General features: G+C 44.9%; 1 protein-coding gene across 1 annotated transcript; it reads right to left on the bottom strand.

The window, feature by feature from the left end:
- Positions 1-24,208: 24,208 nt before the first annotated feature.
- LOC142582904 (beta-mannosidase-like) lies at positions 24,209-68,382 on the bottom strand. Its single transcript, XM_075693020.1, has 17 exons — positions 68,077-68,382; positions 66,425-66,571; positions 65,779-65,927; positions 61,494-61,699; positions 56,864-56,934; positions 55,876-56,066; positions 53,492-53,645; positions 52,693-52,829; positions 50,979-51,155; positions 49,090-49,172; positions 46,760-46,950; positions 42,002-42,184; positions 40,744-40,838; positions 37,775-37,919; positions 33,815-34,038; positions 29,845-30,033; positions 24,209-24,977 (listed from the first exon to the last, which is right to left on the bottom strand). Exons 1-17 carry the CDS (start codon positions 68,237-68,239, stop codon positions 24,717-24,719), a joined length of 2,766 nt encoding a protein of 921 aa, XP_075549135.1. The 5' UTR covers positions 68,240-68,382; the 3' UTR covers positions 24,209-24,716.
- Positions 68,383-72,089: the final 3,707 nt, after the last annotated feature.

The following is a 72,089-nucleotide window of genomic DNA, read 5'->3' as shown; positions in this document are numbered from 1 at the left end:
GCTCGTGTCGCAGAAAAGCCGGTGTCGTCGGCGTCGGTGTCGGCAGCGTTGGCCGTGAGCGATAAATGCCGGCAGGCGCTTCATGAATAAAAAACAACTTGCAAGATGGGCTGGGTGGGAATCGAACCAGGATCTCCAGAGTGTGAGACGGAGACGCTACCACTCAACCACGATTTTTTTTCCTTTTAGTTCCTTTTATTTCCTTTTTTAACATAGCAGGTACCATGCACGGAAGCGTTCTTTCTTCACAGCTTTTCTAACACACACACACACATACACAGAGAATTGCACATCTATATAAGTATTCATCTTTGCTGCAGGCGCTTCTGCCACACCTGCCATCGCTTGCTAAACTCATCTTCGCCGCCCAGCAGCGAACTTGTATACGCAAAAGCATCACAAAAGTGCGTCCACGTAGGTTTTGCGTTTTCTAGTGCTAGGACGTAATCAGTTCGGGATATCCAAATTGCATACAAACCTAGCAATAACAGGGTTTCAACACTGTTGTTATTTTTGTCATCTTCCAGTGTCAGATATTTTACGTTATCCGAATTTGGGTATATCTGCACGTCAAACACAATTCGTATGTTGTGCCAAAATAGTACTGCATTTGTACAAAACAAAAATACGTGCTGCAACGATTATGGATAGGGACAGAGCGGGCAGTCCGTTGACCACGGCACGAAGAAACCCTTGTTACGTAGCCATGTTTTTACAGGTAGAATTTCGACATGTAACCTAACAAAGAAATCCTTAATCGCTGTTTTTACAGGATATTTTGGTAGACGCTTGAAAACGTCAGACTCCAGCTGGCTTCCAACTCGAGACCGATATAGGGGTGGTGGGAATAGCATATCTATAGTGTTCCAGTACAGTCTCTTCCGTTTTACATTTTTTAGGTACTCTTGAGAAAAACGCTGCTCGAAGAAGCGAGCTGCCTGCTCCACCTCCCTGTAGAATTTTAGGGTGCGGGCTCGTGGGACTCCTTGGGCACTTTCGATCCACTCGCTTAAGTACCCCCCTCCTAATTGTTTGAAAGAATGACGTATAATATGCTGGGTTTGGTTTTTGAAAAAAAGGTGCCTGTGAACTTTGAGTTTTACCTCTACGTTTACCAGCCCTAGGCCTCCTTTTGCCTTACTTAAGAATAAATTACTGCGCCTCATGCGCTCAAACCGTGACTCCCAAATATATGTTGCGCAAAAACTATGCACTCGATTCACCTGAGCCGGCAAACAGGGCATCACCTGCGCTGAGTACCATATAGCTGGAAAGAACACAGTGTTACTCACAAAGGCTCTGTTCATAAGCGGTACCGTTCTCCCATGCCACTGTTGCACTTTTGCCGCGAGAGTACCACTTCGAATTGTATTTTGTCCATTCTGTTGGTTGGCAGTATTAAAACACACACTGAGGTAGCTGATGATTTCAGACGTCCATTTCACCTCTAGGAAGGTGGTTGGTTTTAAGTCCCAGGCGCCTAGCCATGCACCCGCGCACTTTTCTCGATTCACTGTAGCACCAGAAACTTTACAAAAGTCCATGACATGCTGCACTCCTTGGCGGATTTCCTCTCTGGAGGCACCCCACAAGCGTAAGGTCGTCGGCGTAGGCGAGGACTTTCAGAGAAGTATCTGCGAAACTGAAGCGTGTTATGTTGCTGTCGTTCAGAATTGTTCGGCACAAGGGTTCTAAGTACAGAGCAAAAAGAACTGGTGACATGGGGCATCCTTGCCTAACGGATCTGTTGAGCTGTATGGTGGGAGTTGTATGGTGGGGTCGCAGTTACACGAGTAGCGAAGTACGTTTCTGCTACATTTCTTCTGCGCTTTTTTCTCTTACATTCTTTACAAAGTTATTCCTCGGAATTTTAAGGATGACAGCCCACAAAACAAATGTCATGAAACAAAGCACTGACAGCGCATACCTTTTATGTTAAATTTTCTCAGAAAGAAATATTAAAAATGCGAAACAATAACAAAAGATCGGCCTACGCAAGGGGCCGCGTTTTTACCAGAAAGCCCGCCTTCGTTTATAGTGTTTTGCTTAGACGCTGCGTAATCGCAGCGCCCCTTCTGTGCATGCGTAGCAGGCGTGCGTTCCTGTGGCACACCCGGCGTCGCACCGTCGAGATCAATGCAGCGTCCGCGACCTAGTTCGCGCCCTTTGAGTTCGTGCTTCGACGCCGTTGTTCTCGCTGTTCATGTTCGTGGCGTCCATACGCTTGCGCGTAACCCGCGTTCATGAAGTGAAACGACACTGACATTTTTTTTTGTTCGAGTCTAACAGGTTTGATGAGTCAGCAAGTTTGTCTCCTGTGCTTATAGCACGACCTGCCTTGACACCCGCGCATACGAAACGCTTAACTAGTCGCGTGATAGTTGAGAGAAAAGAAAACGCCCACTTTAGAAATACACCGTGCGAGTGGGTTTGTAGCATAGCTTCGGTCATCGCCGATAGGACGCTCAGATGAAGTATGAGTATGCTGACTTGAAAGACGAACTTGTCCATGCGGTTTTTTCTTACTTTCAGTGCACTTTTACAGTGACAGCAGCGAACTCTGGAAACCGTCGAGCTTCCCTGTGCCACGGTTTGTGACCGAGATCGGCATACAATCCTATCCACCCAGAGACTCGATGGAACGTGTTATGCCCGCATCGATGGTCACTTACCCTTTCTCTCGTTTCCTGGTTCACAGGCAACACTACGCCCTCGGTACGGCTGCATCTGTCAGAGCTACAATGACATTAGCAAAATGTCACCTGTGGCATATATTCTTCTAGAAACCATCTTACACGAATAAATAACTCCCGAATGCACACTAAGGAAAAAGAAATTGTGTTGCACTAGTAGATTACCCTACTAAATTACCAAAAAAGTATCTGTTATCGTCAGAAAATCGCTGAGAATTGAGGGAAAACGCAAAAGCTAAATGGGTGGCGACGCTGCCTCGAAATTTCCGCGCCAATTTCCCATGACGTCATGAATTTTAACGGCACCTGCTCGGGCCTAGTTATAACTTTACGTTTTTAAAAAGACTACATTCAATTATAATATCCAAAGACTGAACCCAGCAAGTTCCAATAAAATTTACGTACTGAGTCACAGTGCCCCATATAGGAAAAAAATACCTTAGTGAAATTTCGGTGGAAAATTCACGAAACGGAACGGTGACTATAATTTTCTCTTCTAATAGTCAGCTTACTATTGCGAAATTAATGCTAATAGTCGGAAACAGTCTAATCTGATTTACCATTTCTGTAGAGAACCTATGGTTGAATAAATGGGAAAGCCAGAGCCTGCAAACAAATTTATTAGCATACCTAGAGCACTCATGCAATTAATTCTTGGCACTGCGTAGCGTGCAGATTGTCGCAGTTGCCACTTAACAGGATTTTAGTAATGCAGGACTCTTGGCCAGTAGAAACCGCGTTTCGTTACAAGCTGTCTCCTATACGACAATGTTTCTTTTTGTACGCTAGCTTTGTATTGAAGTCCTTAATACCATTACTACGGTCTACTGCTTCTACTACTACTTCTTCTACTTCTACTACTACTGTCTACTACTACTACTACTGCTACTGGTGCTGCTCCTGCTGCTACTATTGTTACTACTACTACTCGATCGCTGCTACTATCTATATATCTACTGCTGCTACTACTATTACACTGCTGCTGCTGCTACTACAGTTACTGCTACTCCAACTACTGCTACTGTTGCTGCTGCTTCTGCAGCCTCTGCTGCTACTGCTACTTCTGCTGTGGCTGCTGCTGTAAAATGCTGTAAACGATGCTGCTGCTCCACTGAAATAAAATACTACTGCTTCGACTACAACTACATTACTACTACTATTACTACTGCTACTACTGTTTCTGCTGCTACTACTCCTGCTGCTACTTCTGCTTTACAGCTGCTATTACTACTAGTACTACTACTGCTGCTGTATACTATTGCTACTATTGCTAACTGTTGCTGCTATTACTAGTGCTGCTGCTGCAACTACTGCTGCTGTATACTATTGCTACTATTGCTAACTGTTGCTGCTACTACTAGTGCTGCTGCTGCAACTACTGCTGCTGCTGCTACTGATGCTGCTATTGCTACTACTACTACTACTACTACTGCTCTTGCTACTACTACTAACTTCTACTACTACTACTACTACTACTACTACTACTACTACTACTACTACTGCTACTACTGCTGCTACTACTACTACTACTACTACTACTACTACTACTACTACTACTACTACTACTACTACTGCTACTACTGCTGCTGCTGCTGCTGCTGCTCTTGCTACTGACGACGACGATGCCATCACCGCCGCCGCCGGTGAAGCGCCGCAAGCTGCTGTTCCGGCGTTTGTCGCCGGCAATCGCTGCGTGAGCAGCAGAAAACTTAGACAAAAGGTTAAGAAGATACGTAAACAATGCACACACATTATTCCGGCTCATTTCGCCTTGTCCGAATGCTAGAATCAGTGCTGTACAGTAGAAGGCAGAGCTAGAAGTTGTTTACTAAGGCATAGTGGTAGGTATAAGTTTAGCCACTGCATTAAATCGAGATTACAGTCATTCGCTTAGGTTCCTTTTCTTTAGTTATCGTCAATGCCTTGGAAGCCACAGGTTGTACGCAATGTAATTTACATTACGTTACATTTTAATAGCCTACAGAGAAGACGTGATATCGTTCGACCCTCGTTTATGTTGTGGCTCGTCACGAAACATTCAGCTTTGAGCATTATTACGTGACATATGTAAACCATTCATTCCTCAGCATGCACTCAAATATACATGCCTTTGAGTCTCAGTGAGTTTCAGTGCATGAGGCTCGATGTTAGTCCCAGAAAAAGCGCGAGTGAGTGTCTAGAAAATTCGCATTACTGTGTGGCCACCATGTTTTTTCAGGGAACCTTGCTTTTGATCAAAAATAATCGCAAGATTGGTTCACTTGAGCAAAACCTTGATTTAAATTAAATAAAGGTTCGGTATTTCATTCCGAGCTTGTGGCGCAAAAAAAATATACAAGGACGAAGAACTACTTGGATGACAGTAGCTACAGTAAAGCGCGCAGGGCTAACAGAACGCCATTAACGAGAAGCATATTTTTTTATCGCCAATTATCCATTCTGAACACAATAACACTGCAAGCTGATCAGCTTTTCATGCAAACATCTGCGTGAGAATGCTGTAGTGTGAATGCTGAACGGACGCATTTCATATGCGCTCCGTGTTTTCCGGGCAATTTCTCTTTTTACCGGCCACTTACTTCTACTTTTTTGGAGTGGACTTGCTAGCACCGCTTCGAACCCGGTGTTGTGCTTTCCGTAGCAAGGCAAGCAAGTTTTCATATTTTTTCGACCTTTTTCTTTTGGCCAAACCTGCTGCGGCTGCTAAGCCTAAGAGCTGCCACGACCTCGACGCGTTCGCGCGCAGCTGCGGTGGCGACGCCGCACCCTGCCGTGCCCAACGCCGCATCAAAGATGTCTTACACCGTGGAAGGCTCCGATATCACCACCGAGGAGTTATCCGACGGCACATAGACGGCGTTCAAGATGCAACGCCGCTACCGACGCCCATCTCTGCCTGAACAACAACCTGCCGGAGCCCAGACGCCGGCCACGACGCTGTCTGCCCCAAATGCATGGCAACGCGGCCGCCCTCCACCGCCGACCAGAAAGCGCCCGCTTCTCTGCCTGCCGTCGGACGACCTCAAGATAGTCCTTCGCCCGCACGGCACACTCAACCTCCACACCGTTGGCCCCACCTGATTGGCGTTTACGCAGCCGCTAACGTCGACCAACGCCTGGCAGTTACTGCCGACCAGGTTAAAATTCACCTTGATAACAACACAGTGACAGTGAGCACGCCTGACAGTGCTCGTGCAGTGTCTTGCGCCAACTTCTGCGCCATCACCATCGACACCACAGAAGTCCCGGTCGCCGCCTACGCCCCAGCCCCGGAGAACTCCGTGCGGGGGATTCTGTACCGGGCTTACAGCTATGAAAGCGACGCCGAAATCTTCGCCGAGCTTCGGGCTCGCAATCCCGACATCCCTATTGTTGCTGCGCGGCGTATGGGCCAGACACGACACTTTGTCGTCACGTTTGCCGACACCAAGCTGTCCCGATACATGCAGTATTTGGGCTTCACTTTCGAGGTCTTCCCTTACAAGGGGCACCCGGAGGCTTGTTTCAGCTGTCGCAAACTAGGTCACAGCACCGATGTGTGCCCACAACCGCGCCAACCCACTTGCCGCCGCTGCGGCGTGGCCCACGAACCTCAACCAGTCGGCCAACCGCACACTTGTCAAGCCACGTGCATCGTATGCAAAGGCCCACATCCCACTGGCAGTAGAAGCTGTAAATACCGTTTCGTGCCTACCAACTGACCTAAATCTTCCAAATTCTCCACGGACACTGAAACTGACCCCGGCACCTTGTCACGGGGCCATCAGTCTCGCTCTCTGAGCCGCGGCCGCCAACAACGACCCCCAGGCGATGACCCTTTCCCACCACTGCGAAGCAGCAGCTCCAGCCACGACAGCTTAGTCGCTCCCCATTGCGCTCTCGGGACTCCCGGGCAAACTTCCAGGACGGGCCGGATACAAAGTCCACCAAACAGGTCGCGTGGAAGACCCCTCTACCAGCTACAAGCAAGCTGCCCAACCGCCAGGTAAGGGAATTGGCAGACATGGTTAAACTACAGCTACAGTTAGCAGAGGTAATGCTAAATATCATAGCCTTGATTCTACACAGGCGCACCCACAACCGCGGCCGCAGCAGGTGGCTCGCGCTCCCACCTCCGACCCCACCAATGAACCCCACATGGGCACCGACCAGCCCAAGTGCAATAAGCGCAAGGCACCTCCCCCCTCCTCTACCTCTGACCTTGATGCAAAATTAGAATGCTTTGACGCCCGCTTATCTAAAATAGAGGACGTCCTGAAACGGCTGACCCCCACTATCGACCAGCTCGTTGAAGGCTGTACCAAAATAGCTGCCAATATTCACACCCTAACCACACGCATCGACCACCTCACGGGCCCTCCGCAAACTGACGCCCTCACTACACCAAAGCCCCACTCAGTCGCCTGGTGCGCCTCCCTCTATACCGAGAGTGCAGCCGTGCGCGCGTCTGCTGGCGGTATTATCAAAACCGACGTAGCGTTTCCGCAGGGTCCCGAACCCTACAGGAAGCGCGATGGCTAGCGCGCCCATCACAGTATGGCAGTGGAATTGCAGGGGCTTCAAGGCAAAGCGGAGAGCCTTGGAGTATACGCTGCAGGGCCAGCGCATCTACACCCCACATTATAGCGCTCCAGGAAACATACACCAACACCAAACTCGCCAGCTATACCGCTTACAACCAACCGGTGGCGCCGGATCTCCGCCAGAGATCCGCCATCCTTGTACACCGCAACCTCACCGCCAATCAACTCGATCTTGACTACTCCGAAGTCCAGCGCACTTTCGTACAGGTCGTTCCAAACAGCCGAACCGAATCCCCACTCAACGTCCTAAACGTGTACAGCCCCCCAAGTGACAATAGTGCTAATGTACCCACTCTCCTCCGCAAGGCGTGTGCGACCGCGCGGAACGAGATGCTACTTATAGTGGGTGACTTTAACGCGCAACACGCCGAGTGGGGCTGCCCCAGCAAAGCCTGCGGTCGCAAAGGAGCCAAGGTTTGGATCACTGCCAAGACATTGGCTCTGACGCTCCTCCTCGACCCCGAACGGCCCACCCGTTTCGGTAACAGCATCACGAAGGACAGCTGCCCCGACCTCACTACGAGCTCAGCGTCCGCAAAGCCCCATAGACGACCTCGACACATGGACAGCTACTCTGCTCCGCGTCGCAGCCAACGCCACCTCCACGGTCACCCAGGAGGAGGGTGGCCCCACCCAGATGCTAAACTCATGCATATGTGGCAGGCAAAGCGCAGCCTCCACGCTCGCTGGCTACGACGCAAACACAACTGCAGCTCTCAAGCTGCGGTTGAGAGATCGAAGCCTACTCCACCAAACTTAGTCAGGAACAACGGAATTAGACTTGCGACCGACTCGACGGGCAGTTGGGATGCAAGAACACATGGCTTCTGCTCAAGCACTTACTTGACCCGACCCACACCAAGTCTGCATCACACAAGAATCTCAACCGCGTCATACACGCGTTTGCAGGCACGAACCAGGAACTCTTCGTTACTTTGAAAGACAAATACATCAACACCTCCACCGACATTCCCACCCCCTTAAATTACAAAGGTTCCCAGAACCCAGACATTGACAGAGACATCACGGCGTCGGAAGTCCGCGCCGCTCTCAACCGCATCAAGACTACCGCGGCCGCTGGCGATGACCGTATCACCAACAAAATGCTCCGCAACCTCGACGACCAGTCCGTCGCAGCACTTGCGGACCTTTTCAACCACCACTGGCATGAAGGTCACATTCCAAATTCCTGGAAGCATGCCAAGGTAATCTTCATACCCAAACCAGGCAAACGACTCTATCTGGGCAACCTTCCGCCCAACTCGCTCACGTATAGCCTGGGAAAGGTTAGGTTCTAAACAGACTCCAGGTAGTTCTAAACAGACTCCACACTCACGCAGACAAGGAGGATCTCCTCCCCCCACCATGTTTGGGTTCCGGGCTGGACTCTCTACCCAGGACATCATGTGGCAGATGCAACAAGACATACTCGACCTGGGTCCCATCCGGGTGACACGCACCATTCTCGGCCTCAACGTCAGTAAAGCGTTCGACAACGCGTCGCACGCTTCTACACTGACCATCCTCTCGCAGATGAATGTAGGCACTCGTACCTACAACTATATTGCCAACTTTCTCCGCAATTGCACTGCTGAACTCTACAGTGGAGACCTCTGCAGTGACAAAGTCACCATGGGCCCCCGGGGAACACCACAGGGAGCTGTTTTGTCCCCGTTCCTATTCAACAATACTATGCGAGGCCTTCCCACACTCCTCGACACCATACCGCACATTAAGCACTCAATACACGCTGACGATATCACCCTCTGGGAGTGTGCGTGTCTACGTGTCTACCCGCCTCTCCACCCTGACCTCGACCGAACGCAAGCCAGACTGCAGACAGATTCCATTCTCAGTCATTCTAGGCTTTATTTAATCACTGGCGGGGACTACGATCCCGTCTGTACTAAGTGCGACCATGGGGTGTTCGCCACTCGGGCACACATTCTCTGGGGATGCGAGAGTAACCCTCCCCCACAATCATTACTGCCAGCTCCCTCCGAAGAGGGTTGGAACCAGCTGCTGACAAGAGCAGTCAAGAAAACGCAACTCGCACTCGTCTCGTCGGGCCAAGACGTCGCCCCCACCTGGGAGCCACACTAGGCCCACCTGCCCTAACTTCCTACCCTACAGTGGCAAATAAAGTTGTTTCTCTCTCTCTCTCGAACAGAACGCCGTTAACGAGGAGCGTATATTTTTTCGATCGCTAATTCTCCATTGTGAACATAATTACACTGCGGCCTGATCAGCTTTTAATGCAAACATCTGCGTGAGAATGCTGTAGTTGTCAATACACCAAATAAGAAGCAGCCTTACACAAGTATGTGCGCGTACAGCATATTTAGCATATTTTCATTTATTTTTGTATTTAATGTGGAGTTTAGCATGCTCAAATTCCAGAGTGGGTTATGAGAGCCACAGTAGTGCTGAGGCTTCGGTGTCAGTCCGACCGTCTGATGCACTTTATGGTGAACCTGAATCCAAGTACAGGAGCATTTTGGCAACCGATCCCTACAGACCTTTTCAACGAAAGTACCCTAAGCGTAGCCATAACGTCCTCTGGGCTGTAGTAATAGCACGTGAACACCTACGCAAAAGGTTGCACACGATGCCGCGCGGGTTTTTGCTATCCTGCGAAATAGTCTAGAGAGAGGGTTCGCACTCTCCCAGGTGAATCAAACAAATCTTCGAAGCGACGTCGTGTGGCGAGCCATAAATAGGCGCCTAAACTGATATACGGGCCGAAATGTGCAACTAGAATTAAATGATGATGGACGGCACTTAAAAGGCACAGATTTAGCAAACCGCTTTATCGGGTAGTTTACGAACCTCATGGACGACATTGAGGCTGCGAATTTTCTAGGTGTACCAAACTCGGAAAGTGCATTCTTTCGACCTACAACTCCGGAAGAAGTGTACGCTATGTTTATGTCTTTAAAAAACACCGAAGCACGCGATATTTATGGACTTCAGATAAAGCCGACTAAATTTGTTATCGACGCCATCCTCCCAGCGCTCACCCACATATACAATGTTTGTCTGTCTACTGGAGTATTTTCGTCTGGCATGCAGTGTGCAAAAGTTACTGTGTTGTTTAAGTCCGGTGACAGAAACAGCCTTTCCAATTATCGACCTGTGTCAGTACTTCCAATAATTTATAAATGTCTTGAGAAAATCACCTGTAAGAGGGTGGTGTCATTTTGCGAGAAACATTCTCTGTTAACTCAGCGTCAATTCGGTTTTCGTCGAGGCATGTCAACAGAAATGGCTCTGCTAATGCAAAAAGATCTCATATTGAGAGGGTTTGAGGAAAATAAAATAACACTCGGTGTTTTTGTGGATTTTTCCAAAGCATTCGATGGAATTAATCATATCGCGTCGTTCATGAAATTTGAGCATTACGGTTTTCTCGGTTTGCTTCTTGAGCTTCTTAAGTCCTACTTTCGCACTTAAACAAACGAAAACAATGTGTTAGTATTGGAAATGATCGCTCAGGTTTATTAAACATACACGCTGGGCTCCCTCATGGGAGCATACTAGGGCCTGCACTTTTTTATTATATCCATTAATGACTTAATAAATATTACCGACAAAGCCCAATTTATACTTTATGCTGATGATAAAGCCCTTTTCTTCCAGTCATATTACATAGAAAAGCTGACACAATTAGCAAACACCGTGTTGTGTAATCTGTTCTTGTGGTCAAAAGCAAATTCGTTAGATATAAACACAAAAAAAAAACAATGGCAATACTGTTTACACCTGAAAAACGGGTAAATGGTGATGTGGAAATCTTTCTTGGAAATCAAAAAATTGATATTGCAGCTAGTGTGAAAACATTGGGGCTAACCTTCAATCAACATTTAAGTTGGGATGAACATGTTGAGCGCGTAACGGCAAATATGGCCAGAGCGTGTGGTATAATTTGTAAATTGCGAGACACTCTTCCCAAAATAAAGCTACTGCTTTAGAATTCTATATTCACTTCTCAGGCAAACTACTGCTGCTTTGCGTGGGGGACGACGTCCAAAAAAATTTATGTAGGCAATCTGTCTTACAAAAAAAAAAAAAGCTTTGCGCCACGTTGCTTAGGTTGCGCATGACGCTCACACGGGACATCTATTTTCTTCACTTAACGTTCCTCCCTTTTATCAGCTGTAGGAATTTAATCTTGCAATAAAATACGTGACTGGCGGGAAATGCAACGATACTAAGTTTCTTAGTCTTTGCAAGTTAGAAAAACCTGGTGAAGTTCAATACGTCATTGGAAATTATGAAATATGGGAGGTTCCTCTTTCACGGACCAAACGAGGCCGTGGCAGATTATAATGCAGAATGCCAATGCTACTGAACAACTTTTCAGAAAAAAAAATATCGACATAAGCACAATTACCCGGCAAAAATTGAAAAGGCATTATACTAACTATTAATAAACATGTGCATATGACATAAACGCAAGTTCTCTGCAGAACGTTGTATTATTCTCTGCGAAATTACCAAAATAACATCTCTAAAGGCTGTGTTAAAACTGCGTCGCTGATTACAATGCATTTAAATGTGTACCAGTAAAGTGTTCGTACAGCTACATATATGTATGCCCCTTGATACGTCTTTTTATTATTGTTATTGTCGTTCGACACACGTTAAAGACGTTTATATGCGATTGTGATGTGTGCATTGTATCTAAAGTAACATTGTTGATATCAATGTATTTTGCTAGGTAATGATCACCAGTAGAAATTATGATTACTATGTAAATCTATGTTCATATGTTATTTTATGCTTATTTATTGAAATGTCATATATCACGTATGTGTTTCATTTATATCATGTATGTTTTTCACTGCCAAATACAATCGGGGCCGGAGCCTCTGTCAAGCTACTGGAAAGCGGCTTTTTGCTCCAGTCCTGGCATTTTTTCTTCTTTGTAAAAACTGAATACGAAATAAACTGTCTCTCTGTCTTTCTCTCTGAAGACGTTTATTGTAACGGGCCCGCCGCAGCCGGGGATCGAACCGTCGCGGAGGCGACGCGGGAGGTCTTGAGGCAACAAATGGCTAGGCGCGGTGCAAGCGCCATCTGTTTATAATGAGCCAACTAGCCCGCGAAGATGGCACCTAGTAATATTGCCTATTGACGCAGTGTGCTTAGAGTGCTATAATGCGGTTCAACTGCAATAACATTATGCGCTTCTTGTCGTAGGTGCCCACTTTGCTGCTCGGATTATCCGAGCTTACTTCCGCATTAACAATGCGTCCGAGAACGGCAGATCAGCAGGTTACGACATGGTCTCTTACCTCACGCAGGTCAGTTTTTTTTTTCTCTCAGAAAAATGACGTTCCTGGAGTGTTTTTCGACTTGTGTGCTCCGAACACTCTATCGCAGACAGTAACCTGACAAGCCGAAGTGGCTTAATGACTATGACGTTGAGCTGCAAAGCTCAAAGTCACGGGTTCGAATCCCAGCCGCGGAGGCCACATTTCGATGGGGAGTGAATGCGAAAACGCTCGTGTATCCTGCATTTGGTGCGTGTTAAAAGAACCTCAGGGGGTTGAAATTATTAATTTGCCTCACAATCCTTGTGCCTCACAACGAGACCGTTAATTCTTGCACGTAAGATCTCGGAATTTAACAAATAATTAACAATAACGTGTATGGAAAGCAGATCTTCTGGACAAAGTGCCCACTCAGAATAAATGCGCGAGCACTACTCACGGGTGCTCGTTCCGTGCCGAGCCTCGCTCACAGACAGTATTCGCTTCTGTCGCCCGCCAGGTCATCCAAGCTGAAGCCGTACGCACGGGCTGCGAAAGGTTCAGACGCCTGCGCGGTCACCTCTACGATGGCCTCGGCCACAACATGGGCGTTCTCTTCTGGCAGCTCAACGACATTTGGCCTGCGCCGTCGTGGGCGTCTATCGGTCAGTGAAGGGCGTCTGTCTGTCTGTATGTCTGTCTGCCTGGGCGCGAGCACGCGCGCGTGTGTGCGTGTGTGTGCGCGTTACTGTGCGTTACTGTGCACACGCGGATGTGTACGTGCGTCCCGTACGATGTGCGCGTGTCATATACACTCAGGGAAATGCTACACGTATGAAAACATCACTTCGCGTTCCCGAAAACACGAAATCCCCTGTTTTGTTTCTGTGTTTACAACGCGTGTAAGAATTTTATCTCCCTCTAAATTAAAAAAGAAATATCGACCCCTTTGAAGCATCGTGCAGAATATGACAGGCAGTAACCAACAGAGTATACCCGTTTCTTTCCAAAGAAACAGGTAACCTGCATTAACCGAATGGCCAATCTGTCGCAAACCACCAAGGTGCTGTTGACGTGCTTCCAACGTGGATGCCGGAAGTGTTTCCCCTGATACTTCCGGCGTCCCGCCAGACTCGCGGAAGGACTCACTGCACGCTTTCTTCGCCGCGCTCCAGTCCTCGCACTCATGCGTCACCGACACCAACGCAAGTACAGACATCACAAGCACTCGACATGCGTCGCGCGAACCCTACAGTGCGCTTATCCGTTTGGCATTCATAACGTACAAGAAGAGCCCGTAGATGCTTTCGTTCCACAGACTATCTCCAGTAAAACGTACAGATATGAAGCAAACTTCTCCGCATGAAAGACTCATCTTCGAGAGGCCAGCTTTCACAACATTTTTAACGAGCTGTGTAGTCTGCATACATCGCCCAAGAGGCACGTCTTAACTACCATATAGAGGAAGCTGCCTGAAAACCTAATAGAATGTTTGAGAGTCGGACCCGTAATTAGGCAAGTTCTAGGATATTTCTCAAAAAGTTTCGATTCTACGTTGTTTAAAGAAAGCTACCAGTGTTACAAGGAAGCTGTGGCTTGGATTCTCCGTGCTCAAGCAAATGTGAAATATAAATTGCCCCATTAGGTGAGTGCTTTACGTCTTTAATCCAACTTGTCACATATAGGAGACATATTAGGGTTACAGTGGAGGATCACTGCAGTTTTTTTTTTCATTCCATTCATTGCAAACTTAACTAAATTTATGTAGTAGCATTATGTAAAAAAATTGCAACCGCAAGTTTACAGCTCGGTAATTACACTACTGAACCCCGTGTGAACATTACATAAGCTTTAATAATAGAGAGTTTAAGTAATTGTCCTGAAAGCCTTACATTATAGTTTAAATGCAGCATTTATATCAGTAACGGGAATTTCAAGTTTGTAAGTTAACAGCGAGCCTCCATATAGTTGAAGACTTCCTGTTTAATAAAAATTGTTTGCTTTATATAACACCTATTATAAACCTTACAGTGCTTCCAATATCTGAGATAACTTGGCTCTTTTAAAATCTTGCAATTTCTTTCAACTTTTCTAAACTTATTGATGTCTAAATCCTGATATCAGTACTTCTAGACAATATAATTTAGTTTCTTGTTTCATATATATATATATATATATATATATATATATATATATATATATATATATATATATATATATATATATATATATATATATATATATATATATATATATATATATATATATATATATATATATATATATAATTGCAAGTTTGTTTGACGATCGCCAAAGTAAAACTTTTTTAGGGGCTTTTCGTCAAACTACCTGGTGCTGGAATCGATGTAAAGCCTGGTCCTGAATACGTCAGCGTCACCAAAAACCTATACGAGGTCATCCTGTTCGGTCGCTGGGCATAGCGTTCCTAACTGACATATTCACTGTCGCTACCACCTACATATTGCTAAGAATAGTGTGCGCAACGTTTTTCGTACTTGGTGGGTGAACACTGCGAAGATAAATGAGTAAAATTTTGAACAATTGAGTACAATGAATAATTTAACTCGGCACATAGACAACCGAAAAGTAATCAGCATGCGCCCACACTTTTTTGGAAGGACGGGGAGTGCCAGCTACACAAGCCTAGAGATGGCAATTAACCGCGAATGCCTAAATGTCTTTTATTACCTTGGCTTGTTAATATCGCGAATAACTTAAAGTAATTCCACAAAAATTTATAAATTGCGGGTGCCTTCTTTCCAAGCGAGTAACTATTGGTTATCAGCGAATTCCTTAGCAGTAATTGCGGTCTATATTATTGTTAGCGAGCTCAATGTATTCTGTCAGTGTTTCAATCCAATCGGGCAAGGGTGTCGCGCCACCGTACGTTCGGGGATGTAAATCTTATTAGCGAAAACTTAAATTCTACTTAATCGATTGACCGTAATCGGCGCGGTTACCTTATTGGTGAGTTATCCACTATGATCCATATCAGACCTCAATATACTTGCCATAGACTCGCCTCTAGGTGTTCTCAAGAAAAACATTACTCGAAGCTATTTTAGAGACGTTCATCGGTCCTCTCAATATACTTCAAATTGTTATTAATGCTATATTTTCGCCCAACTGCCATGTGGCAACTCTATAAAGCTGCTGTGAAGGAAAAAGAAAAGCAAAAGAGAATCAGTCAGCTTAACGAGAGAAGGCTACCATTGGCTTATCGGCTGCGGCATACCCGCAGTAGCTATGACGTTGCGCTACTGAGCGCGAGGTCGCGGGTTCGATTCCGGCCACGGCGGCCACCTTTTGATGTGGCGACGAAATGTAGCAATGCCCACGTGCTTATATTTAGGTGCGCCTTAAAAATCCCATGGGGGTCAGCGTTATTTTGGAGGCCCCTACTACGGTATGCTTCATATTAGCAGCTATCTATCCGTAGTTTTTTCCACGCAAAAGTCCGGAATTTATTTTCGCGTTAGGCAAGCCCGTAATGGCGGGAAAGAGTGATTGGGATAGAAGCGCGCAGCAAGAAAGAAAGAAAGAAAGGAAGAGGAATTATGCAGCTACAACGCACATCTCTGAATTTATGTGAAGCGACGCTTTCACGAGTGCTACGAGCTTGCCCATTTCATTCCTGCGTCTGTGGCGTAAAAGAAACTGGCGCTCACGCATGCGCTCTCGCGCACCCATGCTACGCAACATGGCAACACGCGACGACCATTTTAGAGAGCTAGTTTGGCGTTGGCACGGTATAGAAGTATATCTGCGAGTGTTACATCAGGGTCAGAGAATCGGGACGCTGTGCTGGGAGACAAGACGTTCAATCTCCCTTTCGAGCACGCAAGTATTTTTTTTTTTGCGCGCGTGAGCTATCTGGCGAGATTGCAGCAGCACCCAGCAGTACCCAGCAGCCAGGGTCAGAAAATTCCGGGAAGGTCCGCAAACGAAGAGCTTCGCTTTAAACGAACGAAAGAAAGAAATGAGTTGGGCGGATGCATACGATGCAGCACACGTCGTCGATCTTCCTAGTCTCTCACGCAATCCTGGCGCTATCAAAAAGGGTGGTAGCGTCGTCGAAAGCCGACGTAAGACATTGGTTGAAACCCTCCTTATATTACACGAAATCTTGTAACGCGCAACACATCGGCATACACAGCAGGCATACATGGACCGTCCAGTAGAAAAACACATCCCGAAAACAGGTTCAAAATGGGGCATGCCCACCGCCTGTGCTTTACAAAGATGACCCTGCATGTTTGCTTATCTGCGTAGGAAAAAGAAACTACTGCTGGTCAAAAGAAATCGAGTGTCTTCCAGTGCGATTTACCTAAATGAGTAGCCTTGATTTATATAGATACATTTGCTTTAACTTCGCGACGTATGGCGGACAAGTCACTTTCGGCGCGGGATTTAACGTTAGTGCAACTCAGTATTAAGAAATCACTGTACTTTATGCTGACTTGGATGACCGTAATTTTCCCACGCATAACGGTCGTTGCTAACTTTATTGCAGCTGTTAGAGCAATGCAAGTGGAAAAGCGGGCCGAGCAATTCTGGCTGACGGTTTTGCGCAGACTTAGTGGTCATAAAGAAATGTTTTCCGAGCAGCGAGAACAGCGAACTTTTTTTTTTTTTCATGCCCGACTGCTACGGGAGATACGTATAGTGTACTCACGCGGATGCAATCACCTAGCCTCTCAGTTCATTTTCAGTGCACTCGTTTTATAGCCGCATTCCGTCAACCTTGCACCGCACCTCTTGTGTCTTTCACCAGAATACGGTGGCCGCTGGAAGATGCTTCACTATTTCTCTAAAAAGTTCTTCAGTCCCATTATCGTATCACCGTACCTGGAACGGGCGGAGGAATTCAGGGTGTTCATCGTCAATGACTTGCGCACACCTGTAGAAGGCGCAGTGCTGGAGGTCACACTACGCTCATCAGCGTCGTTCACACCTCTCTGGGGATTTCAGCTGCAACCCAAGGTGGTGAGTCATCAGCGATTTCGCCAATGGCGTTCGCCAGACGTCAACGCATTTTGTGACTCGTGTCACTCGGGCTCCGCGAACTGCACTTAGCAGGCACACAGGTGCACACACCCGCGTTTATAACCGGACACAGAAAGCAATTCTGTCAGCGATGGTCTTCTGGCACGGTGGTTTGTCACTTACAGGCAAGTGCCCTTTCTGTCGACCTTGGGAGCTACCCTGTAAGCGACCCGCTACGACGTCACAGCTGCTCGAGATTCCGGCTCTGTTTCTTCTGGTTCGAACTACGCGACCAGACAACGGGGAGGCTGTTGGCTCCAGAGGCGTACTTACTTCCGGGCGACTTTAAAGAGACCCATCTTCACTCTACAACAATAAAGGTAACTTCAACTGCTTGCCATTCAACAACTTCGTGCTCCATTAATAACTTCATTCTAAATTTTCGATAACGACAACCTCGGAACAGTTTGTGCCAGAATGCTTAGCTTTGTAACAGTAACAAGCACAAACAAGATGAACCAACGATACGTTAGCGTTTTGCAGATGAAGCCTTGGCCTGTGCAGTCCATTTAACGTTCTTTTTTAACGTTTACACGAACAGTACGTGGGCACTTCATCGCTATCTTCACGCCCGTTTACCGTGCATTGGGCGCACGTTAAAAAAACCCGGTAGTCAAAACCAACCCATAGTCCCACACTACGGCATGCCTCTTAATATTATCATGGTTTTGGCCTGTGAAATTCCCGAATTCGATTAATTAACTTGATCGGGAACTTCAGCGAAATTTTTGCTTTCGGGCCCATGACGTGAACACTCTTAGGCATCAACTCAGGCATGGACTAGGTTAAAGTGTGCGGACGCCCACCAGAAACATTGTAAATTCACTACCACGCAATACATGTACAAAATGGAATACTGCAAATGTATAAACTTGAGAGGCAAAATGCGCGTCAAGTCTGCTTCTGTGCTGCCAGAACGTCACTGGAATAGCTGAGATGATGTGACGTAGTTGTGATGAAAAAATAAAATAAAAACTGTACTATTAGGCGAGAATGCGTCAAAGTTTTGCCAGGGTCTTTTCGCACTAGTGCCTGCTGTAGCTGTGCTGTAGCATAAAAGTAAACACTGGACTATTAGGCGAGGATATGTCAAAATTGTGCCGAGCTATTTTCGCACTAGTGCGTGTTATCATTGGCGTCGATGTCCAAATATATCAGCGCCAGCATATCGTTCCAGCACCCAGACATTCACCACATGAGTGTGTTGTAGAACTGGCTTTTTGGGGGAGCGAGCTTGTGAGTGACGAAAGTCATTAAAAAAAAATCCGAACACGTGTTACTTTTCTTGCGGCTCTTAAATATCTCATTTTCCATGTTCCTGCAACGCTAGACACAAAAGCAAGAACATTTCCTAATACGACAAAATCATGTTTATTCACTATAAAAGCCGGATTTTTCTTGGCCTACTTCTTTTTTTCGTCCGCGAAGCAATTGAGAGCTGTTGCATTTTTCAGCGCATGCTTCACCATGACAGTCACATATATGCAAATTGTTGCTGCGATACGTTTTTGACGGTTTCGATAATCACGCACCATTACGGAAAACATTGCAAGATGGCGTGCCCTTCACGGAATTGTCGCTTTAATGCTTACTCTCTTTAAAACCGGATGTGATGCATAAAAATCAGTTTGTACATTGTACATTTGTAATTGTACATTGCCGCTTGCTCCTAAGACTTCTTCCGTCCTTCTCCTGAATTCATCAAATGTGTTTTCTTATTTACAAAAGTGCAGACGCGTTCGTTTAACCGTATTAACGATCGCGTTAAACCTAACATTCTTTGGAATCCAGTAACACCTTGTCACATCATTCTACTAGTACAAGCTTATGGGACGGAAAGTTCGGGGGCAACGAAAAACCTTCAGGAGAAGCTAAGGTCGGCTTAAGGAGCTATGAAACGAGATATGACAGGCATCATGCCAAGAAACGAGAAAGCGGCGTATGGACTACAGAGCACACAGGTGCACATGATTGTCTGGTTGAGATTGACAGAAAGCAGTAGGGTTTGGCAGGTAATGTAGAGCTAAGAGCCGATAACCAGCGAGCTATTTATGTACCAGAATGGGTAAAAGGAAGGGAAATGCACTCCGCTACAGCAGAGGATTAATTAGGTTGTGCGATGTGGCTAGGAAGTTTGCAGGCATAAGATGGAATCAGCCGACGCGTGACAGGTGTAATGGATGATCGCGGGGCAAGGCCTTTGTCCTGCAAGCGGACGTAAAACGGGACCATGGTGGTTAAGAGTATTATTAACATTGCACGAATAATGAAATTAAAGTGAAACTGTAGTTGCTTAGTGCCCTCGTGGGAATTATCCGGATCGTGTAATACACGGTATTTCGCTGCTAGAGCCTGAGTGATAAATTGTTCCAGCTAACCACGTGCCGATAACACGTTACTGAAGATGCATTCTTTACCGCTTTGCTTTCACACGCGTGTGTCCCACATGCATGTGCTTCTTTATTATGGCAGCCTAGAATGCTGCTACCGCTGCCACCGTGCTTCTCGTAAGCGTAATAAGTACAATCTCGGTAAACAAAAATCGCTAAAGCGGCATTGCCACTTGAAGGGAACTACATTTTGTAAGTTGGTTGCTTCTTTATTTTTGTAAAACAAAAGAAAACTTTAGTTAATCAAACCAAAATATTCGCAACGTTATGTAATTAGAACCGCAGAAACAAGCTCTAAAGAAATTTTTTTTTCAGAAAGAGGCAGGATCAGAAATATATATATATATATATATATATATATATATATATATATATATATATATATATATAACAGCTGTCCTCTATTCGAAAACCCTTAAAAGCGATGGCGAAGGCTGAAGCAGACAAAATAATTTATACATATTTAATGCGTATCATGCATCTCCGCGGCACCGCCACTCGCCCATTGAACGACCAAGAATAAGCACAACCGAAGTTTCGGGCGCATTACAGCATTCTATTCGATAATGTTCATTCCCTACGCTCGGCCGTGCGCTATTCGGCAACCGACTGGAGCAGTACGAGCTAAGTAGTTTGTTTCGATAAATTGACGGGGTCTCCTCCTAAATGCAACTAGCAAACTCTAGTCCATCCAGTAGCCGTCGACGGCGCCCAAACCACGAGACAAACTAGCTGCTACGTTTACTCATTTATGCCTAAAATGTCTAACAGTAACACGCTGGGGTAGCGCAGTGGCGATGGGTTGTGCTGCTGAGGTCGAGGTCGCTGGTTTGATCCCGGCCGCGGCGACTGTATAACGATGAGTGCGAAATTAAAAAAAGAAACGCTCGTGTACCATGCATTGTGTGCTCCTTAAAAAAAAGAAAGAAAGAAAACTCCAGGTGGGTTAAAGTTAGTCCGAAGCCACCCACTGCCGTGTGCCTCGTAATCGGATTGCGATTTTGGCATGTAAAATCCTCAAATTCATTTAATTTACTATTACAACAGTGTTAAGAAGATGTATCACAAACAATGATCCACGTCGGAGAAACGTTCGGGTAAACGAAACTCCTATTAATCGGAGCACACTTCTGCGCTCTCGTGGGGTTCCGTTTAACGAGACTCTACTGCAGCGCTGCGGTAGAAGTGCGAGTGTGGAGACCGCTGAAGTTATGTGAAGAGCGCACCTAGGTTGCATTCGTGTTTTGCACGAGATCTTTAATGGCACTTTCTGACAGCGCATGCAACGGTAACCGTACAATATGGAATAAAGCCATAATTGGTTCTGTTCTTTTCTTCTCAAAGGTCTGCAACAAAACTGTCATCGCCAGGATTTTTTTTATTCTCCATGTCATCTTGGTGTCAGGGCTCCGCTTGAGTAAATTTTCGCTTCACATGGATTTCAACGTGCGCGTTAGATCGGCACAATTTTCTTTATTCGTCGTCTTCCTCGGCATCGTAGATATAGCGAAAGGCAACGCCAGATCTTTCAATAACGGACACTTTTACTCATCAATTTGATAGTCTTACCCCCGTATTCAGAAATGCAACTTAAGTTGAAGCCCATGCTTGACTTGATCTAAGTGACGCCTATCGTGAACGCGTCGAAATAAACGCAGTGATCGTCTTTGGGCAATTTAACGCCATGCGTCATCTAAATCAAGTCAAGCACGGTCTTTGACTTAAGTTGCATTTCTCTATACGGGGGTTACTCATACATATTGCGGTGAGACCGTGCTGCCAACAGCATAACTGCGTTGCAGGTAACCTCAGTCGTAGGACCCACAGCGGTTTCCCGGGAACCTGGCTTCTGCACTTTCGACGTCACTCTACGCGCAAGCAGCGTCGCGCTCTTCGTTTGGCTAACGGCTCGCCACCTGAGTGGACGCTTTTCCGACAACGGATTTCTGCTGAAGAATCCAATCATGGTTGTTCAGTACATCACACGAGAAAATGTCACTGCCGAAGCACTTGAGAAAGCTATAATGATCGAAACGCTCTCGAATTACGTAAGGACAAGCGATTAGCTCCAGAACAAAATGAATTACAGGCAGCGCTTCTGGTATGCTGCAATTCTTCGTGCCTTAGCCAAAATGTTGCTTTTCCATCTTGCCGTCAGTTCAGTATTCTCAGCCTACAACACTATTACGTGGCGAGTTGTACCGACTCCCAATTTCGTAATATTTCCCTTGGCACTGTTCTAGTGTTAGCGAAGATATCGAGAGTTGTTTCCGACTACTTTTTTGTCGACAACTTAGTGTAGTTAGAACTTTACAACTAATCTTTCCTGCGGGAAATAACGCAAACTGCCTCATTCTCTGCGTGAACATTAAATGACGTGGATTAATTTAAGCGACAATTAATTTTCTAGTCCCTTAGTAGGATTCCTGATTTATATGGCGCAATAGTTTGCCTCAGTTGTCTGTTTTTCGTGTTGTAGGTCTAGTTTTCAAAGTATGTGAGCCCAAATAAAATAGCCACTTAGTGCGTTCTTACTAGAATACGTCGTGGTCCACTACTGCAGTGCTACCGATACGTCACAGCGTACGCATGATTGTGACTCCCTCACAGGAAGACACGCGTCTGAAGCCTACGTACAGGTAAGAATACCCGCGTGTACTTGCCCGCAATGCCAGTTGCCGTATCATAAACCGGGGTTATGCCCCATAGCTAACATATGGGGCAGAAACATAGAGGTTTCTCTAACAAGGGAGCTCGAGAACGAGTTAACGACCACACAAAGAGCGATGGAATAGAAAATGTTAGGCGTAACGTTAAGAGACAGGAAGAGAGTGGTGTGGATCACTGAGCAAACGCGGATAGCCCATATTCTAGTTGACATTAAGGAGAAAAAATGGGGCTGGGCAGGCCATGTAATGCGTAGGGTAAATGACCACTGAGCCATTAGAGTTACAGAATGGGCGTCAAGGGAAGGGAAGCGTCGATGGCCGACAACTAGGTGGAGTCATGACATTGGGAAATTTGCAGGCGCAAATTGGAATCAGCTAGCGCAAGACAGGGGTGATTGTAAATAACTGGGAGATGCCTTCATCCTGCAGTGGATATAAAGATAGGCTGATGATGATGGTGATGAAGCCAAGACTGCGTAGGACCACGGAAGATTGACGGCTTCTCTAATGTCGTGGTAGTATGGACTTGCCCAGACTTCCAAGTGGAACGCTCCAGTCTCCTACTGCAAGCTGGCCACTCCAACAGTGCACAGTCAGCTATGATGGCTAGATGCGTGACAACAGATACCACAAAACACTGCTTGAATTCATAAACAACTCATGTATTATATGTTTTGTTTAAGCATAGATGTAACACATGCCGAATTGTGCAGATATCGGCATTGAGCGAGGCATACGATATGGTTCACTTCCTACGGCTGGATGAGGAATATTTCGGCTACGTTTCCACGATAACGAAAAAGTTTTTTGCCGCTAGAATCACACGCACTAAAAGGAAGAAACTTTGACAAAATCATGGGCAGCAAATACGTCCTTCAGCAAATTCCAGCTAAGCCTTAAACCACTTATGAAACCTCGTTAATCCTCTCCACTAGCTTCTGTCTTACCGGGTGCTTCATGAACCAGAGCGGAAATATTTTAACTGGCTCTTGGAAAGCTGGATAGACGGAAATTTTTGCCAAAGAAAGTTCAATTGAACCTTACACTTATGTCGTTTGACGTCCGGAAAGTGCACGGCGTTTTATGAGGGACGTCGTAGTGGAGGGCGCTGGCATGATTTTGACCACCTGGGCTTCCTTAGCGCGCTCTTATATCCAAGGACACGAGCATTATTGCATTTCACCCTCGTCGAAATGTGGCCACCGCAGCCACGAAACCACTCTACGGCCTAGTGCTCCACAGCCATATAACCTAATCTAAACTAACCTACAAACGCCATCACCACTGAGTCACGCGATGGTGACTTGCATAGGGCAGTTAATGAAGATTAATATTATGCTTGACTACACTCGACGCTAGTTGCCTATAGAGCAGCCGCTTTGTTTGAACAGATATACTTATATTGAAGTATTGTATGTACTCGCATGTACCCCACGAATGTTTCGAAAGTATGAAAATAAAAAAAAATGTCTTCACTCCTTCACAGTCAGGCAAGCGGAAAGAAAGAAAGAAAAGATGTACCCGCATTAATAACTTAATACTATGCGTGCGAGCTGGAAAATGCAAACGTTTTGTGTGCACAAGCAAGAAGGAGTTTAATGCAAACGAAAAACACAGCAGCACGATAAACGACGAACAAAACGTGCACGAACAGCAGCATGTAGCAAGAAAAAAAAGCGTTTCACTCCTACACAATGAGGCAAGCAGAAAAAAAATAAACAAACAAGCTTCCCAATGTTCTTTTCCCTAAAAAAAAATCCATCCACTCACATTGTCAAAACTCAGTCAAACGGCTAAAAATGAGAAACTAGAAATGTAAAACTAACAACAAAAGTAACAATAAACAACAAAGGCAAACTCTCTTCATCAAGCAGTCTTGAAGCGTGTAGTCCACACTGTTAGGTTAGTGCAGTTTGCTACAGTGTGTTCACAAAATGTCGCGCTGAGCTTTTCCCTGGCTGCTTGGAACGCAGTGGTGTCCGAGAGTCCTCGACGCGCACGAAACACACACACAGCGTAGCAACCTCCCTCATTCCGTGGTAATTTGCAGAGCCTCCGTTCAGCGGGACAGTCTTGTATAGTCCGTGAGGGAGGTTACGTTCATGATCTCCTGAAGTCTTCCGGCGCTCACGTTATCGGTTGTTCTGAAATCTACAACCATGTTGCGGTCCTTCATGATGAAGCCGTTCTTCATGAAGTGACCCTGAACGCCGGGCACTTCCAGCCAAACGTACAAGGCAATCCTCTTCGCTCTCAGGTGCACCTTGAACACCTTCTGAGTACGCATAATGCCCAGTCTGGGAGGCGAGATGGATACGATCTGCGCAAATCGGGAAAAATATTTACTTACGCGAAGGTGGCCTATATTCCAACTAGCTACGACCGCAAGATCAAGCTATGCCATACATGTACATGTATATATATATATATATATATATATATATATATATATATATATATATATATATATATATATGTGTGTGTGTGTGTGTGTGTGTATGTGTGTGTGTGTGTGTGTGTGTGTGTGTGTGTGTGTGTGTGTGTGCGTGTGCGTGTGCGTGTGTGTGTGTGTGTGTGTGTGTGTGTGTGTGTGTGTGTGTGTGTGTGTGTGTGTGTGTGTGTTTGGATGCGACAGAAATAGCAAGATTAACACATGTAGGGCTACTGATATTAACGGTTGAGGGTCGGAACGGGTCATTGTACAGCGGGTACAGTCAAGACGAGCAGACTCGTCGCAAAATAAAAACATGCTCCCTATGCGACAAAACATCCTCTTCCATCGGTGTGAGTGGCACAGACTAACGTTCCCAGGACTACTCTTGTGTACGTATACACAAATTCCCGAGATATTGGAAGGGAGAATGACCGCCACGTTAACTAATTCGGTAGAGACCGGCTAGTGTAAATGCGTTCGGAAAAGTATGTGAGTTCAGCTCCAACATGCGGTAAATTAACTTGTCCTGCACTTTCATTCAACTTTCCCGTGTTATTTCTATATATCAATCGAAGTCCCCCCATGCACTTTCTGGCTTCATTTTTTTTTTGCCTATTTTTGTAACTAACGAAAACTCGATCCGCTCGGATCCCCTCACTTTTCTTCTAATCACGGAATCGGTGATGACGGTTACTCCGGGGCACGCAGCATAGACAGGCTTGCGAAATCGTGCACTTTGCTTGCACCCACAACTGAAAAAAAAAAAATGCCACGTGCTGCCCACTGCTGATGGAATAAACGCGTGTAATCTCGCTCTTGAATTCCCAAAGGGACGCCTTTTTAAAGAAAAACACAAAAAAAAACAAATTATAATGACTCTTCACTTCGTCAACGCGGGCTACGCGCAAGCGTGTGGGTGCTGTTCCGGAATTTTCTAAGCTATGCCGTCTTGCCTGACGCACTCGCATTTGTCGCAAGCCTCCTGGCACGCTATTCGGGAGTCTCCTAGGTATGCCCAGCCCGCGCCTTTTGCGGGTCTTGTTCAGCTCACGTCCGGCGCTTGCCGACAACTACGGTGTCGACCGACTCGCACTCGGTCTGCCGCCGCTTGCGTTGCTACTCCGACGTGCTTCTCGCTCGGTGCTTGGCCTCTCGATCGCCAGACGAACCCGGTACGTCTTCGACCATAGTGTCCCACTTAATCTCGCCGATTTCGCAGGCGGGGCATGTACGCTTGCGCGTAAAAAAACAAAGCAATAGATGCGCGGAAGTTCTCGTCGTTGAAGAAACGCGCAGTCATTGAGACTGAAAGAGGAAGTTTACTCACTTAACCTCTTCGTTTCAAGGCTTTCCCTCCAAGCTGGCAATGGATTTCGTTCTCTCGCGACAGTGTTAAGAAAACATATTGTGGCCCCAGAGTGAGCACATTCCTCCTAACAAAAGGAGATTTCGGGAAGCAGATTCCCGATGATCGCGGCTCCATTCTTTTTGAAGATTGCCTAGAGGGCTAGACTTACAAAGCGAGAGTGATGGTGACTTGAGCGGGTGGTTGCGAATGCAAAATATTGCGCCGCTTGTTAACTGGTTATTTCTGTACATAACTATTTTGGACTTTATGGTGGTGCGTCGTTTGTTTATGGCTGATAATCAATAGATAAACAAGGAGTCACGTGCGCCAGAGCACGAATGGGTAACAGAGAGACTTCGTCGAGTGATTTCTTTTTCTCCGTCGTACAATGGCGAAAATACTAGAGTACTTTTGTCGATGTTTAATCTCTTGCCTATCTGTACTATTGGATTTCTCGCTGATGTACTGTGCTGACTTCCTTATTGGTTAACGAAGAAAATAGCAACAAAAAAGTAGAATGTTATTGGTACTGCTAATTGTTCATCAAAGGGATCATGTTCGCCGCTCATGCACAGTCCGCTGATTAACCGTTGAGAACGCAGCTAGTGTTTATTTTTTTTTATTTTGTACTTTTTCTATTCCTACTTTTCTTATCTTCATTGTCTGCGTCAATATGTAGTTCTCATTTCCTTTATTACTTATACAAGACTATCCAGTGAAACCGTGAGTGATCCAATTTCGTCGGGTTTATTTTTAATGAAGATTCTGTAGGAGTGTCGCCAGAACCTTCAATTTGTTTGTTTGATAACAACTTTGTTTTGCTCTTTCAGTGATCGACCATCGCAAAGCTCCTTCACTATTACAGCCCATTTCCTTGTTTACAAACACAGTCTCCTAGGAGACCTTTGCCTGAAATAACCCGTCTGATTTGATAGCAGAAAAAAGAAAGAAGAAAATATAGAGCCGTAGTGATCCGCCGATAGAAGCCTCCGAACTCTCCTCACATATTCCCCTAATCTGCGAACTGGTCATAGCTTTATAGATACATTCCCCTCCACATCCCTCCAGAAGATTTTAAGAAAACATGTAACGTGGTACATATGGATAGCCTATATACCGGCTGATTTCTTTAAGTGAAAATAGGCTTATTGACAAACCCCTGCAGCAGGTACCGGAATTTTGTCACACCAGCTGTATTACTTGCAGTTGTGGAAATGCAGGAAAAATCTTGGCTTAATATTAGCTAATTAGCAAAGTTTCCCTATATCTTTAACTACTCGACTTAGGTCGAGCAGTAACGAATTCTTATCTATTTCGCAAAAATTGTCTCACTCTTTCTATTAAGTCGCTTCGTTCCGATGTGGTACTTACATTGCGTTCCTGTCATGTTCGACACATTAGTGGGCCATTTATTGACAGGTAAAACTGCGTAAAAATTTCCCAGTCCTTTTTCTTTCTGTGGGGCCCCCCAGGTGGTTCCTGTTCAAACAGGGCATTCTACCCAGAGCCAACGTGTAGCGTAATCTTTTCTTCGTTTCAAAGTTTGCGAAAAACGGCATGTACGCGAAGGGCATTCTTTACAACTAAGCGCAGCAAGAAAGACATTCAGCTATATATACCGAATGAATGTGCAAGAATGTTTTCCCCAACCGTCCAGTATAGGGAGGCTGAATAAATTCTAGAATGTTACTTATTACTTAACTCGGATCGTCTACCGCACGGGACAGCTAACTGCACAGTTAAAAATACAGCGCTGTCCAAGCCAGAGAATAGATGAGCCGGCCAATTGCGATTGATCGTTTGTTGATTAATCGGTAACAGTTCTGCAACGTGGAGGCTCAGAGGGCGGGTTCCGTGAGGCTTTGTGGAGGCCGGTTTTATGCTGAATGCCTAAGTTATCAAAAAGTCTAGCGTGGGAAGTGGACAGCCACAAGAAACATCGTCAGAAGTCGCCTGCAGTTACGCACACAAACCTCCCGCGGCTATGAAGAAGCTGACTACGCTATGCAGTGTCGGTAGAGTTTCTATCACCGCTGCAGTCGATCGCGTGAAGTGGCATAACATGCCTATCTCGTTAAGTATTGGTTATTTGGTCTAATAAAGTCACTTTCAATCAACCAACCAAGCCAGCCTATCGATAAGGCGCTGATATTTAGTGGCCTGAGGCGTAAGGGAGCGAAACACTGCCTCTTAAGATTGACAAGCATGGCTGCGGCACAATGGGTACACAGCTTTAGGCAGAGAAGCAGACAAATCCGAACTCGCCTGTCGAATGGATCCGTCCTATATAATATATCGTCCGCACGCATGCACGCTCGTCAGTAGTGCGCAGTTGTTGACCTAGCGCCATGTGAATCAATGTTTGAAAGAAACAATTCAAAACGGCTGCCATCTCGATGTATCTGGGAGGGCTGGCGATGCTATATCAGGCAACGTCTGCTAGCTTAACGTTTCTGTTTAACAGCAATACCATTCTTATATGGCGGCCTCACGTTGAAAGCTAAAAACACATGCATAAAGTGTTAATAAATGCTGTTACTTGTGCTTAGTTCTTGTGAAGGAACATTAGTAAATGAAATACGTTCACTGAATGTTGCAGGGATTGCACTGAGGTTGGCCCTTCGCTCACAATTAGGCGATGGTTTCGCGCCTACTGTTGTGCTTGGTGTTCTTCCATAGTTTAGCTCTGTCTAGTTCCTTTACAACACACGTCTCTTTGGTTGCACTTTGTAGAAACAAGCCAGTCGAGCCAATATTCAATACAAATAGTGAAAGGGTAGGGTGGACTAAAGGTGGAAGTAGCACTGGAAAGGCACGCCGATAATAGCGCCGTTCGACAACCGTCTCATATTGTTTCTAGAGCTGACAGTTGTGCAGTGTTAAAACTGACACCGTGAAAGAAAGCATTATTACATCCGCTACGAGTTTCCTGGTGTCTTATGCTAAAGCGAGGACTGAGTGACGCCTCTTATTTACGTTACTTATTTAAACCTTATTTAAACTCTTTATTTGCACTTTTTTGCAGTTATTTGCACGTTTGAATAGGACCTGTGTGATCCGTGCGCATTCGCAAGAATAGCCCACAACTGACTTCCCGCGCTGGTGTACACCTTTTGATCGAGGCCACTGCTCGAAGGTCGTGGGCGGCATGTTCTCTGGCAAGGCCACCTACCCGAGGATCTTTTGCCATTGGGTTCATACTGTCATACAATCTCAGATAAGTTACGATATGTTGGCGGACATCAAAGTCCGCCGCTATAGAAGAGATGACGAGCAAGCCAACTGGAGCCAGAAAGCCTATACGTATCAGCGGTCGACCACGTATATACCTTTAATTAACTTCGTTAATGCCAACACACTCCGCCAAGCTGTGCAGTTTTTCCTGTGCGAAAAAAGAAACCTCACCGAGACCGCCGGTTTCCGGTGCTTGGACAGGTAAGGCGTGGAGGGCCAGACGAACGACTCGGGAGCCAGCAGGCCACCTTTGCTGTCCCGAAGCGTGCACCACAGGAAGCAGCGCTCGTCGTCGCATACGCTCTCGTTGATCATCGGCTTGAGCTTGCTCTCGAACACTTGCGTCGCCGACCCGCTCGCCTGCGAATAAACCCCGCCATTACTGCACGGTCCGCGGTACACTCGCAGTGACACAGCGACATTAAGTGAGCCTAATATTTAGAAATAATAATAATAATAATAATAATAATAATAATAATAATAATAATAATAATAATAATAATAATAATAATAATAATAATAATAATAATAATAATAATAATAATAATATTATTATTATTATTATTATTATTATTATTATTATTATTATTATTATTATTATTATTATTATTATTATTATTATTATTATTATTATTATTATTATTATTATTATTATTATATTCGAACTGAATATTTATCTGTTTCATTTATCACATACTATTAAATTTTTCTCTCCATACGTTGGAAATTTTATAACGCATACAGCCGCTCTATAACGGCGCCACCTATATGCAATTACGATAATCTCTTTGAGACATGGATAAATCCAGACATTCGAACATGTTACAACTACCAGCCGCTGAGACACGGCCTCCCCCTTTGCTCTCAGTAAACGCAGAGAGGTCGACCAGTGCACTATAAAGCAGTTAGTGTCATATTTTGTTGATATCTGATGCGTTCCGCTCTTCTTGTTGTACGTTCATTGTAAAACACGCTTAATTTTTTTAAGCAGCCAATTTCAATTTAATTATGGTTTATTCTTCTTTCCTGCTTTTGTCACACTGTATATAATATTGAACCTAATTCTATTATTCTGTGTTTTCACCGGTGTTACAACTATTTGCAACTTCTTTTTGCGTTGTCACGCTCTCTCTGAAGGACAACTATGCTAAAATGTCTTATTCGTTCTTCACGTTTTCATGTATTCCACCATTAACTTGGTTTTAGTTATTGCTATATTATACTGTCGTGAATTGTACGCGCACTGGTTGCTTTTGTCTTGTAAGGGTCTTTTGGTACACGTCAAGCTAGTTATGAAGCTTTTAGGCCAAAATGACCATCCAGCCTCCAGGAAAATAAAATGGATTTCATTGATTGATTTATTAGGATCAACGTAGACAGGGAATTGCTATGAGATATTCTCAAGCACTAGGGCACAGAGGATGATTTCGTGGAGCTGTTGAGGGAAATATATAGAAACGAAACAATGGTATTGTGTTGATAAAATATTTAAAATAATGAGATGTCCTACCTGCACCAATATATAGAGACAACCGAAGGCAAATTTTGTGGGAATGCGGGAAATGCAATGAAATTGTGGAAATTCGACGATTGCCTAAATTATTCACATTATTTTTCACGCTTTATTTTAAGGGCATAGAAAGACGACGAGAAAACAGTAAATTAGGTTTTGGCTTATCTTACTTTCGTAATAGGCAAAGGGTGCAACAGAAGGTTCCTGGCTGCTGTATGCGGAGGACATAGTACTACTAGCGGGCAATGCAAATAGTTTACAGAAACCTTCAAATATGTGTCGCAATGCAGCCATAAATCCAGGCCTTAAGTTTAGCACGGAGAGATACGAACTTAATATCTTTAACGAAGAAACGAGCAACGGCATGGTCTCAACTCAAAAGCTAGTAATAATAGGAATACCAGGGTGAATACATAAATGTAGGAAAGGCACGACTCAATATCCTTCAAGATAACCTAAACATGAAAGGGAAGTGGAATGCAGCATGAATGGAAGATAGGGCACACTGGGGCTACAATGTGGTGCGAGCCACCTCGAAAGGGATACTGATGCCGGCACTAACGTTCCCAAATGTCATTCTGTGCATGAAATCAGGCATCGTGCCAGGTTTGGAAGTTAACCAAAGGTCAGTAGGCCGGTTTGCTTTGGAGGGCCACGATAATATTACCAATGAGGCAGAACAGGGAGAAAGGTGTTGGGCTCCTTTTGAAGTCAGAGAAGCTCATAACAAAATTAGTTTTGAAGACTCAGGAAGATGGAATAAAATAAATGGGCAGCAATGTGCACAAATATCTGTACCTCAAGCGTGGACGAGAATGGAGGAAGAGGTACAGAAAGTTGGCATTAAGGTACAGGTTAATTGAAAGCGTAAATATGCAACCAGTTGTCATCAAAAAGAAAGTGGGAGAGACAATAGATTGGATGCAAAGTACGGAAACCAAGAACACCATAGAGATTTACAAGAATTGGCAGAAAGAAATTACAAGGGAAAATCTGTACGATAACACAAAGGGCAGTGCCTTGCTATTTGAGACCCGAGCTGATTGCCTCAGGACCAAAATATACCGGAGCAAATATTCGCGACAAACTGAGGCATGCGTAGGCAGCAGTAGAATCCGGAGACAACTCAGCACGTCCAAAGGAAATGCGAAGTTATTCACCTTACGAGACCCATAGGAAACGTCCACCTTCCAGAAGCGATGGGATTTAAAGCGACTGGAAGTATTAAGCAGTAAGCCATCGAGATAAGCAAGAGACTGTTAGACTGTTGGTGGAAAAAAAAGTAACGAAATTAATTTAGATATGGAGATTTAAAGGAAAAGATAAAAAAAGAACGAGGCAGACAAATGCTAGACTGATAAATACCTGTAGATTACTCGATTAGCTCCAGCAGGCTAGGTGACTATTTGTCGCCGCCCCATTTCGAATGAGTGGCCAATAAATTATCATAATCATCATCATGGAGTGGAGGAAGAGCGTCCGAGTCGAGTGTCCTTTGAGAATACAGCGGGTAGTCCTCCATGCAGTGCAACTATAAGACGCAGCTTTATCTCGTGGCTATCTAAATATTCAAATACTCCGTTTAGATACGGTGTCTCCCAATAAGTAGACGCAACTTTTTGAATGTTCCGACTAGTGGCGTCAAGAAAAAAATCCTAAACATACAGTGCTGTTACCTTAGTAGGGAGAGTAATACAAAACGCTGGTATTTGAAGAGGTGCACTACCAAGATTGCCGAAGTTTGACCTGCTCTGTATCACTGCTGTTGATCAGTTTTGTTGCATCATAAGGACCCGTACTGAATTTAACAAGGCATTCACTTATAACAAAATTTTCCATTCTCTTCGTAATTGGATCATATATAAGAGAGTCCAATACCCCTAAACATCTTTTTTTCCTGACGACTATCTTGAAGTGATTTGAACATTCATGCTACTGGTAGTCTGTTTTTTCTACAAAGTTTGTGCCATATCACCAGAAGAATATAATTTGGAAGTATAAATATAAATATAAATTAGAAGGCGTTGAAGTCACTCAGTCATAATTCCTGACTGAAGTGCATACACGCAAGACACAGAACCAACTTCACTCGCGAGACGCTGATCTGGGCTCGTATTCACAACGTTATTCGTTCGTAAGTGCTTTTGACGACTGGCCGGCCGCCTCCGTTAATTTCACATCATCAGCATTGACTGGCATTTGCTCTTACGAACAATTCTAGCGTAAAAGCTTTTTGTGAAGACAAGCCCTGGTTTGGTATAATCCGCTCATTTCCGCAGCTACATTCTATTCCTTTCTTATCAGCCGCCGTTCACGACCAGCTGGTCGCGCTGATAATGTGGGTGAGGCGCTGCTCGGGACCCTGACAAAGCGTAATAAGGAGAAGCATTGAAATACAATTGGTACAGTATCTCATCCCTGATTTCGATTATACTGTCTCTGTCACATTCAACAGAAAACTTTCGATGCTAATGAAGTGTATGGTCTGTCATGCCTCCCCATTCTATTCTAGTTAGATAATTTTGCCAGTGCGCGCAGTGTCCACTGTTTGGCGCGCCGAAGACCGCATTTCTCCGGTCTCACAATCGTAGCTTTGTTTCATTTTTTTTTCTGGTCACGCGTACTTACCACGTCCTCGATTTCGACAATGTCCTCCTTGACAGGTTCGAACTGCGTCCAAGCGTACTGCTTGATGGAGAGCGTTACCGGTCCGAGATTGCGGCGCAGGTCGTTGACGATCCAGACTTTAAGCGTGGCCGTCAGGTACTTCCACTCGAGGAAACCCGACACTAGCACGGGACTGAAAAACTTTCGCGCGAAGTAGTGCAGCATCTTCCAACGGCCACCGTATTCTGAAAAAAAGAATTTCAATACTTTAAAAGTATGAAATTAGAAACGCCTCTGACTAAGTTCCTTTACAGGGGTAGTGCAGCCAATGTCGTGATTCCCTTTCCGTTATCTCGTTTCTCTCAGTTTAAACACTTCTCAATCACTGTAAACCTAGCTTTCCTGCGAGGAAATTTGCTTATCCTATAGCGGCTCAATCATTTGTGCAAACAGCGTGTACAAGCGTGCGCAAAGGACGAACCCCAGCATGTGAAGTCAGCACTTAGTCTTCACTTGAACGATGACCGGGGCCGTATTGGTTGGTCATGCGAGTAGCGCAGAAAAACGCACTTGCGAAATGGAAAAATCGACTAATGCGTGTTAATTAACAATGACATAACGCAGAAAAAAACAAAACAAAGAGTAATACACTCACCATAAACTGCTTGCAATCTTTACGGCCAAACCATGTTTAGTTTACCTAGTAGTCTTGATTAAGAAAGAAAATACCTCATAAAAACGGCATACGGATTAGGAGCCTGACTTCTGACGCCCACTGTGCTTTCTTCGTTTATATTTTGCAAGTGCGCCCTGAAGGATAATTTAAATGCTCCATTAAGAGGTTTTAGCTTGTCAGTGCGCAACGCACGTCCCCGAGATGTCACGCTGAAGCGACGGTGAAAATCGAGAGCAGCACAACGACGAGTTACAATGTTAACTCTTTATTGGCGAACTTGTTGAGCGAAACTTTACTGGGCCAAATCTGATCCACGGGTTCAACGGGTCGGCTATTTGTACGTGACTAATCGTGCGTTTGCGCGTGTAACTGGTCGTGCTCGCATAAGTTCCAGAATTCAGAGTGCTATTCGCGTCATGCATGCAATCTGATTAGAGACAAGATTTTTTTTTTCGCTAGAGAATGCGCGACATTGGAGAAAGTTTCGATACATGTAGGCGAGTCTTGCGCCAAGCGCTAACATTGTAACAGCGCCAGCCGGTGAAAAGCGGTCACCGGAAAAAAGAAAAACAATCTGCACGTGTCAACATTGCCAGGTACATTCAACGAGGATTGGCGCGGCTTGACGTGAGTCAGTGTCTGTAGCATATGTAGCACGATGGGTTTGAAGGGCTACGTGCTACGCACACCACGGCCGTGCTTACAGCGTCCCGATTGGTGATAAAGACTCGCCCACTGTTTCTTTACCTCTCGAATTATTTTCGAAAAAGAAAACATTACCAAAGTACCAATTTCTTTTAATGCTTGGTAGTATCGGCGCATTAAATAAATGCCAAAGATATATTCCGAACAATGCGTTCATTTAACACACATTAAATAAAAAATATTATGCCGAAGAAAGTTGGCTTGTCTGCACTGCTTGAAATTGGCTTCTTCAGCGCCAACAAAGCTTTAAAAAAACATTTTTTTGTCATTTAGTAACTGCGTAGAACTCATTTGAGCCGTAATTGCACCACAGTAATGGCGCATAGTAAAATAGACGAGCTGTCGACTTGCGACGCGATGCCGAAAAAACATCGGCTATGCTTTCTACGAGTAGATTTACAGCCCTTCATTGTATACTAAGACAGATAGGGAAAAAGAAAAGAAGAACAGAGTGCGCTATACACTAGGCATTCTATACACTAGACACTAGAGTGCGCTGTACACTACAGACATACCCTAGGCCATGATACCATACAGAAAGCTGCCTGCCACTGCCTACAGTGACGTTTGCTGATTCTGGCAGACACATGCAATTCTATTGATCCCGAGCCTTCTCACCCCTTTTCATTACAGCACAGAAAAAAACGAAAAAAAAATAGAAGAAAAGTAGAGCTAAGCCACAGATTACTGCGGCCACGAATCGAAGTGGATTGACGTGAAAGTGTCTATATTTTATTCGGTCCATGTACCTTGCGTGCTAGTTAGGTCATAAGCTTTTCTTATTATTTTTTTACAAACATGATGCTTGTCAGTGCAAACACAATTTGGTCACTCGTGCTATGTTTTATTCTTTTGCCGATGGTTATTTTTCACCTTATTTCCCTGTTGCCTAGTTATCGTTCGACGCAAACGCGCCTACTGTAACCAAAATTTCTTTAATTGGTCGCCTAAAGTATAGTTTATTAGACTGGTCTAATCAGAATGCACGCGTGACACGAATAGTGTTGCATACATTATTGAATAGGTACTGCATTTCTCGAATGAACGATTGCTGTGGAATGTACACTGATACCAGACCAAACCGACTTGCTCCGAGTCCAAAATCCACGACCGACTGTGCTCGCGATTGGTGTAATTGGTTGCAGTTCTGGGCACAAGCCCGTGCAATAAAGAGTTAAATTCTTAACTTACACGTCTAGGAGCGTTTCGTCCTTCACCGTCACTAGAACCTGGCAGTATTAAACCGGATACACCTTCAGCACATAGATATTGTGACGCCTTAGACACAGACGATCCCCTAATGAAGAAATAATCCGCAGGTTCGATGATCAGTGTGAGTACTTGAATAATAAAGTGTTAGCATAAAATCCGACGACTCTTTCATTAGCGCCAGCTTCCTGTATGCATTTGATATGAATTGGTATTACGCCGCGCTCCGTAATTTTTATGGCGCCTCCCCCTTCAACCCGTATTTCTGTTCAGTCATATCTTTCCAAAGCGCAGCTCTCGGGCACCCGCTCCTGGGTTGGGCGTCGCTGTCCCTCGACGTAGCCGCGCGAACGCGCTCGTCCCACTGCTCGCGCGTTTGTCGTCCGTCTTCCACAGCTGGCTCCCACGCTACTCATCGTGCCGGCGTTCCCAAACTGCCCCTCCCTCTGCGAAGGCGCTGAGGGCACTGGCCCACTGCCAGTCGGTGCTCTGATTTCGGTCTCAAGTTCTTTGTCTCAGTATATCGCGAATTGAAAACATGTTTACAGCTGCGCTCGAATTTCACATTAGGGAGTATCGTAATCGGCAGACATCTTATAGCGAAAGCTGTATATGACTAAACTTCCTTATGTTTTTGGCGTCCAGCAACAGAAATGGACTTAGCAATTTCTAACAAACCCATATTGGTTCAGTGTGGCGGAGCAGATGTCAAAATGCGGAACAGGTTTGAACTCTCGCCGGGAACAATAGCGTGACGTCAAGGTTATCACAGTATATAGACAGGAGAGGTATCGGCGCTAAAGACAGCTGCGTTATCAAAGGGGCGGACACTTATAGTTCGTACACCCGAAGAACAACATGCGCACGAGGAGCGAAGGAGAGAACATCAACGAGAACGTAAACGCCGCCGGCGAGAAACGACCACCCACGAAGAGCGTTTCGGTAATGCTGAACAAAAACGACAGACTTGCAACGCAAAAAATGACAACCATTCCCCTCTGTGAAGATGGAATGGCAGTGAAAGCATTTTGCTTTTCGTTTGAGAGCTTTAACTGTCATCAGCTTTCGGTGCCAATCAATCTTCACAGAGCAGAATAGGTTCTTTTTTTTTCATTCTCAATCCTAAACAAACCAAACGGTGTCGAATTGCAGAACTATCGACCTCCCGACTTTCCTGCTCATCGAAGTCCTCCACAATCTGCCGCTTCCTCGCTTTCAGTTATATACGACATGTCGAGTTCATCCTTTCGTAATGTGATCTAAACCAAGAAACACAGCAACAGTAAGATCGATATGCCGGGTTCTCATGTCACCAGATGAAGTGCCTGCGTTTCAACCGCATCAAGAGCACTCAGGCGGACACTTCGGTCCTCCGTAATCACGCAACTCACCAATAGAGGACCAGCTGGGACCGGGCCACATGTCGTTCAGGTGCCAATACATGGCGCCCATAGTGTGTCCGTAGTTGTTTTCCATGTGGGCCCTGTTCCGGCGAAAGTACTCGGTGGCTACGCGCACAGACTCGGCTTGCTCCAGCTGCAATGCGTCCGCCAGCAGAACAATTCTCAGAGCCGTAAGGAGAAATAGTAGAGACTTCTCGAGTTATGATCAGCAGAAGTCAGTACGAACAACACGCACACCGATTTCAACCTTTTAAATGTGATTAGTATTCATAGGATACTTCACGCACTTTGCAGGATCTATCTATATATCGGTCTATGTCCGGATCTAACCGTTTCCCTTTTAGACCAGCTTGGGTTACTGGGTCTGTACTGCTGGTTATGTGCCACTAGGTGTGTCGGTGGGTATGTGTCGCTCCTCAATGAACATCTTCGACGCCAACTTGGGTCCACCACACACACGTACTCCCGTTTCTGTAGGACCCCAGTTGTTGACAACGGTTCACGTGGTGTCGGTCGTGCCTTGCAAATTCGCCCTTTTGCAGAGAAGCTGTAACTGGGACTACAACCGTTCGAAAACGTAATCTCGCCTAAGTGTCGGGTCGTGCATCATTTGCAGCTGCCCGACATGAGAATTTAGCAGGAGTCACGTACAAAGTCATGTACTTCTTAAAGAAACATGAGAAAACTGTACATGACACTAAGGACAATCGATGGCAGCTATAAAGCCATGAAGTGGTAAGGCGCTGACACTTCTAGGCAGAAAATTTGAGCCTTCGATGGTGTGAATAAAAAGCACTTTATTTAAGCACTATATGTTCAACCATAACACAGCATAGTGTTCAGATGGTAACTTCTAGTTATCGAAAGTATTGCAAATTTGAGAAAACCAACTGAGAGAGAAGGTTCTGAGTTAAAAATAAAAGAAAAAGACGTGCATAACATTCAAACGCTTCGTTAGAACATTGTAAATACCGTCTTGGTTAGAAGATGGTCAACATACCCGTCGTGGCTGCTTAGTGACTTTAGGGTTATGCTGCTAAACACGATTTCGCGGGATCAAATCCCAGCCGTGGCGACCGCATTTCAATGGGGGTGAAACGCAAGAACGGCCTGTGTACCATGCATCGGGTGTGCTAAAGAAACCCAGATGGTCTTAAATAATCCGGAGCCCTCTCCACGGCGTGCCCCATAATCAGATCGTGGTTGTAGTAGGCAAAAACTAAGAATAAAAATAAACAAATAAAATATCGCCAAAGAACGCGCTATACATTGCCACTCAGTTATTTGATGTCGGCGTTTTTTGGGGTGGCATAACTTCAAGTTCTGAACCTGTCTCAGGGTCTGGCATGTGTTCAGTAGCCTAGCATGTGCTCCCCGAATGATGCAATAAGTAGGGGACGGTACGTAGTGAGGCGATTCCAGTTGTTCAAGGCTTGTTAATGCTATCAACTTTCTTTCGCCTAGCAGCGTGCAGCATGACGCAATAAACAGCGTCTTTACGCCACATAAATAAAACAGCAAAGACACCCGCCTGTACAATCATTGTTTCCTCTCTTACAGCTACTCCAGTTTCGCATTGTTGTGAAGTTGATTTGAAGTGCTGTAGTGTAATTTTGTATTGTTGTTAAGTATACCTGAGCTCTGATCAAATGCGAACGTTCGTCCTTCTTTTTTTGTTGCTGCCTTTTGTTGTATTGCTTTACATCGTCCCCACTCCTCCCCCTACCACCCTCTTCTTTTTTAAGCTGACAAGACGCCAGTACATAAAATTGTTATCATGGCTTATTCTCTTTGCCTTTGGTGACCCGCAAGAGAGCAAGCCCTGTGAAGATCGCCAAAGAGCGCGCTATACATCGCCACTCAGTAATTTGATGTGGGCGTTGTTTCGGGGGGCATAACTTCAATTCCTGAACCCGTCTCAGGGTCTGTGATGTGTTCAGTAGCCTAGCATTTGCTCCCCGAATGATGTAACAAGTACAGGATTCGTGATGTTTTGTTTGCTAACCATCAGTCATGTTTTAATAGTGAACCAGTGTTCTTTTATTTTTTCTTTGTTTCTTCTATTCAGAATTTTATTTATTTTATTTATTTATATTTTTTATTCAGAAATTATTTTATTTTTTTATTGTTTCTTCTATTCAGAATTGGTCACCTATTGAATATTTTCTCATTATTGGACGCTAAATTGCAAATAATGTTTGTCCTCACCTGCTTGGTCTTTAAAGACCGCAGTATTGTCTAAATAAAACAATAAATAAATTCGTTTTCTTTATGTCGTAACATTCCTACTTTCTTAATAAATTCTATTGCATATGACTTCTTTAATATTACGCTATGTAAACTTATGTTGAAATTGACATATAGACACCTCGCAAAGTCTATTCTGCAGGAAAGCCTCTAGTGTGATTACAACTGTTAAAGAAGCAGAATCTCGCAGAAAGTGCAGCATCTGCAGCTCCATGCCTATACTATTGCAACTACTTACACCTACAGATTTGCAAGGAGCTGGACAATTATGAACAATGTAGGAGGCCAATAAGTGTGAAGCGTGAGCGGAGTTGGAGGTGTGGTTGCAACTAGGTGCGTCATGTGGACTTATCACAAGCTTTAATTATCCGTGCTCTTTGGCCAGAACTGACCCTTGCGTCATTAAAAACCATTAATCAATCATCAATGCAATTTTAATTATTTGCTTCCCTGAACAATTCTGAAGATCCAAGGAAGCGTCCCGGCAAAGAAATATTCGATATACTGGGTTGAAACTATGTATAAGTAAAATACATAGTTTATACAATAACAATGAAAGTAGAAGTGGGGGAGAGAGCGGATGAGAAGCCTTCGGAGAACTGGACATAAACCGCAGAAGTCGTAGGCGGCGTGCGTTTATGGTTTTCGAATTGTGAATGAGAAATTGTGGCCTAGGGTGGAAGTACTTCATTTGCTCAAGATCTGCTCACCTGGGTTATATATGAGGTCATATCGTAGCCCTTTGCCCCAGATTGCATCTGGAAACGGAAGTGTTTGTGGAAGTGACGTGAAGCCTCTTCTCCTCCTACAAAAAGAAAGAACGAAAGAAAGAAAGAAAGAAAGAAAGAAAGATGCACATACGGGCCCCTTGGAAAGCAATGTTCGTACTTCAACCTGCTCAGACTTAAAAAAAGCTTAGTGGCAATATACATTCTACAATTAGAATATTGTTGACGACGGGCAATACAGGAACCACAAGAGCTCAATTTTGATCGAATGGCGTCTGTGCAGGTGCACGCAGCAGGATCGCTATAGAGGTATAGGCAAATTGTTCATTCCACAAGAATGTTCTAGCAAAATGCACTTCTTGTTTATCTCATTGCATCGCTTAAGCTATAAAATCACGTGGTGAGTTGTTTTCTTGATTTTTCATCCAGGACTGGGCCCATGGCACTTGATTCATGACAATATACGTAATTTTAGATGCACTTCGTGAACGTCGTCAGGGGTGAGACAATCACCCTGCACAAAGTAAGTCTGTTTGCGAGAAAAAAGTATAACTGCGGCAAGGTGATTCGATCTTTATTATATGTTACTGCTTGCATCTGACTTCAAGTTAGCGCGTAAAATGTTTGGTTATGTAATCTGACTAACATTCGAACAGGATAAATACCTATGTTCATGAACAAGTACAAGGTATTTCCGTTGTGCATATTTTCAGAAATAGTTTATCCCTTTCTCTCTCCTTGTAGTATCGCACGGGCTTCAACAGTCATTTATTAACAGTACACTTCATCTTTTAATAACAAAGGACTCTTGGCTTCCCTTTGGGACGTAGTGGGCCGGCAGAATTTTTTTTTATTGTTCGGTCGACGAATTCAAATGTAGGAAACTACTGGTACGGTTATCTTGTTTTGCCTTCTCGAAGTTTTCTTAGACGTCGTTTCTTCGAGGTAGTCCACATCTACGGCTCGATTCGACTGCATTGTACCAAGTTGCCAAAACAAGAAAGAATTTAACATAAAGCTGAAGACTTCAAGTAGCAGCAACCCCTGACGAAGACAAGTCTTGTCGAAACGTTGGCTCCAGCAATATTCCTTGTTTTACCGTTGTACGAAGTTTCATTCATTTAATACGCTCTTTACGCAAACAGAATGAATGACGACTCCACGCAAAGATGTGCATCCTTCGAAGGTGAACAATGTTACGTAGTAAACAATAAAAAAATTACGCGCAAAGCATTCTCACCTCCAGTTCTGCGATCGCGGTGCTTCAGAAATTTTGACTCTGGCGCAATCGCGTCTTGAGAGTCGGTGAACTTTTCCATCAACTCCCGCGAAGGGTAAGACGTCAAGCCGTACGCTGAGACGAAGCGAGCTAACGGGTAGTTCTGGTGGACCCAACCATCGTCGTGATAGTTGAAGTGGTGAACTGCAATGAAATATTGAGGGATACGTGAGTGATATGAATGCTGCCGGATTTTAATGGCGCTGGCCAATGAGCTCTATTATTAATCTCATCGTAGTGTCGAAGTTATTATCAATAATAATAATAATAATAATAATAATAATAATAATAATAATAATAATAATAATAATAATAATAATAATAATAATGTATTTTGCCCTCCAGAAATGCAGAGCAACACGAACAGGCCGGAATAAGCCTCAGTTGGCGTATAGGAGGATGTCTATGAACATGACACATATGGTGAATGAAATACAGACATTGATGAGACATGGCGAACAAAGAAAAAAAATGATAAGAAATGGAAACGAAAGACAAGTGAACATTTAGTTATTCGACTTAATACAACTTAATACACAAGAAATTGAAGTACTAAATATTACGAAGCCAAAATGTTCTGTAAGTTAACTAATTTCACCATAGCTCCTTCAATAATTCTTCCAGCGTGCTTTTCGAAGTCGCGTTAAAATTTAATTCGGTAACTTGTTAAAAGTGTCCGGGACATATGAACAGCCTCTAGCCGCACCGTACCTTGTGGCTGAACGAGGAACCACATAATTGACCTGTTTTGGAAGTTCTAGTAAAACTCTTGCTTGGGCTAATTGCTTCATGCTTTAATGAGTAAACAGCAAGCAGCAATAGACCAGGACAGAAGAACCGCCGATCCTGTCGTCTGTGTCCTTCTTCTGTCCTGGTCTATTGCGCTTTGCTCTTTACTCTTTCGAAGTTTCCTTGTGGCGGTAATTCTGTTTTTTTATTTCGGAATTACAATAATGTTTGACGGCAACTATTTCGATGAGCAAGTATTGAAAATCTGGTATACCAAGTTCACGGAAGATATTTGCAGCTGTTACTATTGGGAAATTGTAGGCAACATTTTTAAGAATATTTTTTTTATTATCCTTTCTGCCCGGATCTCCAACAATCCGAACAGATGCCGAAGACTAACGCCGTGCCTCAACACAGTGAAACCCAATGTACAATCATTTTTTTACAGACAAGGGCGCAAAAATTTTGATATTACACAGCCAAGCGATTGATCAAAGTTTTGAACAAATAAGGGATAAGTGATGTTGCGAAGTTACTATCGAAATATATTCTAATAAATTTAACAAAATCCACGTATAGAATAGGCGCTCAGTTACAGGAAACACAGTTCGACTTATGTAAGTACAGAGGCATGTTAATTACAGTAGCCTTGAGTGGAGAGCAAAAACAAAAGTTGTGTGTGCTTTATTATTCGGGGGGGGGGGGGAATTGACAACCATTCCATTGTTAGTGAAATAAGCATTGCGTTGTACACGTCATTTTGCAACATTTCAATCAATATTTTGTAAGAAAGGTTTTTTGCCAGTAACACAGGGTCGTCAGCATACCGGAAGAGCAAACATGGGAAAATTTCCAAAGGAAAGTCATTAACGAAGATGTTAAACAACAGTGGAGATAAAATTGCCCCCTTAGGAACATCAGCATTCAGCGACAACTTAGAACTGAAAACGCCCTGATCATCGGTGGCGACCACTTTAAATCAGTTGCTCAAGTAATCTTCGAGAATGCTGTAAAAAAAATGCCCACTAACTCCCCAAAAATAGCTTCCTTAACAAGATTTGATGGTTCGGAGTGTTAAACGCTTTCGCTACATGTAAGAAGAGAGCTCACGTGAAAAGATTCTGATTGAATGCCGAGAACACTTCATCCGAAAATTCCTCAAGCAACAGTACCATGCCGATAAACAAAGCCAAACTGGCGATAAGTCAGGATGGAAAATTCGTTAAGAAAAGAAGGGAAGACTTGAACATTAACCGGCAACATAGAAATTCGCCAATAGTTTTCGATGTTATGTTTTTTCCCTGACTTGTGTAGCGGTAAAATAACCGCAGTTTTTAGGCATTGCGGAATTTCGTCACCATCCAGTAAACCTGTCTGTATATGAAAGATAATACCTGACAGAACATTGAAATTCGTTCGGATGATGTGTAATGATATTCCATCATATCCAGGAGGCTTGTTAGGACAGAAATTGGAAATTCTCGAAAAAAAAGCTGACGCAGATATGGATTGCGCTAACGATAGAGTGTATGTGGATACAGAGAGACAGCTAGCTCTTTGGAACGCTCTTACACAGTGCCTGTCAAAAGTATCAGCCACCGCTGTGAGAGGTTGCTTAGATGAATCGAAAACAGGCTGTTTACTGGAACTCGCTTTCTATAATAATAATAATAATAATAATAATAATAAGAAGAAGAAGAAGAAGAAGAAGAAGAAGAAGAAGAAGAAGAAGAAGAAGGAGCAGAAGAAGAAGAAGAAGAAGAAGCAGAAGAACGCAAAGTAATAGGTACTGAAGGATTTGTCTCAGTCACATCGCACACAAATGATTTTATGCCTGCGCAAGATCGGCTGAAGTGCACTGAAATCCAGAGCTGAAGTATGCACCGGGCAAATAGGACATTATGTAAAAATTAAAAAATGATCACGGTATGTACTACGAACATCAAGCAACGTATACAGGGCTTTTCATTTAGAAAAGACAGTTTTTTTTTTCTTATAAAACGGCTGTAGGTGCAGCGAACATGCGTTTTTGCAGGCGAGTTCCTAGACGACACGGGCACACTCTCCCTCTAAAAAGGGAAGCTTCAATACACTAATTAACCAAATTTATTACATGTTTTGCTAGTGCATTAGGAGCAGCTGCTTAAATGGTGTATGTGAAGGCAGACACATTACAATGAACCCTGACTGTTTAAAAATCTTGAAAAGTCGCACCAAACTTGAGAAATATTTATCATCGAATTTCAACTGTAAATCCAGGCGATATCGAAACCGAGCAGCGCGGAAACGCAGAAAGCGCGGCTCCGCTATCGTGTCAAGCTGAAAAGCCCCGTGACGACAAGCACGGGAAAGTTTGAAGCCGAACGTCTCGGCCAGTCGCGTCAGCCACTGATTACGTCACGCTTTGCGGGGTAAGCACGTGCGACTGCGTACCGGGTCAGGATTTGCTACGGCATGCTATCATTCAAACTTCACCCCAGACTTTCTTTTTTTATGGGGCGTTGCCGTCTGACGCACAGTGGGACGCGCTCAGTCTCAATATTGCCTCCACTGAGCTTACGAATTTGATGATGAATATCTCACACTAGGCGTGATTTTCAAGATTTTTAAAGGATGGCTGTGCAGGAAAATGGCACTGCAGCCGAATTTACCATTTACGCAACTGCCACGAAGGCACCAATAAAAAAAAAGTTAATCAATTTTTGATAATTAGCATCCTGAAGCTCATGTTACTAGCGGCAAAAATATGCATGTACGCCTCGCCTATAGGAACTCTTCTGCAAGAACGCCACCTTCGCTGCGCTCATTGTATCTTTATAAAAAATATGTGTAGTCTAATAAAAAACACTCTGTATGGACCAGTAGTCCATCAAATGAATGCAAAATCTCGTTTAGCGAGCTCGCCCTACGGTCAAATATGCTGGTAGGTACTAAGATATAAAGTATAGCCACACCACTCTTGCATGCAAGTTCTGTCACTGAAAATTTCGGTGCGACAGATACGTAAAATAATAACATAATTTAATAAACGCTACCTCAGAACATATTAGCGCAGCCGCGGCCACTACATGTACTTATTCAGCGCTCAAGAAAATACGCTTTCCATTTAGTACTTGTTCCTCATTTGGGTTGAAGCCCTCATAGGCTTGAAACCGCTAGAAAAGCCACTACTGGGTTCCAGTAAGCGTAATAGTATGAGTTACGTTGGTTGTTCGGCTGCCATTCAAATATACACGTGCCCTAATAGGACAATAAATAGCGCCTGGGCTATTTCGTTCACCATAACGTCTTCTACGTCATAATAACATTCAGTATCCAAATACAGAATTGCACTTGACGGAGTGTACGGCCATGTTTTTCGTTTCGCTGCACCAACACGACTGCTTGATGGCTGAAAAGAACTCTTCGGCGATCTTGCCTTTGATGTGGAGCTGTATTACTAAATTTGTTTCTACTATAACCCTAATTTTCGGCGTGTGAGGAAGCTCGATAAGCCAGAAAAGACGCAGTAACGAAAGATGCGTGGCGACACTGTCTCCAAGTTCCCGTCCCAGCTTGCCGTGACGTCATAAATTATTTTGATGGAGTCTGCTTGAGCTCTGTTTTCTGTTATCGGTAAACATGGACTTCATTGTATTTCAAAGAACCAAAAGACTGAAATTTTTTGAAAGTATCGATAACTTTCACTGCTTAACGGTCCAAATACGAATACACACATTGACATCTGTGACGTCACACTAATAAGGCACCACTGCAATTTCACCGCGAAATCGACCTCCATTCTCTGCTTAAGTAGTCAGCATATTAAAGCGATGGTAAAGAAAATATGCTTTTGAAAGTATGTTTCAGGGGTCCAAACAGACTGCATTTTTCTAGACTGCCCCGTTAAGCGAATATGATCTTCAAATGAAATGAGAAATAGCTGGTAAATACGAAGCGGTCGGCTGAGCAAACCGTTGAGCAGCGGGCTGCGATGCGTTACGAGCTCACCGTCGCCGTAGCGCCTGGTGTTAGGGTTCAAGCCGATGCCTTCTTCCGTGAAGCTGGCGTTTCCGTTGGTTGGACTCGACAGGATGTAAGGCCGTGAGCCATCCTCCACCTTCACTATCCTCTCGATGGTGTCGATGAAAAGCAGGCGGTAGTCGAGCTTGTGACGAATCTCGCGGAGAAGCATCTCCGGCCTGCGAAAGTTCCATCACGGGAAGGCCACAAGTGCAATTACTGAGTCCACAGATTGTTCGGGACCTCGGGGCTCTCAGAATAGCGAGGATATGCTTGGATATAAACAATATACTTAAGATATAATAATGAGGATGCGACATGTCACGAGCGTAAAGCTGGAGGCTGCATGTCGTCCCGTTCTTTATAGCCAAACCATTAACAATGTAAGCGTCGGCCAGTTGTCTGCTGATTCTAACGCGGTATCAGTGCAACAAGCACATACTGTGAGAAACAGATACAGAAACTTAGACATACAGCGTCACTTTCACGACTATGGTTGTGTGCCATGCACGCGACTTGGTTGCATAAATTCGCCGCAGGCAGCTACTTGTGACAGAAAGCTTATCCCATGTTTATTAATTGACACAACGGCCTGTTTGTCCTATCTAGACCATTCTGCATGTAATCGAAATTTTGTAGACTATGCCAACACAATACATAAGTCCCCGAATGCTCTTTCTTACAAACTTTTTGGTGGCCTTGAAATACGTGGACATAGCCCAGACAACTCACAGGACACAGCCCACAGCTTCTTTTCATCTAAATTTGTTGGGTTACAGCCAGATAGTCAGCATAGATAAAAAAAAGGATCGCCAGCGCCTGTTGTGATGTGTAGTTATGTTTTACAAAGAGTAAAAAAAATGCACTATCGGACCATCACCGCCAAAAAAAAAAAAACACTTTACCCTTGATACAGGGCAGTCAGACAAATTTACATTGACATTCTTGAGTCATCTTCGCTCCGCATGTTCAAGTTTTTATATCAGTGGGGCTGGCGCTTACGTGCTTGATCTAGCACAATCTGTTGTTCGGCAAGCCAACTTGAACGTGAAGCTGGCATTCGCTGTTCTTTCCGCGAAAGTGCGGTTTGTGAACAGACTGCGCAACCTGTCGCGATTTATCAAGTGCCTGCGAAGGCACGGGCTATAGAGTAAAAGAATCCCGTTGAAATCTACTGAGCACACAGGTGACGAACAGTGGTCGAACAAGAAATGTCACTGGAGCCAACAAACGTTGGCTGCAGCGCAATTCCTTGTTCCGTTAAGCTTCTTCCTGTGAGCGTCTTCCTTGTATGGAGCACACAGAAGACAGGACAATGTAAAAATAAAAGAAAACAATTGGGCATCGTACAGGATATCGGCAGTGCCCTTTGCAAATTAAAGAGCGAGACGGAAAGATTAAAGGAGTAGCAAACGAGACCCGGCATGCTGCGTCCCGTTTTAGGTCGTTTTACTAAACTCTTTCTTCAATTGGCTTGTTGCAGGCATTAAGAACAAAGTTCGTGCTGTCAAGTTCATTTTGCCGGAGAGTAATCCACTTAGAACTGAGGTGAAACAGCGCGAAAAAGACGAGGACACAAGGAAACAAATACCACAGACAAGATCTTACTAATGCAAGATCTTAGTAATCCACTGATCTGTTTTGAAGCACATTTTTGACAACTCAGTACATGCAGATGAATCACTTAGGTGTGATTGTACGTGAAGATAGTGGAGAGTGAACGTACTACCTGGGCGAGCACGAAAATTCCAGTTACCCCTTCATATCCTGCAGAAGTAGTTGCCATCAGCCCCTTTTCTCTTGTTATACAAATACAATGAGCGACTTACACGCAGTAAAAAAATATTTTTGCAAAAAAATACGATTCTTTTGACTAAATCTGGCCTGAGTATGTCGCGTAAACTTTGCCGTTCACGATAAACTGGTTACTGAAATTGTATAAAATTCTGCATGCTTCAGCACGATGAGAAGAAAGACTTAATATAAACGTGTCTTCAACATTCTTTATGGTTTTTTTAATAAGCCTAATTGAAAAAACCTTGAGTAGGCCTTCTTTTTTCATTCGTTTGCTCTTCTTTTCACCCATGCACACCACGTCATACCAGTGCCGGCGGTACGCATATTGGCCCACATTCAAGAATAATTTCTTACCCTAGAACTGTAGTAGAATCAGGTGCCAGTTAGTACAGAAGTTGGACATTATTATTAGTGATTGCTTTCGGGAAAGTGGCAAACAGTTCTTGCGAACTAAATGGGTTTTGTGAATCCAGCCCGAGTTCTATTCTTCGCCTTATTGCAGGCTAGATCGCACCACGTACCACCATTTGTAAGCAATTCCTTGCTCAATCTCGTAGTTTCCGGCCCACAAGACGATCGATGGATGCCGCTGTAAACGACGAACCTGCAAAGCGCAAATGTTGATAAGTATAGTCGAGCAATCGATATTTACGGTGCAATGTTAGTAATACATTGTGTGCCCTTCTGCGCGTCTTTGTGGTGAAGGGACATCAATCCGTCGATTCATCATTTACCAAGTGAAGTCGCTATGCGCTTGATTGAAGCAAAAAATATGTGATGGACCAGTATGGTTTGCTTTATCTACTTCACCACTCGGGACGGCTCCGCGCTGTTCGAAAAGCACCCAGTTGTATTCTCTTTATTAAAAAAAATTCCTGTCAACATTTGCACGTAGTGCTCGTTGGTGCAAGCCGTAAAAATTAGTTTTGCATTGAAAAACGTTTAGCACAGTGGTCCCGAATTGCTCGAGTTTGCGCTGCCTCAGGCTGGCAGAATTCTTACAACTTTACTATTGCCTCTGTCAAAAGAAAAATAGCGCGAAGTTAGCAATAACAAAACATGATTGGGGACGACAACTCGATTGGAGGCTCAGAAATATATTTGCGTCGAGCTCTTGAAATTCAGCCTTTATTCTTTTATCACTTCTATTTCGGTTTCGCGATTTTCGAAGAACAAACTATTTTTTCAGTGGGTTCATTAGGACGTATATTGGTGGCTTGTACATCTTGTTTGAGCCTTGTGTTAGAGCAGCTACGTGCATCGCAAGTTAGCCTACTTTCCCTAGAATTAAGCTATTTTCAAAATTTGTATTAAAATCTCATAGCTGCACTTTCAAATTAATTTCCGAGTGGGCTATGGCTACACGAAGAATACAGTCGTAGTTACTCGCTACTGTTTTGTATTCGAAGGCAAACGCGTGCTCTTACTCTGAGATTCGCGTGCTTCCACGGCTCCACGTGTATGTGCGGACTCTGCGTATCGTCTGTCAGCGACGTCACTGCCCTCTTGGTTTCGCTTTGGCCCACAGCAAATGTTCGGCAGTTTTGGACATTCACAAAGGCTTCTCATTTTGTTCTTCGTGTCCCATTGCATTAGCGCATCAATCGTATACTTGGAGTTCCCGAATCATTAGCTGCGAATAATGCATATTGTGGAGCATACTAACTAAGATGTGGTGCATCGACGGGATCGTCTGGTCTCGTCGTCACTTTGCGATTCACTACTCAATATCGTACCTGTCTTCGTTTCAATGGTGTCGTTTTATGAGAGCTGCACTCAGCAGTAGTACAACGTACCACTGCTCTAGTTGTGTAATTGACCGAAGGCTGCCTATCAGAAACATCCCTGCACAGTGGTGCTTGTACGTTTCAGGAAGGTCTGCTTCCAATGTGCACGCGACCTCCATCTTGCGTTTTCTGAAGATACTTTTGTGTAAAGTATGGTGGTGCTTGCTAGTCAACTTCGATGGCTACACGCAGAGCGCAATGACCTCCGATGCGTCGCTGTTCAGATCATTTATGCGAATCATGATATGGCAGCCAACCGAAGAAATTTGTCCGGTCCTCTAGTATTATTATCGTCTATTTTTTTTTTGCCATTCCTTCCAAGGTGTATCTATTTCTTTGTAAATTTTCAAAGATTCAAATTATTATAAAATACAGACAATTTGCTTCGTAATACGATTGTTGGAGGTCTACTTGTCTTGTACGTGGACCACGAAATATAAGCTGAGGTTCCATGTCATACCCAATTTTTAATTACTCTTTCTAAGGACACGTTATTGGTTGAGCAGCAACGAAGCTGAGCTATCGTAAAAACTGTTGGTCCGGTGTGTACAAACAGAATCCACGCACTATTTTGCTCTAGGCGCCAAAATATAACGGGGAGCTGCAACGTCATTCTCGCTTACCTGCTGCTTGACTTCAACAGTGACGTCAGCAAGAAATTTGTTGTGCGCAGGATAAAGGCTGCTGGCGAACATCATCTCCTGCCACACCATGATGCCCAGCTCGTCGGCCAGGTCGTAGAATTCGTCCGACTCGTAGTACCCGCCTCCCCACACGCGGAGCATGTTCATGTGCGCCATCTGCACATGCGAAGGAGGAGGCAGGCGAGCGGAATACTTGAAAAACCAGGTGAAACTTAGATTGGAGTTCCTTATTCTTCTTGTTTCTAGTCACGTTGCTCCCAAGCTGATATTCCCCAACAAATGCGCTCTGTGCGTCAATTTGTTCAGATGCATGAAGATTTCAGTACTAGTAAGACCACATTTTGTGCAATGTTATTTTGAGCAACCTTCAGTTTTCTTCACAGAAGCTGTGATTTCTTACGTCGTTTTATACTAAGTAAACGGAACACGTTACATGCCACCGTAGCTTATGTCGACCTATGTGGTTGAGGTACTATAGCTATAAAAAAAACTAAGCAAGGCTGTGCGAAAAGAGAAAAACACTAGTTCTCGCACTTCCGCACAAATAAAACAAAACCGGTCTTCACGCTGACAGACTTCTTATCAAAGAAAGGCTGGAAACTCTGAAGACAGTGACAAAAGAATTGGCGTTTAAAAATTGATAAAATATTACAATTTCAGGTAGAAAAGTCCGGAATATTCTTGTCGTCTAAATTCAAGCAGCTGCTATGCTTTGCCGCGACGAGGTCTCATCTGCCTGAGCCTAACGAAACGAAGAAACGGCGGTTTTATCACTACAAAAACGCGTTCGAACTGCAAATCGTCAAACTAAAGTCAGAAATAATTCTTTCTCGCTACGCAGGTCCCCAGCCCGCCACCAGCTTGCCACATGAGAAAGCAGATTTTTTTTACGAACCGTTCTGGAGTGGAAAGGCGTTTTTTTTTGACATTTTATTTTGCGCTTCCGTTTGCATCGTGTTCCTGACCCCCCCCAAAAGATACTTTCACCACTGGTGTAGAATGCTTGATATTTACCATCCCAGCAGCGTAGACCTTTGATCACTTCTGTCAGGAGTGCACAGACCATACAATAACTAGTCACTGAACGTAAGAAGAAGAAAAACTCAAAATCTCGTCAATTTCCTTTCACTTCTTTTACATTCAAATTGGAGACAAGTTTTCCACGGCTTAGCTTTGAAACCAATAAAGTACAACGTCTGGATTCCTGGAAAGGGGAACTTCGTACTTTGAAAGGATCAGCACGCGAGGTCTTGCCACGTACTGCAGAGCCAGTTGCTTCTTGAATGTCGTAGAATAAAATGTTGAACGAAATGCTGTTATCTTTAGAACAGCGCACTAGAACTGGACTTAGACCACACTGTCCTATGTGCACCTTTCCTGCATGTCGTTTTTTTTTTTTTTCGTTTTTTCCTCGCACTGTCCCGAAAATGCACTTGAACGCTTACTAGCTGTTCTTTCTGTAGTGCGCTCATTGTTATTCCACGATTCCCTCTCCACATCATTTTTGACAGTATTTAGGTGTTTCTTATTCAGGCTCAGAGACACATAAATGTATGTCGGACCAAAAGTGTACGAACACCGGTGCAGTTGAGGCAAGTGCCTTTTTTTTTTGTAAAACGAAGTGGTATTAAACGACTACCGCTCTTCCGCTTAAAGCTGACGACAGGTTGATCCTTGGCGGCATCCACATTACCTTAGCGGAGCGCAGGAGGTGCTGTAAATGCTCGAGCGACACCCTTTCGGGGAAGCTGTCCGCAGCCACCCAAGTACTGCCTTTGGCGAAGATGGGCACACCGTTGACCACGAAGTAGAATTCCGCTCCATTTTTCTCTACAGTGGTACAAGGCGTTTAAAAGAAACTTATGGGGGAACGGGCACAACAAACGCGATAAGCAAATACAGGCAACAATGTAATAGAATTGACACTATACGTCGTACTGCAAAAAGCAAGTGAGAATGTGCAGGGCCACTGTGGAATTAGTCGAACAGAACTAAAGCTTATGGCAGTTACAAGTGACTTTCATACAGCTGCTTTCAGGTTGTCATCACTCCGCATAAAATTTGTATGCGCTCAAGGTTTGTTAAATACTGAGTTCAATAAATTAAGCACAGTATACTTCTTTTTCTTCTTTCTTTTTGGGGGGGGGGGGGAGTTTCTTTGCATTAAAGTCGACGCACATGCTTTTGATTTATATTTCCGGCCTTGCTCATATCGTAGGTTGGCGACCTAACGTCCACTGTGATTACAGGCGTCGCTGGGTGTTGCAACATGCCAAAACATTGGACTAATTAGTATTACCATGTCAGTGGAGAACAGTGAAACGTTCTAAAGAAGGAAGTGCCATTCTATACCACTGCCCGGACCATCAACGGCAACAGTAACATATTAATGGTTGGCTATAATGTTCTGTCTAAAACGTTCAACAACACCATCAAAACAAAGGACGTTCAGAGTAAGGTAAAAAGAATATTCTATGCTGAAGAGTACTTACTTCTGCCGAGGAGGTCCTCTACCAGCTGCACCGTTCTGAAGCCGAACCTAGCGCTTTTGGTGTACGTTGTCCCGGCAACGCCGATAGCAACTTTGAGAGTGTATAGATTCTGGTCACCGTAGCCGTTAGGCCACCACCTCTTTATTCTAAAAGTCTGAAAAAGAACCGAAATCCGAGTCACTGCCATGCACTACCGTTGCGTAGAAATATTTCGACAGCACAGTACACAAACTCGCCGCATATTAAGATTCCCATGACGGTAAGCAAGCGGTTGCGCTGATAAAAAAAAAAAAGCATGCCCCTTATTAAAACGAACAATAAATGAAGCAGGCAAGAAACGACGTATTAAACTATCGTACCGCCACCGCACTCGGTGCTAAGAGTTCGCTGGTCGAAAAATACACAGCGTCCTTAGAACTAACGTCAGCACAAGCCCCACATACCCCACACGCCAGAGGGGTGGAGGTATACCTACCTTAAAACACACGCGTCACTGTGTCAACTCCACGAAAGTTAGGTTGGTCACAGTAAATCAAGGCGCAAAGAAATGCAATGGTTGACAAAGAAAAATGCCAATATGACACCACTTATAAACATCAACTTAAGTTGGTACTGTAAGAGAGTGAAGCATAGTGCAAGACGTCTTCAGCTTCCCGCGCTTTTCGCATATTGGTTATCCTAAATCATCCGCCGATTACGAGCTTTTTGGCTGAGCCATATTTCAAGAATCACAATTTGGAGATTATTCATGCCAATCACACGTCAAAGTTACTGTAACGCATTTCTTGACAATGTGCAGCTGCGGTGTTTTTTTTTTGTTTTTTGCTCTTCGTATTACTCTGAATACATTTAACAATTTTATGTCACTGCGGGGTAAAGGAAAAAGCATGAGGCATGCTAATCAGTTCTCAAGTTAGCCATGGTCGCCAGCACACTGAGGCACTGGAGCTTTTCATGCTTCTCTTCATTAGACGACCATACATACAGATGGCGCTATATTAAATGGGAGCTGCTCCATATCTCGCCAATATTCATTCCTCTTCTTATGTCACCAAAATAGAATTCCCATTACTCGATGGGGCCCAGAGCAGCACATGTGGCGACTGCGATAATCAACGAGCTATGCGCAAGCGTGCTGCGGTGTTATATATATTTTCTTCCCGATCAAAGTACATTGTGAGCCGTTGAAGATGCCATTCAAAGGTGACATGGTGATTTTCGTATTCAATCAGAGCGTAGCACACATCTGAAATGATAGACAGGTTGAACAGGGGAACTGCGAAGGCTTAACAATACGCTTACGCAGGGCGAGCCTCTTTAATGTTGAATTCCAATGGCGGAGTCGGAGCAGCCGACGGACTTCGCGAGCGAGCACTCGACTCTGGCGTAGAGCAGCGCCTCCAAATCCGCGAGTGGAACACAACCTGCGCCGCCAGAGCAAGGTGGAAGCGGAACTTCTATCACCGAGTTACCCAGGATACCTTAGGTGTTGTCATTTCCTTCAGCTGTTGGCTCCCAGCACTGCCGCACCGGTCACTTGTCTCTTCAGCGCCGTTCACCTGTTGCCTTTCTAAAAAGTGCGGAATGGATATCTCGCCAAGCGTGCAGCAGCTTTTGCTTCCTCGCGAGTCGTGACCGGTGGCGCCTCCCAGCAGGCAAACGTGGTAAAGGAAATACGTCACGCAGAGTTCCGGTCCACTCCGCCGATTTTGGCGGAGCATCTTTTTCTGCTCCACGGAGTGACTCCCGCTGTGAATCCACTCCGACTCTCTCATTGGAACACCTTACTCCCACCCTCACTCTGTCATTGGAACAAACTTGCTCCGAAACGAGCAGGAAAACTTGCTTCGACTCAGCCATTGGAACTCAACATAAATTTCGCTCAACGAACGGAGAACAACTGGCAGCATTTCAGCCATAGTTAAACGGGCAACACATCTGGCATCTCTAATCAAACGTTGTCTTCCAATAGCGCAACTCGAACTCCACCGCTAGAATATTTACGGATATTTCTTTTATCGTGCCCTTTTGCTGCAAAAGCAGCGCCGAGAGGTATACGTCACTGGGAGAGGAAGAACTGCTTTCTAACGGCTCAAGAGAACGCTTTGCCGTTGACACCGTAACTGTCTAGTCCAAGGCAGGCAGTTGGACAACACTTGGAAGACAGTTGGCAGGAATGTGGCGCATTCGCGGTAGAGCAGGGCCATGCGCACTCTACGTTCACGCGCTGTCTGCTCCTCGTGGACTGGCCGAACCCAATGAGATACTTGGTTTCGCTGATGTGACGTAAAATGACATTCTGCAACCCGTGGCCGAAAGGCTGAGGAAACAAACCCAACATAAATAGCCTAGCACGGTTTGCTTTTCTCCCGAGTTCAACGTACCCTAGGAACGCTGAAATCAAACGAGAGCATCCCTTCAAGGTTCGATGTGGTTTCAATAAGGACGTCCTTGTAGTAGATCAACTGATATCCGTCCAAACTGAAGTGGAGCGAACCATTCCGCGCCTCGTTGGACGCCAGTTCAGTGTAGATGGTGACGCTGAGCGACCACTGTTCAGTCCCGTTCTCCAGCACTGCAACAACAAAAAAAAAGTGTTTTCCAAAGCCATCAAAGGCATGAATGTTCCGTGCAGAGGCTCATCTCCGCAGTAAAGGTGGTTGCTTGGCCCACCAAGTTTTTTTTTTCTCAACGTATTCTCTGACCGTTCGGCATTTCAATACATGGCAATTCATCCATATCTTATTATTTCTGTTGCCGCCTGTCAGACCGTTCACACTCAAGATGTGCGAAAACTATAGTTTGGGATATTCACGTACAGCGCATACTGATCTCTACATGCCGTGACAGTCAGGCGTTAAGACGGTTCGTATGTATTACAATAGCGGCAGCAAGGTTTCGTTACGGAAAGCGTCCATTACTCAGACGCGTATTCAAACCAACAAAGTGTATCAGTGCTTTTATTGCATTGAAAGAAAACTGTGCATTGTAGCAATATAGCATTTGATTTATTAAGTACCCACATGCTATGTGAAACACATCCAGGTGTTTCTCGTGGTATGCAATTCGCAGTCAGATCAAAATCCAATTTATATGCAGTAAACACAGCAGTCATAGCAAGTGGAATCAAGTAGATATTATCTGCAACCTACTGCTTCCCGAAAAGTGAACGAGAATATCGCGTGCTGTTACTGTGGCACCAATGGAAAATAAATTAATGAAAAGCCTGGTCGACGAAGCTCTAAGAAATAATACTGTGAGCAATGCACAAAGTGACCCTTATTGCTTGCGTTCTGTGAATAACGCTTGCTTTTTGTTATCTCAGTAGTCATTTGCATTGTTTGTGCACCGCCACCATATTGGTACACTTACTTTCCACCGTGGGGACGACTGTCAGGTCCCGGATTAGGACTTCATTGTACGATTCAAGGGTGATCGGTTTCCTGCATAGAATAAGAAAACGAGCTATTAGCAGCTTAGCTAAACTGTTGTTTTCAAGTCTCCGTATACAATCTCAAAATTGTACAATGTGGTGTTAGAACCGCGCTACGCAATGAAAAAGCAAACCAAAGGAGAACGCCCAGATAGACGTGACATAAGGACGAGGGGTAGCGTTCAAGGAGTATTTATATTCACTAGGGTTGAGGAATGGGCGAGTTGGTATTGCATTCTAAAACTGGTACAGCGCAACATAGAAAGGAAGAAACAAGCCGAGCCTGTATCTGTACCTGGCCGGCTCGGCTAGTTTCTTCCTTTCTATGTTGCGCTGTACTAGTTATAGTATTTATCTTCGCTGCTTTTAGAGTCCCTTATAAACAATTTCAAAACATTTGAAATCATTTAGCAGGGCGTTAAGCTCCAGCAATATGGAGCACATTTCAAGCGGCTTTTTCGCGCGGCATCGTAATGTCTACCTACACGCGCTGACCACCAAATAATACCCACAGGACACACCGCAGACACTCAGCATGCGCAAAATATACAAGCCTGATTAAATTAGCTTGTCGATGCCAGCGCCTCCCAGAAAAGCTAAACATGCCTTTTTAGAGTCGGACCATAACAAGGCACGATCCCTGAGGTATAGTATTTGTTGCGTGTAGGACAATTTAGTGATTCTACATCATACTTCTGCACCAGTTGTTAATTCAACGACAACCATAGATGTTTTGGTCTTGCCTCTTATAATGAACTGTCTTAGTACAACACAGTTCACGCCATATTTCACTTTCTACAGTGCCGAGTGCCTTACGCGGTTCAAGCGGAGAGCACACGAACATCGACAATATGCCAAAGTCAGATCAGAACAGGCGAGAATCGTTTCACACTCTTAAACATGCCTTATTCAAATTTAAAATGTATATAGAACGTCGTTCCCACCTGCAATTACAACCACGTGTAATGCAGTCCTGCCCTATCGAAATGAAGGATTAGCAGGGGGGGGGGGGGGGGTATTAAGGTGCAGCGTTCAGTAAATGAGCCGAAGTATCTACACAATTACGTTGGAAAAATAATCTATGTGGTCGTCGCTTTGCGCCTTGCTCCGCCGAGAGCAATAGACCGGTTATCCGTCTTTTGCCCTCATTTCTAATTACAGCCGCTGAGGAAGAACGCTAGCGTACGTAGAACAGGGCGCCAACCGACAACGTGCTTAACGATATTGCGACTGAACTGAACGCATTGCAATGCGTAGATAAGCAGCCTTCTCGCTGTCATTTCAAAATCAGGGTAGCCTCGCTGTTCGGGTGCACCTGTGATAAAAGTTCATGAAAAGGCCTGAAATATGAGCCCTCCAGTGTTGCGAATTCATAAAAAGACATGGGATAAAAGGACAGGGAGAGAGGATGTAGTAACAAAGAACTATTTACTCACCTACAAGATAGCAACTAGGTAAAAAATAGCAACAGACAGCTTGTGGGTGACTATCTCGAGAGAGTGTCATCCGGACCAGCACACAGGCACCGTTAGGTCTCGATATGTTGGTCAATTACATTTCCGTCAAGAATGCTTTATCATCAAGCATAATTACTCGAGTGATCCTTCAAGATCTCAGTTTCGCATGTCTAAAGTGACTTCCTTTCGGGTATATATTCCCGCAGATTTTTTTCTCTTCTTTTTCTGCAGGGCTTCAAGTCTGTCCAATACTTATCTGGCACAGGTGCCTCTGGCTAGCGAGATATACACACGAGCACGCACGCACGCACGCACGCACGCACGCACGCACGCACGCACGCACGCGCACACACACACACACAAACACACACGCACACACACGCACACACACACACACACGCACACACACACACACACACACACACACACACACACACACACACACACACACACACACACACACACACACACACACACACATGCACAAATATCTGGAACACCAGCAAGGGAAAGCGGACGATGCACCACAATTCTAAACAGTAATAAGAACAACAACGAATCCTCTGCTCATCGCAACCTGTCTGTTCTATAACAGAACGTGTACATTCACGAAGTGCCATGCATTTGTGCCTGAAGCCTGACCTTGCGGCCATGACGAACTCGCTAGTATTCAAGTAGCATGCTCCAAAATAAATTAGACGATGCGTGAGGTTCTTAAAAGAGCGCCAAGAAATATCAGCACACGGAGAAATTTTTGCACTCTGCCTCCAAGCAATGCGAAATTCGCACGGAGTAATATGATCGGCATCATCCTGTTGAGCCCTGACTTCTCTTCCCACTAAAATCACAGGCTTGAGCCCACACAGCTAAAGGTGTGAAGGTCGATAGCCGTTTGGGCCTTTATTGAGGTGAATGACACAGTCTGTCTATGTATAGCCATCCGTAAGGCTCAAAAACAGCCTCCCATGGTGATAATTTTTGCACACTTTAGTACCACGGCGGCTACAAATGTTTCAAGCTGTCGCATGTCACTGAGGTGGAAACGTATGCTATTTTTTTTCATAAAGCTAAGCACACGGCACTCCTCGATCTAATGGTCACTGCACTCATGGTCGACGCCACGATCTCTTTTTTTTCGCCATGACGGAGCACATCTGACGTAGATTAGACAAAATCATCTCATAACGGAAAGCTACGCGTCATTGAACACTTTGTGTAACAACGGCCTTGCTTGCCGCGTCAAATCTACCGTGACGCCCGTAAGGGTGTGACATTCGCTCCTCGGAACTCGGCAATATTTAGGACCTCGCCCTTTCAGTATGACGTCAGCGCTTCAAGCAAGAAGAATGCGAGATCTGGGGCTGAATTCACGTAACTTTTTGTTCACAAGTGCTCTTCGTCATTGGCCGACCACCTTCACTGATATTGTGTCCAATTCAATTCAATTCAATTCAAAAATCAGTTTATTCAAACGACTAATAAGAAATACATGAGAACCATCTGGGCCCTTAGCCTTCTCGGCTAGACTTGGGCCCATGCAGGAAGTGCGAAAAAATTATTATAGCGAGACAACTCAGTATTTTACACAGGATTCATGTAACAGCAGTTATACTACAGTTATACACAAAGGCAGGCGAAATGCTCAAGAAATTATACAATAGTTCGGAGGACAACATAAAAAATATATAAAAAATAAATAAAATAAAAAGGAAGAATGCATCAAAGAAAAAGCACTTATAGTGTAGTCGAATATCGTCAATGGCTGCAATATGCTCTTATGGACAGTTTCAGCGTAAGAATGTTTTTATCAATACGGGCCCAGATTGCTCCACACGTAAATGGCTTTTTTTTTATCGATGATGTTTGTTCGCCTCGTGACCACTGTCACGTAGTTGTCGCTCCGCGCAAAACGCGCTTACCTGTATTAGAAATTTCCACGATGTTGTCACCGACTCTATAGCGAAATAGACTCGTGTAATCAGATTGCGCTCGTAAAGCGAACAGTGGCGTAGCTTCTAGAACGTGTGCCAGCACCAACTGGCCAAATCCAACGACAGTGGAAGACGCTGCCACGTACAAAGAGCAAATAGCTGAACACTACAGAACATCAAGGAAAACCGCACTATTTTGCCCCAACCTCATCCTTCCCTCAACACGGAACAAGCACATGTCCTTCGCAAAGTTAAAACGAACACTCTTCTCACGTCACTAATGCTCTACAACTTCGGTTGGTGTAGCACAGCTCACTGCCGCAACTGTCCGTAGATAAGGGCAGGTGCAGAACACATTCTGTACTCATGTAACACTGCCATAACCTCTCCTTATTTTCCTTACCCTTCCCTTCCTACCTGAAGTGCCTGGTTTCACTCGGACTCGGCGGACGAACAACCGGCCTTGGCGGAGCAAGCGCGCTACGTTACTGGGCCTTAGTGTTGGTCTTAAATAAAGTTTTCTTCCTCCTCCTCCAGCACCAGCGATTATTTTGGAAGGTACGATGGGTCGTGCATAAATATCCGACGTACTTGATCCGTAGATCATATTTCAAGTACTGACGACTTATATAACCAATCTGATGGAACACACAATGTCAGCTACGATGTTTCACATCTCTGTTTCCATCACGAAACTTGCAGTGCCTACCGGAGGGGCCGCAACAGATGCTCATGCATGCTGTATACGGAAAGTCCGACTAACGTTTGTAGACGGTCGTACACAACCCAAGTAGTGTCTTTCTCTGCCTGGGAAAACACCGTGCTAAAAATGAACATGAAAAAGAAAAAGAAATAATGCAGGATATATTTGACATACAGGCAACATTAGGTGGAAGGGTGGGAGTAAATGCGTGCTTGTTTCAGCCAGCTTAATACGTGACTCACGCGCAGCTTAGCAAGCTCGTGTCCATCTATTAACACCGACGTTTTCACCAGCGCTTCCAGAAGTAATAAGTAAACTGGTAATAGACGTCGTGCGCATGGCACGGGAAAGCGTACAGGCTTTCGATGAGCCTTCTTAGCAAGATCGTAGAAGAAAGCCCGGTTTTTTTGCAAACCACCTCTTAGTTCAGTAACTAATACCCCGATACAAAAGGCTATCACTGCACCCGTGCACTTACCAGATGCCCTGCGACGGAAAGGCTGGTCCCAGTTCCGAGCCGAATCCGCTCTGGACGCGCCGGATGTGGTTGCCATGGCAGTAACCGTGGTGGTGGGAAGGGGGGCACAGCGGGTACACAGGGTAGAAGCTAGCCTGCGCCTGGTGCTGGCGCCGCGCGTAGTTCACCGCTGACTCACACTGCACCGATATCTTGTTGTCTTTCTCCTGCACGTACGTGACGAGGTTTACGAGACAAAGACGACTGGCACCCTCGCAGAAGTTATGAATACTGAAGTCTACGGAGCCCCACGCAGCGGACAAAGGCGAGGGGCGAAGACCACGAAGTAAGTGCGAAGTACGCTTGCAGTTCCTTGCACACGGGCGCTTTAACGTAAAGTTATTCCAAACTGTTTGTATTCCATTTATGCGATTAGCCCTCCACGATTGGTCAATGTTCTTTGGAGCCCCCCGCCCCATTCCCCACTTCGTCTGTCTGTCACGCGACGACACGAAAACAGCAAAAAACTCCCAATCTCATATGACGTGTGCACGCTGATTATGCAGGATTAATCTGAACGAAAGAAAAATAAGTATTTCCGATTCTACATCTCAGTTTTCGCTATTACCTTCCGCTATTGGTCAAAAAGATTGCGGGATGCGCCCACTTCGCCTGTCTGTCTTTCGACGCAACACCACGAACACTTACCATGTCAAAGTGACGTGCACGCATTAATGATTGATTAATATGCGAAACAAAACAATATTTTTAATAGCTGGAGACTGGCCCGTTCTGAATGGAATAGAAAACGGCTACCTGGCAGTCGCTCTGGCACTGGCTACTTGGAGTTACCGGGTAGAATTAATTTATTTGCGTATGATAAAAAAAAACTGCGCGGCAGTATAACGTTGCCGAGTGCTCTCGCAACATATACGACATCGCTCTGCCAACTACTCTTCGCTGAGGATACCTTTTAGTAGAATTTTAACCTTCCGTTGCACGCAACCTCGATTTTCTACCAGCCACCTCAAGGTAAGCAAAGGAAGTGTACCATAAGCAGATGCTGGCCCCGCCCTCCTCATTCAGTTATCCACTTTCACTACACTGGCTGGGCCCCACGAAACTCGCGCTCCACTTCTGCGTGCTCCTTACCTCTTGTCAGTCAGTTAGATAAGAAAAGCTTGTCAAGGTAGGCAATGATATTCGCTTTGAAAGCAAAAGGAAGCGACCGCCTATAAACGAGGAGAGCGATTGATTGGGCTCTTCAAACAACGCGTCGGCTATTACGTAAATTTGAATTCAGGAGATTGGAATAAATACAGACTGTAACACATATTTTAGCAAGCGCCTCTGTCGTGTACCCCATTTTCTGTGCCCCATTATTTGCGGTGTGCTCATACCAACAAGCCCGGCTGGACACTATTCTAAAGAGTGAAATAGTTTTAAATAAGATGGCCCCAGATCTGCTTGAGTAGGTTAGGAAGTTCTTTTTTTATCAGCTCACTACAGTTAAAGCTAGTGCACGGGTTTAATTGAACATGTTAAAAATTATTTGGGTTTTACGTGCCAAAACCGCTTTCTGATTATGAGGCACGCCGTAGTGGAGGACTCCGGATATTTCGACCACCTGGGGTTCTTTATCGTGCACCTAAATCTAAGTACTGTACACGGGTGTTTTCGCATTTCGCCCCCATCGAAATGCGGCCGCCATGGCCGGGATTCGATCCCGCGACCTCGTGCTCAGCAGCCCAACACCATAGCCACTGAGCAACCACGGCGGGTTAATTCAAGATGTTGGGAAGTTGACCAAGTTATTCCGTTACTTCGGTCAGTTTACTACTTTGATCAGTTCAGTGTTTTAGTGTTTGCTTCCTCACTCAACTGTTGAGAGCGCGGTATACTGTATTTCCAGCCTGCTTTCATTGAAAAGCTGTTATGCTAGACCCGTGGACATAACGGGGCGATAGTCGAATGAAATAGAAGAACCTTATTAATTTTGACGCCCTGTACAGATGTTGTTACAGGTTATACTGGTTTTTTTTCGTCGGATCCTTGTCTGTCATATGCCGCCTCAGTGAGACTGATGTTTATGACGAGCTTGAACATCATAGTCACATCTCTTGCCAATGAGTTGGCAAGAAACTTCCTCAAGAGTCCCTGGTTAATTTCTTTTTCTTTCTTCTTTATTTATAGCGCCTTATTTATTTATTTATTTAATTATTTATTTATTTATTTATTTATTTATTTATTTAGTTTTAAGGGCAATACCACAGCGTATGCTTAATGTTCGGGTACCCTCCGCACTTATCGCATGTGGGTGGCCTTCCCTTATACTTTATAACATCATCGTCGTCATTGTCATCACAATCATCAGTACCATCATCACCACCATCCTGTTTATTTCCTCTGCATAGAACGCAACTGTATGTCCCTTGCAGTGGTGGACTCCTCAGATCAAATACGCGCTGGTGGTTCCATTCGCACCAGAAGCTCCGAAACAGCGGAAGAGGCGGCTATCGCTCTGGCAATAGCCTCAACACATTGTCATTACATTATTAGCGATTCCAGAGCAGCAGTATGCAATTTTGCGAAAGGTCGGGTCTCGGCTACCGTAAAACACAGAGTAGACACCAACCAACACCCACGACCAATCCAGATCATTTGGGCACCAGCACACTCCTCCCTACCCGGCAATGATGCCGCCCACACCGCCGCTCGAGGACTCGCCAACCGAGCACCCGGACGGCTCACGCTAGGATCAGAGAGGGATCGCATGGTCAGTTACCAGGAAATAACTCAGCACTACAGGTTAGCCAGGGCAGTGTGCCCGCCAGCACACAAATTGCTTAATAAGAGACAAGAAGTAGCTTGGAGACGTCTTCAGACGAACACCTACCCCAACCCCGTGGCCTATACTACCCGGACCAATACCCTAATACATGTATGATTGTAAGCAAAAAGCGGATCTATTCCATATTATGTGGTCGTGTCAAGCCGAAAATCACACAAATCACGATATAAGTAATACTGAGCAGTGGGAGGCCGTGTTGCTCAGCTCCGACGCTGACCTGCAGGCCAAGGTCATCGAGAGAGCTGAAGAAGCCGCCCGGGGGCCCAGGTGCTCGTGGCTGCCTAACAACAAGGTCATCCGTCAATACCTTGTTTTTAAATAAAGTTTTTACTCACTCACTCACTCTGCAGGACGAGAGCCTCTCCCTCAAATGTCAAATTATCCATGTCTTGCGCCAGACTCCACATTTATGCCTGGATATTTCATAGTTTTCTTTTTCTTTCCTGTCTGTGTCCAGGCCGTGCTTCATTAGATACTCTTACGGCGGGCCAACGTGCCCAAACTACCACCCTAGTGAGCTGTATGTACTGCATTCTGTGACATGTACGTTGTGACAAGTAATCGGCTACCAACTGCCGTCACACATCAGTCGTAGTCACATAGATACCATGCTGATTGGTTCACACCACGTCGGCGTTAGGTGCACGCGGACTTTTTCGATGGTGCAGCGCAGCCCACTCTTTAGAAGGCGTTGAATGGGTGCCGTTCGCTATCATAATTAACTGGCACTTAGTCTTGCTAGACTGCAGTCATACGACGACCATACGACGACTACGAAACTGTCTTTTCACGAGCGGGATAGCGCCCTTCACTAACGGCATACGGTGACCAAAGTACCACAGACGTTGTAAGTGCACCCGGTACAAAAAGATGCGCAGAAGCGGAAGAGCTTGTTTTTTAAGCTAGTAGGAGTGTAGACTAATGGCGTTTTATTACGTTCTGGGATTTTACGTGCCATAAGCACGATCTGATTGTGCGGCACATTGTAACGGTATACTCCGAAATAATTTTGACCCTCTGGGTTTCTTTACCATACACTCAAATATAAGTAAATGAGCATTCTTGCATCCTCGAGCTCAGCCCCACATAGCCTTAACCACTGGGCAACCGCGGCAAGTGAATAGCTGTTTAATGATGATGTGTTTAATGATGCACGTTGGTTGAAAAAGAAACACAAATGTGCCCATTTGACCTGCTCCGGTCAGCTGAATTACTGTCCGAAGCGACCACCACAACAATCAACCCCGCACCGATTAATCGACAGTAAAGTGTTTCCCGTCGTATTCGCGTAATTCTTCGTTTTGATTAGAGTGGGGAGTATGTATTATTTTCTACAATTCTTGTTACGTCAACCACAGTTACTTCAGATCTAATATTTTTTTTTTCATAGAGGCTGCAACAGAGCAAGGCTAAGATATGAGACAGGTTCGCCGTTTGTGCAAACGCTACACGTACCTGGAGTACTTGCTTGGCGTCTGCCACATGACGCACGAACATGTTGGTGGACGAGATGAGAAGGGCGCCGTTGACTCTGACGTCGCAGGCAGTGTCTAGACCATGTGCCACTAGGTTGATCCGCTTGCGCTTGAGCACTCCCGACGGTACTGCGTCGAGTGTCAAAAAAAGGAAGCTATAAGCTATCCCAATCAATAATTCATCAATTTACATCAAGAAAAAAAGCTTAAACGTTCTATAATCGTGGAATGTGAAAAATGTTCAAATAACAAGATACAATGCTTAGAAGGTGCACTCGGGAAAGTCTGCATTATGCAGCGACTTATTTTTTTTTTCACGCAATTTCCGTCAACTCATACGCACTAAAACATTAAAGAAGGAGGAGATATCAAATAAGCGCAGGCATTCCTGTGTGATACAGGTAGCTGCAACAATTAAATTGCTAATTTGCCTTTCGTTTTGGGATAATATGTGTTCTAGCCCGTCTATAGTTGTGCTTACAAACTAGCAAATGAACATTCCAACAGCAATGACTGCCATCTGTGTGAGCAGTTGTGAAGGTGTTTATCATGCGATCCCCGGTCACGATTTTCGTTGCCACAAGCTCGAGTGCAGGCGCGATACCGAACAAGCCGCTGGTACTAACCGTCAAAGGTCCTGTAGAACGTCCAGTTGTCCATGGCCACCCAACTATACTCCACGTCATTGAATTCATGGTACGGCTCCTGGATGATGTTATTACTTTGAAGAATTGTGTAGATTCCACCAGGAATGTCACCGGGTACAGAGATCGCTGCGAGGAATGCAGGTATGGGGCGAGGATGGGATTTCTCGTGGACGTTCCTAGTCGGAGAATGCTTAGCACGACAATAAAGTGATATGAAGTTAAGCCTAACTCTTCTGGAACCACTACTGTGCCGGTTTTGCAAAGTGGCGTAACCGCTAGAACACTCAGTCTGAAGCTGCGTGTCCGCTGGCTGGATCCAGTTATACGGTGAAACGCGCTTGGATATGAGTGTTTCGCCTTCCGTCAAGTCATGTTTTAACGAAAGCGTGACACGATGGGCAATAAACAGGATGTGCCTATTTTCTACCTCATAACCATTGTTTTTAGTAAACACAAATGTGAATGGAATTCCTACACCTACTCTTTGTAACGCCACCGATTTTGGCAGTACATGCCCGTTGCTGGTTAGTAGTTCATCTATAAATATTGACTAACTTGAAGCCTAAACGATGCATAGGATCACCCTGGCAAGTTCTGTGGACTTCCGGGAAAATGTGCAAATATACGCAAAAATACAGCGGAATCTGTTACGTCAGACTGTCAGCTCCACGTTTTGGGCTCAAAATTGAAGTTATATTAAGTTATAACTATCAACCTGCTTTTTATCCGATAATAATCAACCTTCGTACTACAAAGAAATGCTGGTGGCGTTCTGAATTATTAATCTACCGGCCTCCTCTGACAGCTTCCAGCAGCTTCGGTGATCATGTGACCTACAAAAAAAAACTTTTCGCCCTATCTCAAAAGCGCCGGATGGAGCTGTCTTGTTCTTTGAGCAAATAAGTAAAAAAAAAAGCGTTAGATCATTGCATTCTGCATCCAGGCATGCACAACTGCAACAATATCAATATGTGCAACTCTTGCACCCCTTGCGTTTCGCGTTTTGCATTCTTGCGGTGGGAAATCAGCGAGCAAATACGCAGTTGAGCCTTTTCTCTCCCTTCTATAACTGCTAACGGCAATCGGAAGCACTAGTGGAATTTTCATTCAATTTCTGACGGCTAATAGATGGAACTTCCAGCACACAACGTTCTACTGTACTGCAGTTGGCTTAGTTCTGCTCATTTAAATTCCAGCTAGGTTACTCGTCAATACATCGGTCCTGCGAACGAAATGCACGCTTGTGCAATACTGTTTCAAAGTAAGCTCGCACGCAGTTAGTAAAAACTATACCGCAAGTGAGCAGGCGTCCTTCATTATGCCTAATTTATTCTCTAACAGCTAAACGTCCTTGAAAGGACACATTGATAGGTTTGTCGTTTACAAAACACTAAAATGTATCATGCGCAAACAAAATGTAGATTGCCGACGACCAGTAGCGAATGGTTATGTTGTGTCAGAGCCACTGCAATTCCCGTTCCCGCTTATAGCATGCATTATAAAGGGGCACAAAGGGGACTTACATCTGCCCAAAGTCAATCGAACATGTCGAATAACCCGCGTCTCAGTGTTCTATCTTGATTAAAAAACTGGTTATCGGGGACGCGACTTCATAAAATTCGGGTACTCACATTTGTTGGCATTGGTGACCGTCCAGCGGCCTCCAAGGGACAGTTCGATACTCTCGGACACATTCATGAAGTAGATAATAAACGCTAAAAATGCCGTGATACCGGCTCCTAGGAGGTACGGTGCCCTTAGCCCGCTAATATTGCTGCTGAGCGTGAATAACATCTTTGGAAGGATACCGTGGTCCCGGCTGGGGCAGAACCTTGACGACGGATCCCAGGGTTCGTTGAACGGCGACGATGGCTCTTCGCCTATGTTCCTGACCTTACACCCGTTTGCCTGCGTTCCACACGCCTTCTACTGACGATGACGATTGGCATTCAATCTTTGATAGAATTCTCCTGCTTCTTCTTCGTCCACATGAAGTGGCACGCAGTAAGGTACAGAACAAGGAAGTACACTATGATAATAATGTTCTTTTTTAGAAAGAAGATATATATTTGATTTCAGAACCAAAGAAACGGAAAGCAGAGGCGTTGCACTTGATGAAAATTTTTGTGGACATATTTATTTCCACTGGGCTAGTATGAAGGAGCAGAACGATATCGCGTGTGCTTATGTAAAGAGCTTATGTGGGTCTAAACGTATACAAGTTCAATTGCAGATTGTCGCATGACGTTAGTGGGAGATTGAGATGTAGAGTGCTTGCGTTTGTAAATATAAATAGCGTGGCATGGGGCATAACCAAAAGACGAAGAAAAAGAAGTTAGCGAAAGAGAGCAGCAAAAATAATGACGAACGTTTGCAAAAAAAAAAAGAAAATATCTTTACTCAACAAAGAACGACAATTTACACAATTAGATAGGGTGAGTTTTCGTATCACCACGACAATGCGTTGTCTCTTGCCAGCCTTAAATTTTTATTTTTGTGGGGCTGCCGTGGGCATCCTGACCCTGCGTCCTTTTTGTGGCAACGCTGAAACGCTTGATCATTCCGTCTTACCTTACCGCGCTTTCTCGTGTTTATCTCAAAGAATTTTGCGATCGCTGTTCCGCGGACTTGACTGGCATTCGGTTTTGTGACCATAAATAATGTTGTTGTTGTTGTTGTTGTTGTTGTTGTTGTTGTTGTTGTTGTTGTTGTTGTTGTTGTTGTTGTTGTTGTTGTTGTTGTTGTTGTTGTTGTTGTTGTTGTTGTTGTTGTTGTTGTTGTTGTTGTTGTTGTTGTTGTTGTTGTTGTTGTTGTTGTTGTTGTTGTTGTTGTTGAGAAAGTCGAGCTGACCCAGCCCGAAGAGGGTTCGACGAGTCAACCCACTCCTTGCAGCCGGGTTGCCACTGAACTCGCCTCGACGCTAGCGTTTACATTAACCCGACAACCGGCTTTCAGCCCGACGAGCTGACTCGACTTTCCTTCGTCGTGCGCATAAAAACGTATCCATATAAACTTTTGCTCTGCTGCTGAGGAGAGTAGACGTGAGTTCCAATTCAAATTATGACAGAAATGTGATGGGTTATTCCGACAAAAACGGCATTTCGAGTAGCTTCCAAAACTGTTTGTTACTGCATTTGTATTTATTTTATTATGTTGCTACAAATGATCAGAACGCAAAGATAAAAAGAAAGGACCTCGACTTGCTGTAGGCATTGGTCTGTGGTTGTCATAGTGACTACAGTTCCCTTGCACCAAAACAAATGTTTCTGAACGTTTGGCTTATGCCACATTAATCCTCTGCGGAACAACAGTCGTCCTGACCATTCAGTAAAAAGAAAAAGTCACTCAAGTGCAATCAATTATCGATACAGTACGGGGGCATCACCATGCATTAAAACTGCCGCTAACGCTCAATAGCTTCAAAATTAAGGAATCAGTGTTCCTGGTACCATACGCAGGTCGGAAAGTCTCTCGCCAGACCGTATTGCCACTGTCGGAACGAGTTATGCATCATGCGTGTACTGAAATGAGACTCTTTCGCGCTTCCTTTTAAACACTCGGCGCCATCTAGCGGCACCGCCTCGAAGCCTGCGTATGGTCTTCGAAATACATGGTGGAGCGGTGCTTGTGAGCGCTGAGAAACGCGCTATGCGGCAGCCGCGCACCTTTCCCGCACGACCTTCTAAACACGACGCGCCATCTAGTGGCTCCGCCGAGAAGTCCGCGCGTGACCTCCAAGGCGAGAAGCGCGACGCGCCGGTACGTGCGAATGCTGAGAATTGTTCCCTCACTTGTCGCACACTCAGTGGCGCGTCACAGTCAGCCAAGTTGGCGAGAGGTTCATTGAAGAGCTGCGCATACCCAGTGCAGCTCGTTAAACTGTTGGCGCGAAAGAGAGAGAGAGAGAGAGAGGGAACAAACTTTATACAAAAGAGCACGCGAGCGCAGGTAGCTCCTCCGCTCTGCTTTAGCTGGTCCCCTCAGGCCAGGAGTCCAGCGGTCTTAGCTGCCCTTCTCACTAGGTTGAACACGTCTTCTTTTCTTTTAAATCTTTATTTGGTCGGCGAAGTGCCCCGGGTTTTTGTTAACCTTTTAACCATGTTTCATCCCGACCAGACGGGCTTCCGTCAAACACTGAACTTCAGGTTGAACAGGTTGAGCTGGTGCGTCGAGTTGCGTCGAAGACGTTCACTGAAAAGCGTCTCCTAACCAGCGCACTTGTGGTCATCATCATCAGCAGCAGCCTGGTTACGCCCACTGCAGGGCAAATGCCTCTCCCATACTTCTCCAACTACCCCGGCCATGTACTAATTGTGGCCATGTCGTCCCCGCAAACTTCTTAATCTCATCCGCCCACCTAACTTTCTACCGCCCCCTGCTACGCTTCCCTTCCCTTGGAATCCAGTCCGTAACCCTTAATGACCACCGGTTATCTTCCCTCCTCATTACATGTCCTGCCCATGCCCATTTCTTTTTCTTGAATTCAACTAAGATGTCATTCACTCGCGTTTGTTCCCTCACCCAATCTGCTCTTTTCTCATCCCTTAACGTTACACCCATCATTCTTCTTTCCATAGCTCGTTGCGTCGTCCTCAATTTAAGAATAACCTCCTTCACCACCTTCTTCGCGCTCGACGATTCGGTTTTACGCATGCGCGGAGCACCCCTCTGGCTCTGTATGCCCTCAAACGTCGTCTCAGTGCGCTGAAAGCTTACAAGATACCGACGGTGTTGATCTCTATAGACTTCACAGGCGCGTTTGACAGCGTGTGGCACGATTCGGTGTTGTCTTTTCTGCGCCAACACCGCTGCCCCGCCAATGTTTACCACCTACTGAAATACTTCCTGACGGACCGCCAAGTAGTCTTTCGAGCAAACGCGGGAGACGCATCGGCGCGTCCGTCTATTGGAAGTCCTCGGGGCTCACCGATTAGCCCCTTACTGTGGAATTTGGTGACCTACTCGTTATTAGACCTTCCACTTCCACAGGGGGTGCACATCCAGGCGTATGCAGACGGCACCGTCATACTCGTTTCCGGTCCGTCGCGCTTGCAATCGCAGGCTCTTGCAGAATCTGTACTCACCTAGGTTTGCAATTAGGCTCGGCAAAACAAGGTTAAAATTTGTCACGAAAAGTCCTATTTCGTCTTTTTCAACAATGGGCACATTGGCACCTCTAAGCGGCGTCCATCCATTAGATTGGATGGCGCCTATCTAAAAACCAAAGACCACATTAAAATTCTTGGCATGGTCTTTGATGACAAACTTAATTTCCATGCCCACGTTGACTTCATTAAGACCAAAGCCGAGGTATTGGTTGCGAGATCTCCTAAATTTTTACGCATGCACTTCTCGCTGCATCCCGTGCTTATACGGGGTCTATATAGACAGGTCCTGCTTCCTGCGATTGCATACGCGTCTCCGGTGTGGTGGCCGGCTTTTCCATCATCATTCTTAACCACCCGAGTATTGTCTGTCCAGCGCTCCATTCTCGTGGCTCTGACCAGTGCATATCATACCACGCGCACCACGGCACTGCATATCCTGGCCAACTGTCCACCTTTGAATGTGGAGTTGGACAGGTTGGGGGCAGAGTTGTCCATCCTAACTCTCCGCCAAATCACGCATTACGGCCAGGTCACTT

The sequence above is a fragment of the Dermacentor variabilis genome, chromosome 5, assembly GCF_050947875.1.
Source record: "Dermacentor variabilis isolate Ectoservices chromosome 5, ASM5094787v1, whole genome shotgun sequence".
In the NCBI taxonomy this organism is placed as follows: domain Eukaryota; kingdom Metazoa; phylum Arthropoda; class Arachnida; order Ixodida; family Ixodidae; genus Dermacentor; species Dermacentor variabilis.
Note: the sequence above shows the minus strand (reverse complement) of the source record. Positions and strands in the feature narration are given on the sequence as shown.

Coding starts and splice junctions, on each gene's coding strand:
- LOC142582904 (XM_075693020.1), bottom strand. CDS start 68,239: ATGTTATTCACGCTCAGCAGCAATATTAGCGGGCTAAGGGCACCGTAC. Junction 51,156..52,692: donor ACCTCCTGCGCTCCGCTAAG/GTAATGTGGATG, acceptor TCGCATGTGCAG/ATGGCGCACATGAACATGCT. Junction 37,920..40,743: donor TGACCTCATATATAACCCAG/GTGAGCAGATCT, acceptor GACGCATTGCAG/CTGGAGCAAGCCGAGTCTGT.